Raw genomic sequence first — 72089 nt, 5'->3', positions numbered from 1 at the left:
TAATTTTTACGTGAAAACGGTTAGGCGAATTTTCGAGCGAATTTAAGTGAATTTTCTGCGTAGTACAAAGCTAATTCCTTAAAAGTTTCAAAGACATCCGCACAAATGTCCTCTTGTAGAAAATTAAATCGTTCAGTTAAATTTGGAAGTAGCTAATCCGGCTTGGTTCCTTCCTGCTTAACACGGTCCAATATCACATAAGTTGTTTCTAAAATAAGCCTAAAATGGACTTATTTAAATCAAAAGGAATTATATCGATTGTAACATAAGTTCTGCCATGCATCTGCTCTTATGGATTCGGAGCTCATATCAAAATGGGTATAGTTCCTTTTGGTTTAAATGCATCCATTTAATCCAAAGATAATGAAATCAAACGGGTCAAAAAGAAGCCGCACCTTTGGACGATTCGAATAATCTGACGATTTTCCAATGAAGATGTTGCATGTGTGAAGAATTTGCGATTTGACTATCGATTCTTATGCTAAATTTCGCGAGAAACACGATGGTGCCACTGGTCATCTCTGAAATCAACTCCCAAGCTCAAAAAAAGCTCTCAAGTTGAGGCCAAAATGGAGGGGATATCCCACGCTACCTTGAGAGCCCACCTCTACATCAAAACAAAGTCTCCATGCAAAGATAGGGAGCAAATACATTGACGGGGCTGCAACTTTATTTGGGGACTTCAAAACTGAAAACACGGCATCACTATTAATGTATTTGCTCCCTATATTTGCATGAAGAGTTTGTTTTGACGTAGAGGTGGACTCTCAGGATAGCGTGGGATATCCCCTCCATTTTGGCGTCAACTTGAGAGCGTTTTTTGAGCTTCGGAGTTGATTTCAGAGAAAACCAGTAGCACCATCCTGTTTCTTGCGATCTTTTACATAAGAATCAACAGTCAAATCGCAAATTCCTCAGACATGCAACATCTCCGTTGATGGAATCCACCGGTTTGCTTCCGCGGAAAGGGCACACGGAAGCCTCCACCCTAATTTCCTCATTCCATCACTTCCATCGAACGGTCAGTATAGGCGGGGACTGTCACGCCAATTTCAGCGCAAGAGTTGATCTAAGTGATTAAAAATCGACAGGGATCGAAGAATGGTAGGAGGGGAGCGAGGGGACACCTAGGTTGCGGGGACAGCTGTACACTACGATCCGCAGGTGTTACAACGCTGCACTTTTAAGGGCTACCACTGGTTTGCAAGGGTGAACAACCCCTCGTCCTGTCCGGACCCCTCCTCGCGTGTTTGTCTATTAGCAGACAGACGTATGTTGCATATTTGTGATAAACAGCGTTTGTTGTTCGACGCCCGGGTCGGGTGGAGGCCCTCAGTGTCCGAAGCAACAACTGATCAATGAAGACCGAATTGGACCCCCAGTTGCCTGTGCTTCTCTACTGTGATGGTATAAAGCAAAACGAAGGGGTTTGGGTTCGATCGACAACGATTCAATCGCAAACCGTCAATCGACCGACAAACGCATACATTGGTCGACAGACTCGTAAATCAATCGACGAATCCGTGAATCAATCGAAAATCTTGAATCGCTCAAATTATGTCGATCGGTTTACTTATTTATTTTTCGACCAATTCATATTGATTTGATCGACACCAGTTTTTTCAAAACTTGTCGATCGAATCCGTGTCGGTCGGTTCACGTCGATCGATCCACGTAAGGTCCAGTTACACGATCAAATTGCGCCATCAAATTGGGCCTCTCATTGGTCGCATCCTCACCTCAGGTCTTTTTCCGCCAATCAGAGCTTCAATTTGATGGCTCAATTTGATCGTGTAACTGGACCAGTATTTATTTTTCGATCAAATTCATACCCTCCAGGAAAAACGCTGTGCGAGCCTTCAGATGTAGCCAAATTTCCTCAGTTAAAATACTGGGTTTCAGGAAAATTTGTAAATATTTTTCCTCTAATTTTTCGGAGTCAATCTGCGAGCAGATCTACATTATCGGAACATTTCAAAGGCAAGCATCAATAACTCTTCTTGTAAACAAACACTTTATTGAAAGTAACTTAGCGACTGTCGAATGTTCATACGGCGTTTTTCCTTGGCATGGTATAGCAAAGCACAAACGTCGTTCCGTATCTTTTAGATTTGGCACGTTTTGCTCAGACAAAATGCTCCCCATATAAAAAGCTACTCATATCCATCCTTCTCATGGCTTTCAATTCCTTACATGGTGCGTTTTTCATTAGCATGGTAGAATAGGGCTTACCTTCATGAGGCTTTTTCAAAAAGAGCGCAGCAGACGTATCAAGTTGCAAGCTAGACATCATCTTTCAAGGCTGATTCTGCGGAAATTACCCTAAAAACTGCCTGCAATGCTCCTAAGCCCTTTCTTGATGAAACTGTAATGTTGAAAGGTCAATTTTTATACAATGACAAAATGTTTTTTGTTTTTACCCTGACGGGAACCTTCGTTGAAATAATCGGATATCTTTTTAAGGCTTCATTTCTCCTTCAATTTTTATGAAACTTCAAGCACGTCTACAAAGCACGAATAGTGGTATCAAAGAGCCGTGCGAGTTCGACAGCTTTTTGGGCGCTTCTGGGTACCAGATGCGCCCTTTCCAGCCGTTCGACTCCCCCGATGTAACATGTACTATACTACATACCGTTTTGCCTTATGGGTAATGACGCCATTCTGGTACACCCGGGAAAATTTGATTTTCTTCTGCATCTGGTATTCGTAAAAGTTTTCGTGAAATGTTTTGCTTTTAAGCATAACAATCTCGCACGGACGTATTACCTGGTTAAACTATTTTGGGGCTTCGTTATGCTTAAATGCCTCATATTCGAGGTTGTAGTTTCAGATTGATTCGAAAAAATCACGAACAGTCACGTGATCTCTTCATTTTAGTGACGTATTACTGTGCTATTTTGTGATTGGTTCATTTTCTCGGCGCAGCATCGTCAAGCGTCAGCTGTTTGCGACTCTGGGTTGAAGGTTTAAGGTTATGTCAGAGAGAATAGAAAGTTAGAGGCCCGACTCGATGCTAGGTAATTGAAACAGATGCGCTCGCAGCGCGCTCGCTGGCAACGTAGGCAACTCCTATTTTCTATTGTTTTCCAGAGACTAGCGGCGGGTATGTTGCTGCCGGACCACCTTCACGTAGGCAATTTGTTATACATCGTCCGTCCGCAATACTCTCGCTTGGCCGTATGAAAACGTTCCTCGCATGCGCAGTGTTGAAGAAGCGCCCTCCAACGCTTTGGCGTTGGAACTGCTTGTTTCAGTTGTTGTCCTCTTGCAATTTGTCGCATCTTAAGGGTATTTATACGCATGCCTGGGTTGAATACTGTGGAATTAAGTAAAACTAAGATACAGTTTGTAACTCATACTTAAGTTTTCAATTTAATCCTGTCATCAGATCAGAAAAAGTTCAGGCCGAACTTTAAATTTCGAAACATTAAAAAGCTAAAACCGCAGGAGAAAATCTGGCGTCGTAAGTCCTGGCACGAGTTTAAAATTTCCAGCGCGCAACAGGAGAAGCGAGATTCGTAACAATGTTACATCCTTACGAACTGCCCGAGACTTCTGAAGCACCCCTTCAAAGGCCTGTAAATTGTGTGCCCTGACTTATTCACTCCCGATTAGCAGAGTCACGCTAGAGACCGTAAATAATAACAACTCCCAGAAGTTAAAACTCGGTTAAAGTCACATTCAAGTGCGGATGTAGAACATTTAAAAGTTTCGGTGTGCAGGTGATAGATGCTTAAACGCTGTCTAAAGCCCTGACGTAATATTATGTCGTTGGATGGCAGTAATGTTTCCATTTTAAGGTAATTACACGAAGATAAAGGGGCGAAAGGAAGAAAGGTATACCGGAGATGGAGCGTGAATGAATGGTAAAAGGAGGTTATCATTAGCACGTTCAGTCCCCACGCTGTCGCGGAGGAGAAACGCCTCATGAGCATTCAGACGTTGCCAAATTTCTTTCCATGAAAAACGGATTTTCGGCAAATTCTGTGAATTTTTTTCCTCCGATGTATCAAATAATCTATTTCACAATCAAATCTCAATTCTCTGAAAATTTAAAGAGAAAATATTCACAACTCTGCTGAAAAATGGATTTCCTATCGGAGGAAATTTGGCAACTCTCGAATGTTCACACGGCGTATTTTTCTCAGCACGATAGCACGCTTGAGCATTAGAATTTTTACAGGTGATTATTAAAGTTATTTTCATTTTCTTGTAAGTCGGTAGCTTGCAGTTTACAATTCTTTATCAGACGCGAAACTTCGCTGAAAATAATATTCATTGGATTTTTACTCCAACGACTAGACTTTTCAAATGTTTCTCAGTCGTTTTAGGGATCAAAGTCAAATGTCGGTGCTGAGAACGGGAGATTTCCCAGGAACTATCATAAAAGTTCTCAGAAACGACCCCGGTGACTTCAAAGTGTACATGATTACCGTGTATGTGTGAATACATCTCGATTTTTCTGTCAAAGTTTCCTCCGGAATTAGACTGTAGCCAAGAAAGCCTGTGGAACTTCCCTCTTAAATCAAGAAGTCCGTCATTGATGATCACGATTCATCTAAAGCAATACTTAAAATAATTTTGACGTAAACAATTTGTTTGGCTTACGGTTAGAATTTTGGAGACTTAAACATACTTCTTCTCGACTAAAATTTGATTGAACTGAAAACGAAGAAATGCCGGCATCCGCAGCTTTTACGTGTTTTTCAAAATGAATTTTGAAAAAAAATTGTACAACAGCCTCATCCATTAAACATCAGATGGATTACCTTTGACAATTAGGAACTAATATTTTTGGCTCATTTTAGAAACAACTTATTCGCCATTAGTAAAGCAGGCAAGTGATTGCTCTCCTCCTCCCTCCTCTTTTTTCTTATTTTTCTTCCTTTCCTTCTTCCTTCTCCTCTACATCTTCATTATCTTCTTCTTATTTTCCTCATTCTTCTCATTGCTTTCCTTCTTCTTTGTATTCTTTTCCCTCGTTTTTCTCTTTCTCTCTTCCGTTTTGTTGTTCTCTTTTTTCCTTTCCTCCTCTTCTTATTTTTGTTTTTCTTCTTCTTTTTATTCATCCTCTGCTTACAGTTTTCCCTCCTTCTCTCCCCTCTTGATGTTCCCTATACAGATAGGTGATTTTACCGATGAGCCAAAAACAGCAAGTTCCTCAAAATTGGAATGAAATTCAAATGAATCGTATCCGATACATCAAACAGGTGAGATTGTATCGATATCGATTGGTTCAACATATAAATAAAGTTTTATGACTCAATCGAGTCAATCTATGTGAACGGATTTTTGTGATCGATTTTTATCCTTATGAGTATAAAATGGCAATGAAAATTGAAATTCCTAGGAATTTTCTCATTTGCTGCTTTTCCTACTGAAATCATAAAATTTTTAATTGAGGTTGGGGCATAACCCATTAGACCTGCAAAAATAAAAAAAATAAATAAAAAATTAATTGAGGTTACGTCGTATTGTTTTGAACCGAACGATACATCGAACCGCCATCGAATACGATCAACACCGAATCCATACATTTATGTGAGACATCCATACACTGGGAAAAAAACACATTGGATCCAGAGTCCAAACTCTTGAAAACATTGACAAGAAAGAATACTCTTGATTCAATCAGATTTTTGCGTAAATCAAAACGAAATCCGCTTAAATTAAGGGGCTTGGTTCTTGATTTAAGCTAGAATGATTGAATCAAGAGTATTTTTTCTTGTCGATGTTTTTAAGAGTCCGGACTCTAGATCCAATGTGCTTTTTTTCCAGTGTGAAAAATAAAGTTACGTTCGCGGTCAACAACCCCCCCCCCCCCCCCCACGACCGTGCATCGCGCGTGCATGTTTTGGCAGGGGTTGGAGCGGGCGAAGGATGATCACAGAGCCGGATTTTTCAGGATATTCGCGAGGAGCCGGAGCGAACAAGGAAGGACTTATAAAATATGAGTCTCGAATGGAAATGAAAGGACATCAAGTGGACTGGAATACGACTGCCGCGTGCCCGCCACCCCCTCGCCCGGGGGTTGTCTTGATGCAAATTAATTCCGTCTCCAAACGTCGAGTGGAATGATAGATTACGCTGTTTTTTACGACTCAAAAATCTCGTTCCGGAATTTAATTTCTTCGCTGCCCCCCAACCTCCCGGCCCCCGCCCTTCGGCCCCCATTCACGACATTTTGCCGGCCGGCCACTCTCCGTTGCCGTTTCTTACCGGGATTTTTTGTCTGCGAGTCCACGTGTTCTCTATGAAAAAAGTCATCGCTAGAACCCCTTGCGTGAAAATAATAAGAAAGAAACTTGAAAAATAGTACGAAAAGTTCCTATATGTATATTTTATCTGCGTACAAATGAAAAAAAAAAAAAAAACTAAGAAGTGGCCCGAATTGTATATGTAACAAGGTGGAGAAATGGTCCTAGGTCCACCTATTCGCGGGGAAACAAAGTCAAGAAATTCCAAGAATTCCACTTAATATTCCAATGCAAACTGCCTGAGCTAAACACTCTCCCCCTCAGTTTTGTACTGGTACGCATTAGAGTTCGAAAATTTAATTTTGACTCTAATTTTTGGAATTTCTTGGCTTTGTTTCCCCGCGAAATGGTGTGGACCCAGCACCATTTCTCCACCTTGTTATTTTATCTGCTAAATCATGTATATGTGTGTGTGTCACAAGCAAATACCCCTCATTTAATTTTCCGGATCTCATGGCTATTTGGGGGCTTGGAGGAGAAGACGCATAAGTGTAGTTTTTGCTATTTTGAGAAGTAAGTCTTTGAAGTTTTGAAATTACATGGATCCTTATAACGGAAGGAAAGTTCAAACTGAGTTTTTGATCCGTTAAATGTGGACGGTGGAGGCGAATATTTCACAGAATATTACTTGAAAATCATTGATGTCTCAATTTTTTCAAAAACTGCATGTATGTGCCTTGTCCTCCGAGCCTCTTATTTTTCATGCATGCCTGGGTTATTTAGTGTCGCGAAATAAATAAAAAATAAGATAAAGTATGTATGCCCAAATGTTGGAGGCAGTCGTCTCGTTTTGATAGAAAAAATCGTCCTTAAAGCGAACCACATTGACTGAGTCAAGACCAAGTGTCTTATTTCGCCTTCAATTTTAATGATACTTCAAGCACGCCCACAAAGCACGAATAGTGGTATCAAAGAGCCATGTGAGTTCGACAGCTTTTTTCAGTCGTTGTCATATCCTCTTGCAATTTTTCGCATCTCAAGGGTATTTTTACGCATGCCTGGGTTCGATAGTGTGAAGTTTAGTAAAACTAAGATTTAGTTTGCCCTAACGGTCGGATATTCGTCTCTTTTTGATACACAAAATTCGTTCGCGCAGCCCAAAGTTTAAGTCAAGACTAAGTGTCTCATTCTGCCTTCAATTTTGACGATACTTCCAATACTTCCATAAGGCATGAATAGTGGTATAAAGAGACGTGTGAGCTCAAGAGCCTTGTTCTATTGTCAAGCAAATGGTCAAATCATTCAAGCATTCTATCAAATGCCTACGCAAATAGTCAAACATTCTTACTCAGTTTGAAATCCTGATTCTTTTTCTAATTTCAGACAAAATAATTCATTGCTCATGTAAGAAAGAAATCTCTGTTTTGCTTAGCATTTAAACGATTTTGAGCTCCTGACTGAACATGCATGTTGAAATTTACAGCAAGTCATAAAACACAGAATTTTCAACATTTCAACATTTAAATTTATGAAAAGCACCAAAAAACAAAGAGAGTTTGTAGATTTAATGAGTCATTATCTTCAAAATATTGAGCTCCTGATCTCCTCGTCTTGAATTTTCAAAAATGCATAAACTATCAAAATTTGACTATCTACAGGCATTTGCCAAACTGCCTGATTTGACTAATTTCCTGCAGCTTAAAAGTACAGTACTTTCTTTCTGTAACGAGAACTCAACGGACCGGCCGGTTTCCTCGATGTATAGAGAGATTCTCGTTAAGACTATAGTCGTTACGAAGACTGTAGCTTGGAGGACAAGCAGGCTCACGAGAGCAGTTTTTACCTTTTGTTGGATGTTGTATCGACCAATACGAGCTCAAAGTTTTCATGAAATCGCAATGAGAGAGAGAGAGAGAGAGCTTTGGATAGAAATGTTGACATCAATATATTTCTTGTTAATATTTGATTATTTTATCTATTATCTCTTGTTTCAGGTCGTAAGCAAAAAAGGCTTAGCTCACTCCAAAAGAAAGTTTCCGCCACGCGTGGCAACACTGTGCCTTTTCCTCGACCGACAGAAAATGATAAATATAAATAGGACAGAAACCAATGCGAGCGAACCTCGTCTTCCCTGTTGCACTGAACTTCGATTTAGCACACGTAATTTGATCAAGAGCCTCGATATATCGATGGATCGATACAGACCAGCTCGCCTCGAATGAAAGCAAAATGTATCATGCTGTCTTCCTTCCCTCTTCGACGGCCTTTCTTTCACCCTTTCGCCGTTGCATTATTCTGTTGCCTGCTGCAAAATAACAAGTCACGGAATCTTGAGTAATAGATTTGGAATTAATTTGACTGCGAAAAAAGCAGTCTCGGGGCTGCGGGGGGGGGGGGGGCGAGCCGTGGATGATCGATTATCGATATTTCCCCATTTGAAGATTTGGTAAAGAATCGATTTTTAAGAAGTTCATTGCGGACACCCTGTTTATCGATCATTTTCCATAGATTTAGATGGCAGATTAATCGATACATCGCAAACTACGCCACGCCACTGGGGGGGGGGGGGGTACGGAGGAGGGGGTGCAGGAAAAAAGTGGCAACAGAACGGGGGTGGGCAAGGGGGGTGGAAGTGACTACATCACGTGTCTTGGGTTTGACAACCAATAATGACTCACCTTTTCACTGGCTTTAACCTTTTTTTACGCTATCGGTGCCTTATCTATCCAGATCTCCATCTTAATATCATCAAACAGAAATGGAGATGTTGCTTGTGTGAGGAATTTGCGATTCGACTGTTCATTCTTGTGTAAAAGTTCGCGAGACACACGATGGTGCCACTGGTTTGCTCTGACATCATCTCCCTAGCTCAAAAAAAGCTCTCAAGTTGAGGCCAAAATAGAGGGGATATCTTTCGCAATCCTGAGAGTCCACCTCTACATCAAGACAAACTCTCCATGCAAAGATAGGGAGCAAATACATTAGAGATGCCGTGTTTTCAGTTTTAGAGTCCCCAAATAAAGTGGCAGCCCTGTCAATGTATTTGCTCCCTATCTTTGCATGGAGAGTTTGTCTTGATGTAGAGGTGGACTCTCAGGATAGCGTGGGATATCCCCTCCATTTTGGGCTCAACTTGAGAGCTTGTTTGGAGCTTGAGAGACGATTTCAGAGACAACCAGTGGCACCACTGTGTTTCTCGCGAACTTTTACATAAGAATCAATGGTCAAATCACAAATCCCTCACACATGCAATATCTCCATTATACCACGTAAAACATGCTCATGAGATACTTGTAAGTATTTTCAAAATATTTTGAAAATATTTTAAACAATAATACTGCTATTCAAAATATTTTTAAAATATTTTCAATATCCTAATCGGTATAAGTCATCATACTAAATGCCTGCCCATAACGAAAAGTATTAAACATAATAAGGCTTAGATTTAAGACGTAGCTCAAATGTGTTCTTTCTGAACAATTATCCATTATTTTCAACCTTATTATTCATAAAGGTTATTGCAGTTGTTGTCAAATTTAATATAATATAATATAATATATATTTTTTTGCCTCCCAAGAAATTGTTGAATTTCCACCTCCTTGAGGTCATTTTCAATGTATTTGCGCGTGATCTCAGTTTATTTCTTTTTTTGTTTCGTTTGTAGTTCATGTACTGTTGTGAATATTATCATTGAATGAGAATGTTATCATTCATTCACATCTGGTTGTTTATTTTTTATTTTTCAAATTTCAAATGAAACATTTAAATTCAACTGAAGAAGAAATTCTTGATCTCGTGTGCTTATTGGTCTCCTGTAGAACTTGCACTTAGTAGCTGTGCAGCTGTGAGATTATGGCAATCGCACCTGCATAGTCTTTATGAGGAAGACATCAAACTGCAATCAAATGCAAAATGCATCTCAGAATGTCGATGAAAAATTTAAAGAGAAAAAAATAAATAAAATAATAGAATGGTGGAAATAATAGAATAACAGAGACAAAAGAAGAGAAATAAAATGAAGTAAATCAAATTAATGATAAAATGAAGTCAAAGACTAAACTGAAGTAAAACATTAGAGGGAGCAAGGAGATGAAGTAAAAAAACTGAGATGAAGAAAAAAATAAAGTATAAGGGAAAAAACTAAATGAGGTTAAAGAATAGAATGAATTTAAAGAATTAACTGAAGTCAAAAAAATTATGATGAAGTATTAAAATAAATTACAGTAAAACAAAACAAAGTAAAGGAATAAGAAGTAAATAATTAAAGAAAAAAAATGAAGTGCTTGAAAAAAAAAAAAAAATAGAGTGAAGAAAAAAATAGAGTCAGCAAGGAAATAAAACAAAGTAAAACGATAAAATAAATTTAAAAAATATAGTAAAGTAAAAAGTAAAATAAATACACGGACAAATCCAGGCAGATGGAAAATGTTACTCATTTTCCGGATTCCAGGGTTTTAAGTTAATGATTGCTATTGTTCAAAAAAAATGTTGAATCCCCCGAAGTAGAAAGTTTCCACTTGTCTCCAAGAGGTCAATGAGCGAATTTTAGCGAGTGGATTTGGTTGAAGTTTTTAACTTGCTGCCAACCTCCGTTACTACAAAACGAAATTCGTTCAGGGCGACGGTTTGCCTATCCAATTTGGTCTTCATGCTGGCAGAAATGACGACCACATTCAAAATTCTAAACCCATCTGAAAATTCGGGTTGAAAAGATGCAAACGTTGGCCAAAATTCAGCAAGCAACTGAGTTTAGTTCTTGACTTCAGCGTTCTTCACCATTGGTTTGCAACTCTGCCAATCTGGTTGAAAAATTCGACCAAATCCACTCTTGCGAAAATTCGCCCAATGGGGAAACTCCACTAGTCGCTCGCCCCAGGCGTGATTAGAAATGTTTAGTTTTCAACACTGGAAAGAAAAACACATTGTATCTAGAGTCCAGACTCTTAAAAACATCGACAAGAAAAAATACTCTCGATTCAATCGGATTTTTGCTTTAAATCAAGAACCGAGCCTCTCAATTTGAGCGGATTTCCTTTTGATTTAAGCAAAAACCTGATTAAATCAAGAGTATTTTTTCTTGTCAATGTTTTCAAGCGTCTGGACTCTAGATCAAATGTGTTTGTTTTTCCAGTGAACCCTTTAAATGAGTTGTAAGCAAACTAAAAAACTTTAAATAAAATTGCGTTTCTTCAGTGACTATCGACCGTATTTTCGCTCGGAAGGAGCCGTCTCCGCTCAAAAAACGACGACTGATTTGAAGTAACACTCGGCTTTGTTTGAGAATGAACTTACAAGTTTGACGAATTACCGAAGTCAGGTGTTCGACGGAACTTCTGCTCGGTTCCTGATGAGCAGCCATGGATGAAGTTGACAAGAAAAAGAAAAAGCACGCCAAAAAACACTTCGGTTGCACATTTACGACGAAACTAACTTTGTGCACGGATTCACGAGTACACGTCAAATAGAATTTTTCCTCTTTTATTTCAAATTCTCTTTTTTCTCCTGTGAGTTGGTTGAATTCGCGGACTCGGGGAATGCTTCCACAGCATTTTCAATGTGTCCACTTTGATTTACATGAAATTTTGATGAGAGAACGTGAATCGTTCGTCTTCCATTCTGCCGTGCTAAGGAAGAACACCTCATGGACCTTCCGGCATTGCCAAATTTCCTACGACAAAATACGAATCTCCTAGTAAACTTACGAATATTTTTCTTCCAATTTTTCAGATAATATGTTTTGCACTCTCGCCTAAAGGTCCTGAAAATATCAAGGGGAAAGATTCATATCATTCCGCAAAAAATTAACATTTTTTGGGAGGAAAACTGATAGCAAAACTCTGAGAACGCGTACCTCATGATACGTCGTCGCAATCTTCTTCCGATAGTAAAATATTCGCTGCTCAGATCAATGAGGAAAAAATCAACAAATTGCTATTGAGATACGCCCTTACGTTAGAGGATGGGAGACAAAATCTCGAAGATCCTCCTGAAAAAAAAATGCAATTTACGAATGGCAATCTGGCAGCATTTAAATTTGGTAACGTTTTTTGTGGAAGAAACGACGATTACATTGTCTTTGCTTGCCCTCCTGCTATCACTAATAATCAAAATATCACTAGGTATACAAATGTTTTTGCACGGGCACGAGTATTCTGCGCATAAGTTAAACGAATTTTTCAACGCGCGTCAATTAATTCAACTTCCGGAATAACCAAGTGGTTTAGGTGAAGCCAATCTCAAACGGATGCCAATAATTTAGATCCGACTCTGTAGGCAGGACGGGATATGAAAATGCGGCTCGTTATGAGTGCTCTCTCAGCATACAACGCGACAAAATGAGCAGTCAGATTAAATACTTGCGAACGGTGAGTTGTAATAACATCAGTCTGGAATTAATACTCGGAACAAAATCAACAACCTGGAGAGAAATCATCACGCCAATTGACACAGCTTTAAACCTTTCAAAGGTTGGCGGGGGGAGAGGAGGGCGAGCAGGTATACTTAATCGAGGGATTCGGGTGGTGTGTGGATTGCACCAGATTTCGATTATTTCAACAGCGTTGCCAACTTATGGACATGTGCCACAGCTCGAAAAGTCATCTGCACCAAGTCCATACTGCCGTGATAGCGAAGAGAGCCGTAACACTTAATTTTTTTTTTAGTCGAGTTTCCCTCAAAATACGTCCAAACTCTTTCAGGGCCAGATTAAGGGGGTGGCCACATGGGCCGCGGCCCATGGCGGCAAATCTAAGGGGCGGCAAAATTTGTTTAAAGTGTAGGTATAAAAAAAAAAAAAAAAATCGGATTTATAAAAACAAAATTACAAACGAGAAAAGGCGACAAAATCTCTCATTTCCTGAGAGTATGGTAATTTCTAATTTTGTCGTCTCTTACTGATACAAGAGACAGCACCTTCAATAAGTCGAATTAAGAGAGAGACCAAACACGCAATTTGGCCTGAAATGGCACGACTTAGAGAGAAATGATAACGAGGACTTGAGATGAAAAGGAGAAGCTCTCGGCCCGGCGATCGACATGAAACGCGTATTAGTGCCTGAAAGACTGCACGAATACTTCACGCATTGCGTCAAACACAGAGCAGTCAGCAGCGGTCGGCGTGAAACGCACAGCGCCTACGAGACTGCATGAATACTTCACGCATTGCGCCAAACACAGTGCGGTCAGCGTGAAACGCATAGCGCCAACAAGACTGCGTGAATACTTCACGCATTGCGTTCAACACGGTGCGGTTTGCGCGGCGCGGCGGCGGAAGTTAAAATCATTGAACCACATTTATGTTTTTTTTTTTCATAATTTCTTCGTTCATTTCTTATGAATGGAAGGCCTTGTCCACACAGAGATAGGTTTACGGAACTTAACTATCGCGCAAAGTTTCGTGAACTTTTGCTAGTAGTGTTGACAGGGCTTTCCCAAAAAATGTGTTCAACACGAGCAAATGCGTCTTATGCACCCCTCCCCCGCTGGCACGTTCATTTGATGGTTCTTATCGAGTTTCAAAACGAATGAGAAGGGGGTGGCGAAATATAGGCGGCCCATAGGCCTGAACTCTTTTAGATGAAACCACTGAAACAGCTAAAACAGCACAATTTGTCTGATTTTTGTGAAGAAAAGACATTCTAGGAGGCCGTAAGTGCGCAATAATTGAAACAGTGAGAACGAAAACACACCAACTCGAAAAAGTGAAAAGAATTACACACACAAAACTAGTACAGTAGGTGAAGAAGTATGTCCAAGAAGAAAATGTTTGGTGCCGAGAGACATAAGTACTTAAGGACACTTTAAAGGTCCAAGTTGGAACAGATTCGCTAACTTCAATAACCTTTTTGAAAATTGACTGTTCTTAGTAAAAATTGTGGATTTTAGAGGTACCGATTTGGTGAATTTTCGTTCTCACTGATTTAATCGAAGTTATTTCAAACGGAGCAGCCGCAGGGAGCATTATTCCGCCAGAGAGTCAATGAGAAATTTCTAACCTGAAAATGGGTTTGTTGTGTGTCCAAAACGTAACCACGGAAGCATGCAGAAGATCGTATTTACTGCTGTCTTGCCTCACACTAGCCTAACGTGAATATAAATACATACATAAAGGAGCCACGATAACAGCACGATATGAAGCAGAAGCAAGGCGTGAATAATCGAGTATCGATGTATCCCCATTCGAAGCGATTGTGTAGAATCGATTATTATCGTGTTCATTGCGGACACCCTGTATATCGATCCTTTTCCATCGGTTTAAAGTAGATCAATCAATTCATCGCAAAGCATGCCACGCCACTGAAGGAGCCGCATGATGCGCGATTTTTTTTTTTTTTTTTTTTTTTTTTTTTTTTTTTTTTTTTTAATTAGGATTCGTAACAGAAAAATCACCAAAAAAGGTTTAAAGCCAGATCACGGTTTGGATGGTGTTTATCCTCAGTCAACTCTCGTGAGATCGGCACCACTGGAACAGGGGCACCAACCCTGGCCCGAAAACGGGTTGCCGGAATGCGTTTGAAGGGCGGATCGAATCTCGGATGAATGAAAACAAGGCGGCACGCGGCGGGCATGTCGCGGCGGCAGGCGCTGCGCCCCCCCCCCCCCCCCCCCCCCCTTTCGTTCACGATCCGTGCCAGAGGTTGACTTTCAAGTACCGTTCCGTATTTTTTTTCGCCGCGTCCGAGCGATCAAGGGTGAGGGGATGAAGTCAGCTGCTAACCATCCAATGTTGCCGTTCAATGAAGTTACTGTCCATTGAATTTTTCATATAGATTGTGTTCGATGTATCGTTTGGTTGGAAACAATAGAACATAACCTCAAACCAAAATATTAGGATTTAGGCTGGAAAAGCTGAAAATGAGAGAATTCTTGACAGTTTCACTTTCCATTGCAATTTTGTACTCGAAAGAATAAAAATTCAATCATAAAATACCCTAAATTGACTTTTAAGGCTATGTTCACAAGTCTAACCGACCGATATCGATACAATCTCACCTGTTTGATGTATCAAATACTATCTATTATTTTGGATAAGATGGAAGAACGTAGCTCCATTCCAAATCATCCAAAAAATCGATTAATGACAATAATAATTTTAAGTGATATTTGTCCAAAACTATGATGCTCCATTAAACTAAAAACCTTTATGTTATAATACATTTAAGAAAGAAGGCAGAGAATTTACAATTCCTGTTCTTTTAGATAATCATAGTATTATCTAACGTTAACATATAAAATTAATGCAGTTTGTTAAGTTTTAGTTTTAAGCCACGTAGATAGATACAAGAAACACTTGTAGTAGTTACGATATATTTAAATAAAATTTCTTTTAAAAAAAAAAAAAAAAAAAAAAAAAAAAACTATGATGCTTTTTGCGAGTGATTAGAAGGAAAACCCCTCAAATTTTTAGTCGGAGATGCCTAGGGGTTTCTAATTAAACTAAAATTTACGAGTGAAAATTTTGCAACGTTGAAAAGGAGTTACGCTCTTCCTCCTGGAAAACAACGGAACGAAGGGTTGGCCTTTCGATCGCTTCGTGGTCCTGCGTGAATACATTTTAGCCGAATTTAGCGTGAATTTTTTTTAGCCGATCGTCTAAATGTTTTGTCTTGTCCTCTGGATATCACAAGACCAAGGTTTAAAGTGTAATTGCGTACCTCTATTTGGCCGAGTTAGTTAGCGTCAAGCAAATCAGTCAGATTAACATCAAGATTTTTAAAAAAGACCCATGTATGGCTCTGTAGAACTGCAGCAGGGTAATTATACTCTTTTTAAATAATACAAAAATCAATAAACAAGGAAAACAAGGGGAAAATGGCGCAATATTATCGGTTAAAACGTATGGTTCTTACAGATAAAGGGAGAAAATGATAAACTAAATAGGTATATACATTATTAAATAACTCCATTTTCTGTTTGTCTTCTTTGTCTATTGCATTGTCTATCAATTTCGAGAATCATCCCGCTGGTTTCTTGTTTTCCCTAATAACGCATGTGAAATTGAGTGTAGAGCTTCAACTAGAATCAGCTTAAAGATAGAGTGTAGCCCTGCTCTTCATACTCATATTTTGAATTACTCTAAATGGAAGACAGAAATCAAGTTCGCCTTCAACTCAATGGATACAATTTGAGCGGCTCAGGAGTTGATATAGTTGTATCACGCATTTTAGTTATGCGTGATGTCCAAATAACGAGTGATTTCCGTTGTAAACTTCATTTTTAAATGAACATCGCGAAGAAACGTCTATAGTAATTATTACTTGACTCTCCCTTCGGGAAAATATTTTGATAGTGACGTGACATTGAATTACAGCGCAAAAAAAAGAGAATGTATCCCCGCTGTAGCGCTCAAATTTGAATTAACATGAATGAGAGTAAGAAATTAAGTTCACCTTCGACTCCATAAATACAATTTGAGGAAAAAGGGGATAGGAATTATTTGCATCATAATGTAGTTGCTTTAATAATTTCCAGTTCTATAACGAAAATGCTTCACAAGATGCAATTTTTTTTTCTTTTAAATACAGAGGACTGAATGACTACGAAATAATTTTAATGGATATTTTTGCTGAAAATCAAAGTTGATCCGTGGGTATCCTTATTTTCTTCCCAATTAGTACAAAATCCTCTTGATCCGATTTCCTCACTTTTGACCTATCGATGGCAAAAGTGCGGAACCACGAATCTCCGTTTGCGATGTTACAGACTTCAAGCAATACCTCATTGCTTCATAGAAAACTAGTCAGCGTAACTACGCTTGGATTTCAAGAAATGTCATGAAACCTCCTTAGTTTTCTTCCCTGTTGACAAAATTTTCTGCAAAAATTCCAAATGGAAAATTTTGCTTGTTCCCTTTCAAAAACACAAAATAGGAACAGCCATTATTAAACGCTGCAATGGAGATATGCAGTCTCGCACTTTCGTCATCACGGAAACAAAATCAGGCAGCAGTTACCATATTCTGGTTGTCAAACGGCACAACCAGAGAGTATGGTAACTTTCATCAAAATTATCGTGAAAATAACAAGATTTTTCCTTATCGCGACAATAATTTTGGTGGAAGTTACCATACTCTCTGGTTGTGCCGTTTTTTAACTAGAGTATTGTAAATGCACCGAAAAAAAGTGAAGTTGATTTAACATTCTGGATGTGAAAAATGGTGCGACAACTTACAAAATGCTAAATTACCCACTACGACAGTTAGTTTTACATCTTGGCATTGCTAAAAATACTGCTGTAGGAGTTAATTCAGTATTTTGTGAGTTCTCGCACACTCTTTTTACATCCAGAATATTAAATCAACTTCACTCCTTCTTCAGTGTGCTACCCAACTTTTTTTCCGTGTGATGAGCCACTCAGAGAATGGCACAGACATGGCAATACTCTCCTCTCTGGGTACTCCAAAACGCCCCACCTGTAAACCCCCGACGCGTCGATAGAGATGAAACGCACAGACATGACAACAGCCTCGTCGGAAATAGGGTGTGTGGATGTGTGGGGGGGGGGGGGTGTTTGCCGAAAGTATTATTGTTACCGGGACGGCGCGCGGCGGGCCGACGGTGCGGGCTGAAGTCCCGTTGCGGGATCCGGGACGCGTGGAGGCGGCGGCCCGCGGACCGGGATTTCGGGATAGGGAGATGGGGGGGGGGGGCGGGAAGGTAAATCCCTTGTAAACAAACATCTGTTGCTGAGCGCCACCGCGGATCTAGACCGGGATCCGGAAGCGAAAGAATATCATCGCAAATAGACGTAGACGATTTACCCGCCGTCTCGGCGGCTTTCGGAGACACTCGTCGGTGCGCGATGGAGAGTGGAGTCGGGATGAGTCGATTGGGGCGATCCGTTGCCGGGTTTAGTCGGATTCGGGAAGCGGTGAGGCTGGGTTGAGGAAAAACGCCACACTGGAAAAAAAAAAAAAAAGAAACACATTGGATCTAGAGTCCAGACTCTTAAAAACATCGACAAGAGAAAGTTGTCTTGATTCCATCAGAATCTAGCTTAAATGGACGTATTTCCATCAAACGGAACTATGTGCATTAAGACATGAGCCCTGAGACCCATAAGAATACATGCATAACAGGGCTCACGTCATTATGCACATAGCTCCGTTTGACAGAAATGCGTCCAAATCAAGAACCAAGCCTCTTTTAAGCGAATTTCGTTTTGATTCCAGCAGAATCCGATCGAGTCAAGAGTATTTTTTCTTGTCAACGTTTTCAAGAGTCTGGACTGTAGATCCAATGTGTTTTTTTTTTCCAGTGCACATACACATTCAGATTTTCACCGAAAAGCACGGAAAACAGAAATATCAAGAATGTAACGTTTTTATCATTTGAGTAAGGTCGGAGGGTATACTGGTATATTGAAGGGGCGCCGTATACACATTCAGACGATCCAAATTTTCACTGAGAAAACACGAAGAACAGAGATATCAAGCATGCAACTATTCTAGTGTTTGAGTAAGGTGGGTGGGTATGCTGCAATATTGAAGGCGCCGGATACACATTTGGATGATCCATAGCTTCACCGAAAAAACACGAAGAACAGACATATCAGACATGCAATTATTCTAGCGTTTGAGTGAAGTGGGAGGGTATGCTGCAATAATGAAGGCGCCGGACACACATTCAGACGATCCAAATTTTCACTGAGAAAACACAAGAACAGAGATATCAAGCATGCACTTTCTAGGTTGAGTAGGTGGTGGGAGCTGCAATATTGAAGGCGCGGATCACTCGATGATCCTGCCACGAAAAACACGAAGACAGCTATCGACTGAATACTAGCGTTTGAGGAAGTGGGAGGGTATGCTGCAATAATGAAGGCGCCGTATACACATTCAGACGATCCAAATTTTCACTGAGAAAACACGAAGAACAGAGATATCAAGCATGCAACTATTCTAGTGTTTGAGTAAGGTGGGTGGGTATGCTGCAATATTGAAGGTGTGGCGGCCAATCACCGCTCACCTCTGGCGACGCAGCCCATGCTCGCCCCTGATTGGCCGACGCAGTCTCCACAACGGGTATATACGTCGCGACCACAGCGACTCTGGTCACTCCGCTCCCGTCAACCACACGGACCACATCACTCATCCAGCGGACAGCTCGCAGCCGGCCGGCTTGCCCTTTCCAACGGCTCTTCTTAGAGCCACCACATCTCGAGCACCTCTTCTGGTCTTTGGCCATAAAGGCGCCGGATACACATTCGGATGATCCATAGCTTCACCGAAAAAACACGAAGAACAGACATATCAGACATGCAATTATTCTAGCGTTTGAGTGAAGTGGGAGGGTATGCTGCAATAATGAAGGCGCCGGTTACAGTATTCATTCAAATTTCAAAGAGGTTATGGTCGTTATGGTGCTTGAAGATCTGTTCAGCAATTGCAATTAAACCTAAAAGAATGTATTAGAAAGTTTACCAAACGCTAAATACCTTCCTTCTGGACCCGCGTTTGAACGTAAGTAGGTTTGACGTGACGTTAAAAGAGTAATTTAAACTTTAAACAGAGCGAAAAAGTCTGAACGATTTTTTCGATTTTTTTAAATAGAAAATCGATTGAATCGATAAATCGCCTCTCACAAAATCGATTCAAAAAAATAGATTTTTTCTCTGAAAAAATCGATTCGTCAGAATCGAATCGAAAAAATCGACATCCCTAGCGCCGGATACACATTCAGACGATCCAAATTTTCACCGAGGAAGCCATGGAAGCCTCCTACATGAACTTTTCTGTTTTTAACCACAATGTGAAAGGTTGCTTTTGAAAAGGTAGGGAAAAAATATCTGATTGTTAAGATAAGAACAATTTTTGATAGCGCTTTATGACTGAGAGAACTTGAGAGTTAAATCAATCATTTTTGACACAGATTGAAACAACGCGCATGGAGCAAGATATCTTCGTAGTGGCCCGGACACGTGATTAATTTTTCACTTTCCTTGAATTATAATTTCATACTTTCATGTCAAATAAACTTGACCTCATTTTGTTGTCGCTTATGCTTTGAGGAACTTTTTTTTTGGTGGAGAAACCTTACACCACTCTTACTGTGAGGGGAAGCCATTTGAATCGTACACCTCCACAAGTTCACCGGAAAAATCTTTCAATTTCCTCTTAAGGAGGTAGCGGGGGGTTTGAATTGGCGGCGGAATCGGGCATATCGGGCTCGTTCAGTCCTATACTCGCAATGCTTTTCCATGGCGCTTAGTTCCGTTTGACAGAACGCGCTATCCGGCATTCTAAATTCCTCAAAATGAACTCAGATTGGCGCTTAGTTCCGTTTGACAGAAATACGTCCAATTTTTGGTAGTATATATCAGCTTATTGTGTCCTATGTGGATAATTTTCCCTACAACCTTTATTTCAATATCGCTGCACAACGACTGTTCCAGGACTTGCGACCTTGTGTGTTTGTAGGACACTATTCTGATAATAATAAGCGTGTTTACTCGAAATTCTTTACAATTTTCACGATATACGGCTATTCCGGCTTGGTTTCTTTTTGCTTAACGTGGCCCGAATGTAAAGAAATATGATTTTTGTTGTTCTTTATTGCGTGTTGCATACCTTGGAAGTGTATTACATATTTTTCACATCATTACATCGTGAAATATTTTACGATAATTTACACCGAGAAAAAGATGCTTACTTAACATTCCGGCTGTAAAAAAGTGAGCGACAATTAAAAAACCGCTGAGTTAACTACCCTCCCAGTTCCTATGACAATGTCAATGTGTAAAGCCAACTGCTGTGGCGGTTAACTCAGCGTTTAGTGAGTATTGTTGCACATTTTTTTACATTCAGAAAGTTCAGTCTATATCCTTTTTTTTCGGTGTATAATCTTTCATATTTTTCATTTCTTTTGTGCAACAAAGCAGATAGGTTCTTCCTGGAGTACCTATATAGGGAGCATTTGGACAACTCGAAATATGTAGCTCTCAGGGCCCAAAAGGATAGGTAACCTTTAAAAACGAAAAATGCCACTGTCAATCTTTAAACTCCAATATCAAACGAAAATGGACAAGAAAATTCATAAGTAAGCATTCTTCCGCAAAAATGAGTAAGTTTACACAGAAACCAAGTCAAATACGTACTTTACCAACGACAGTTCCCAACAATTGTGATTATAAATCACTCTGGATAATTTGAATTCATAGATTGACTACCCTTTTGAGGTCTAAGAGCTCCATCACCTAACCTCAAAATTTTCGACATGTCCATACTCTCCCTAAATAGGTACTCTAGTTCTTCCTTTTGGCATCCTTCCCATAGCACGACCCGGCACCACTGGGCAGCCGCGATAGGCCGGCGGCACGGCGGGACGCAAGGAGAGGTTGTCGGAATAACTGCCGTCGAAAAGTGCGCTGATTACCATGACAACTGCAATAAACACAGCCGCATATAGCATATTGCCGCTAATAAGTACGAAACTCAAATTCGTCCGCTCCAAAAAGCTCGGCTTTGGGCCGGGCGGGACGGGGTGGGGCTGTGGCGGGGGCGGTCATATCCGAATTGCAACTTTTGCTCGGCGCTTTTTTGTCCTCGATTTAACCGACTCATTGAACGGATTACCCGGGCAAATGGCCTTTGCGAGGCTCTTGCGGTCCGCACATGCCGGACGCGTTCATGAGTGTTATCACTATCGTCGCGCGTGAAATGGAGGGGAGCGCGCGGAGATGGCTCAATACTTTCATCTGAAGTGCCGAGAGCAATGAGCATCGGACCGGATTACATAGAGAGGTGTTGACTCGTGAGCGAGGAAAAAATAAATGGAAAGGTTTTCATGTGGTAATGCTGGAACCAGATTATTGTGCTGCGGGGAGTATTGATAAGTATTTGTTCAACAAATCTGTCGTGCTAAAAAAAAAAAAAAAAAGTTGTATAAATCTTCAGGCGTTGCTATACTTGTGATCATAAAATATAAATTTATTTCCATATTTTTAACACTTATATCCAATATTTCAAACACTTCTGTTCATAATTTGGACGTATTTCTGCCAAACGGAGCTAAGCGCCATCGGGAGAGGAAGGGAGAGGGGGGCTTTGATTGGCGGCGGAATCGGGCGTCGGGCTCATTCCGTCCTATACTCGCAATGCTTTTCCATGGCGCTTAGTTCCGTTTGACAGAACGCGCTATCCGGCATTCTAATTTCGTCAAAAAGAAATCAAATTGGCACTTAGTTCCGTTTGACAGAAATACGTTCATTTGATCTAAAATATCTGAAAATTTCATGGCAAAAAATGCCTGACTTTCTCCCAAAATACATTTTTTAATGGGGTAAATTTGGGAACATTCAAATGTTTTTGCGGTGTTTTTCTTTAGCATGGCAGAGTACGTCGCGTTGTTTCGCGGACGAAAGAAGGTAACTATATTTCAAAGTTGCATAATTTTCACAGGGAATTTTATTTTTATACGGAAACTTATGCACTTTTTACTGAAAATATCACTGCTTTTTCCGCCAAGTACAAGAAGTAACCATTAATATTTTGGAAAACTTCGCGCAGTCACAACGTCTAACGTCAGACGTCGGTAAGTCTCACGATTTCGTAAAATAACGCACGTTCCAAAGGAAGGGGGCGCGACGCCTATTGATATTTTATAAATCTGTAAAATGAAATGGACTTATTTCTGTCAAACGGAACTATGTGCATTAAGACATGAGCCCTGAAACCTATAAGAATATGTGCATAACGGGGCTCACGTCAAAATGCACATAGTTCCGTTTGATAGAAATACGTCCAAGTAGCATTATGCTGTTAGAGCTATGCAAAAGATAGTTTCATAGATCGCAGTTACTGTTTTAAATAAGTTTTGATGGTGAGCTCGCTATAATAATAATAATAATAATTCTGAAGTTTCAGTAGAAATGAAGGATATACGCACAGGAGGAAATGGGATGGTCTGGTAAAATTATTAGCCAAAAGTATCGATTAGGTACCAGTCGTCATTTGTTAATGTAGAACACTAAGCATGCAACTATTTGAACGCTTGAGTATTGTGGTGAAGTATGCACTAATTTGAAGGCGCGACCGGCCTCGTGCTTTGATTGCACTTTAGACAAATACGCTCAGACACTTGAACCGCTAGGTGCGGAATTGTTGGTTTAGTGTCTCAAAAACTCCATTGCAGTTTCATAAATTATAATTATAGAAATTGTACGCAATTTTGTGTATTTTTTACCATATATTTGTTGTGATTTTACAGAGCTGAAAACGTAAAATTTCAGAAAATTCACTCGATAGTCTTCCTCTAAAATAAAAATTAGTGCTGGAGATTCTGCAACATCGCAACAAAGAGATGCCACTTCTGCACCAACGCCTCACTTTTTCGGAAGTGGCCCCATCACCTTTGATCAAAATTGGACGGACCAGAATGAGCTTAACTACATCAAACCTTACACTGGAAAAAAAAGTAGCTTGGATCAAGCATGATAATTCTTGAATTTGCCGCCAAGAATTTTTTTTATCTTGCTTTAAGCTGACTTTTTCTTGATTCAAGAAAAATAATGCTTGGGTTAAGCAAAAAAGTAGCTTATATAAACCAGCAAAATTCTTGATTTAAGAAATACTTCTTGGCGGCAAATTTAAGATTCTTTTTTTTTTTTTTACAGTGTAAGGCTCAGTTACACGATCAAATTGAGTCATCAAACTGAATCTCTGATTGGTGGGAAAAGACCTGAGGTGAGAATACGACCAATGAGAGGCCCAACTTGATGACTCAATTTGATCGTGTAACTGGACCTTTACTTATAATTTCTTTCCGTAGGTTACTCCTTCACCAGGAATCTACGCAACGTTTTGACTTTTTACTCCGTGCTCGATACACGGTCAAAAAATCGTAATTAATCACTGTTGCAGCTCCTGTAGCGAAAAATGAGAACAGCAGCGGGCGGGAAGGAAACAGAAAAATAAGGCTTATCTGCCCTGTCGTCACGAAGTTGGAGAGAAACAACAAAAGGGCAGCAAAGCACTCCGACGGAAAATCCGTGAAGATTACGCGCCGCGGAGGAAAACGGTGTTCCGCCTTACAAAGGTCCCGGCCATTGACAGAAGTTGGACATGAAACTTGTGACTGAAACTGCACATTTTTATGTTTACTTCGTCAAATTATCACGAATTAAAGGAGTGGCTTCTCAATAGGATGCTGTATGATAAAATCAACGAAACCAATTTTCGACTTTTAGACTGATAATAACTCAACTGACAGAACAGAAAGTAGAATTATTATTTTAATTCAAAACTTCATATTAAAACACCGAAAATAATTAGCTACCTATCATTCAATATTAGAAATCCTAAGAAAATGTAGACATCTAGCCATTCTCAACACATAAACAAACATAATTGAATTTTTAGATAAAATGAATCTACTAAATTTTAGTTGACCAATATTTGCAGTAAGAGCGTATCAACATTTTCACGTGAGCCTCGTTTTCCATATAAGTCCATGCATTCTGGAGCTCATGCAGGAATCTTACGCCAGAGGACTGACCATAGGAAGCACTTGATTCTTTAAATAAACTTCACAACCATCAAAGTAAACAAATAGAACGAAAAAATAATGGTTACATAGTTCTTAGTCCATCAATAATCCGGCAAATGTTGCAAATGCATTGACAGGGCTGCCACTTTATTTGGGGACTCTAAAACCGAAAACACGGCATCACTGCTAATGTATTTGCTCCCTATCTTTGCATGGAGAATTTGTCCTGATGCAGAGGTGGACTCTCAGGATAGCGTGGGATATCCCCTCCATTTCGGCCTCAACTTGAGAGCTTTTTTTGAGCTTGGGAGATGATTTCAGAGAAAACCAGTGGCACCATCGTGTTTCTCGCGAACTTTAACATAAGAACAAATGGTCAAATCGCAAATCCCTCACACATGCAACATCTCCATTTTCTGATCATGTCCGATCTTCTCCCGAAGATCCGCTCCACTGTGCGCCGGCGGAAATCCGCAGACCGCACCTCAGCGCGGGGGAAATCAGCATTTTTCATCTTTTCATCCGCTTTTCGGGCATCATACATCAAGATTGACGTTTAATACCGAATTTCGACGCACTCCCAGATACCGCCTTCATAAAAGAATTAATTTCTCGCTCGAGCGGGGATTTTCCTCGGGATATCCCCCCTCCCCTCCCCCACCCCCGGCCCCCCTCGCGTCTATCGGCGCCCGTCGCTTTCTGCCTCACCTGCCAAGAGGATCTTCCCCGATGACAATAGATCAACTTGGTTTTTTTTTTTTTTTTTTTTTTTTTTTTTTTTTTTTTTTTTTTTATTGTTGCTTGAGCTTATTGCCTCCAAGGGCGCCCCGCCGAAAACCGAAGGTACTGCAGCTCGATCTGCCGAGGGTGGTGTTCAATATGCCTTGATTTGTGTCGTTAATTGTTGAAGTTTGAGTACTTGAAATCACCGAAACCAGAGTGATTTTACCAGCGCTTTTAACATGCTGATTTTGGATTTTTTCCTCGGGTTGTTTTTTAATTTAAAAGGTCAGATTTTCAGAGGCGGATCCAGCAATTTGGCAACACTGCATTTCCTCTGGTTAAACTCATGCTAAATAATCGATTCTTGACGGAGCACCTGGCCCCTTTAAGAATCGATACATTTCCATAGGTTTAAACGGAGGAAATCCGGCGTTGCCAAATTGCTAGATCCGCCAATGCAGATTTTCACTCCCGCCAAAGCGCGAAATTCGCGCCGGATCCATGCACTCAGAGTAACAAGTGGTCAAAATAGCAACTGAATAAGCGTGAATTTCACGCCGGGATTTTTACCAGTGAAATTGTGGCACAAATCATTGATTAATTTAAAAATGGACCACTTAACAAGGTAGGAAGTTAAGCATTTTGATACATTTTTCTTGACCAAAGGTTCAAGGTGAATATGATTAGCGCAACACTATTAGCAAAATTTCACGGAACTTGGCGCGAAAGTTAAGTTCCGTAAACCTAGCTCTATGTAGACAAGGTCCTCCATTTATAAGAAATGAACCAAAAAATTATGGAGGAACAATCATAAATGTGGTTTAATAATTTTAACTTCCGCCGCTGCGCCGCGCTGATCGCACTGTGATTGGCGCAATGCATGAAGTATTCCTGCAGTCTTGTAGGCGCTATACGTTTCACGCCGACCGTACTGTGTTTGGCGCAATGGGTGAAGTATGCATACAGTCTTGTAGGTGCTAATATGTGTTACATGCCGATCGCCGCGCCGAGGGCTTGTCTTTTTCATCTCAGGTCCTCGTCATCATTCCTCTCCGCGTTGAGCTTCAGGCCAAATTGTGTTTTTAGTTCATCCCTTCACTTTACTAATTAAAGATGCTATTTCTTGTATCACCGAAAAGCGACAAAATTTGAAATTACTATACTCTCAGGAAAGAGAGATTTCGTCCCCTTTTCTCATTGATAATTTTTTTTCTGAATCCGATTTTTTTATAACAACATTTAAAAAAATTGCAAAATTTGCCACCCCCTAAATTTGCCGCCTTGGGCCGCGGCCCATGTGGCCACCCCCTTAATCCGGCCCTGAGTCTATTACCTACCTCCTTTGTCCAATGAAACCACCCGCTTTCACCAATATGATCTCTCCATACCTCTTTTTTCTCCTTAGTCTATAGCTTTGTCGATCAATTTCAATACTCGGCCCTCTGGAAAGCATGGGTTTATATGTGCATTACGGCTCACTTGGAAATAGAGATAAGCCCCTACGTCAGAGGAGCGACGATTTATGAACATTCTTTACCTTGATACTGGAGGTATTGACGTTTTTTGTGTTAGAAAGTTGGCTGCTCTTAGGGCCCGAAGAGGTCCATATTTCGACATTTCTGCATTCTTCACTGGAAAAAAAAAACACATTGGATCTAGAGTCCAGACTCTTGAAAACATTGACAAGAAAAAATACTCTTGATTCAATCGGATTTTTGCTTGAATTAAAACGAAATCCGCTCAAATTAAGAGGCTTGGTTTTTTATTTAAGCTTAAATCTGATTGAATCAAGAATATTTTTCTTGTCGATGTTTTTAAGAGTCTGGACTCTAGATCCAATGTGTTTTTTCTTCCAGTGTTTCTATGGGTATTGCACGAGTTTAGGGTGGCTTCAATTTACTCTCTGCAAATTGTTTTCGCCCGGATGAAATTCCAGTGAACTTGGCATCGGAGAAAACTTGCTGCAGAGCCTCCGGGTGCATTTCACTGCATCAGCAAGAGCCCCCGCGATATTCCGAGGGGTAGGATGGAGGGGTGGGGGGAGGAACGCTATTTTGATTGGAAAAGAGCTTTTTTACCGCGTCGCACCGCAGCGCCGGTGCAAATGAGGGGGCGCTTTGTTTCACGGCTCTCCTCCGAAAGCTTAAGGGTGGTTATGAAATCAAGGGCTGATGAGGGTAGAAAAGAGTGGGGAATCGGGAGAGGCAGGTTAACGGCCGCGAGCGCAGAAACCGCGTATCGGTGCGCGGCACCCACGCGGGGTTGCGCGGTTTCTGCGGTTAACTCGCTAATCGATACGCAACAAATTGGCAACGATACCCGAATCGACAAGTGTCAAACACATTTCATTAGGCTAATAGTCCATAATGAGGGATGCTTTGCTGGCAGCCGCCGCCCCCACCCCCCGCCCGCGAGTCCCTTGCCCCTTTGTATAGTCGGATTGCGAGCTCCGCTACCGCTACCTTCGATTCCTTTGAGTTTTCGCTCGCGTTAGCCGCCCCCCCCCCCCCCCGCGGCCGCTCTGCCCTGAAACACGTCATTACCTGGTCCGTTCTCGTTCCTGATTTACGTCATGGCGCAAGCAGGTCTGCAGCATCCCGTTCCTCTTTCTCGAAGAGCGAGGATCCAAGGTGGTTTTATGATTTGTTTTGTTTTGTATATTTTAGCCTGCTTGCTCTGGCATTATGAGATGAATCCTTTATATGCAATCTTTTTTGAGCTTAACCCGCTTACTGCCGTGCAACGCAAAACTGCCGTAAACGCCATTTTAAACTTTTTGGAAACAATTTATCGTAGCAAAAAAACCTGTGTACTTTGAGACAATATTTTCATAGAATTCACTCTCAACTACCATCGAGAACTCAACCTGGTAATTTGAGGTGCATAAGTAAAACAGCTTTTATTTTATAAAGCGTTAAGTTCGAAAAAACGCGGGAAAATCTTAATGGATTTACGGCGTTCTACGTTCTTGCTTAGCACGACAGCATACTTCCGTGCTGAGGGACAACGCCGGATGAGCCTTCAGACGTTACCATAATTCCTTCAATAAAAAAAAAAAAAAAAAAAAAAAAAAAAAATTATTGAAAGTAATTTGAATATTTTTTGTCAAATTTATCGGACATAGTTTTATCAAAATTACATGGGATTTTCAAGGATCATATGCGTAACTCCCTTCAAAATTATTTTCTCCTTTCCAAGGAAATTTGACAATTTTCAAATGTCCACACGGCACTTTTTTAACACGGTGGCATGGACGAATCCAAACACTTCGAGCGGGGTAGAGGGGTGGAGGTCCAAGGGCCTCCTTTATAAAATTGTTACATTTTTGAAGCATCCAATATGCAGTTAAAGGCAATTATGTCATGAATAATTACCAAATGCAAGCATCTTTCCTTCAATCCTTCCTTTTTTCTTCCATTTCTTTTCCTCCATTTTTTTCAGGCGAACGACGAGAGGGGCATATACACCCCTTGAATCCCTCCCCTCCCCCTAGGATCTGCCTATGTCAACCCACGGAGGTACCCAAGGATTTTTCTCGTTTTCAACAGTTTGCGATTCTCTTAAGTTGATAACACTGATTTCCTCCCATTTCTTTCCAAAATAAATATCGATTAAACTACGTAAGAAAGACTGCTTTACGTTGAGAAAAAAATTTTTAATGCTAACCGAACAGTTCATTAGGCGCCTTAAAGTACAAACGCTGAGCCCAAAGAGACCCCGCACTAAAAAGTTAAGCAATGTATCTATACGAGGCACCAGTTAAAATTGGAGGTCAACCAGGGCCGGATTTACCTACTTGCCGCCAATGGGCCGCCTGTATTTTGCCGCCCCCTTCTCATTCGTTTTGAAATATCAATAAAAACTATCAAGTGAACGTACTGGAGGGGGAGGGGTGCATAAGAAGCGTTTAACTACTCGTGTTGGATACATCTTTTGCAAAATCCCTGTCAACATTACTAGCAAAATTTCACGGAACTTTGCGCGAAAGTTAAGTTCCGTAAACCTATCTCTATGTGGACAAAGTCCTCCATTTATAAGAAATGAACCTACAAATTATGGAAGAACAAACATAAATGTGGTTTAATCATTTTAACTTCCGCCGCTGCGCCGCGCAGATCGCACTGTGATTGGCGCAATGCGTGAAGTATTCCTGAAGTCTTGTGGGCGCTATACGTTCCACGCCAACCGCTCCTGACTGCACTGTGTTTGGCGCAATGGGTGAAGTATTCATGCAGTCTTGTAGGCGCTAATATGTGTTCCATGCCGATCGCCGCACCGAGGGCTTGTCTTTTTCATCTCAAGTCCTCGTCATCATTTCTCTCTGCGTTGAGCTCCAGGCCAAATTGCGTGTTTAGTTCCTCTCTTCACTCTACTAATTAAAGATGCTGTATTTCTTGTATCACCGAAAAACGGCAGAATTAGAAATTACTATACTCTCATTAAAGAAAGATTTCGTCCCCTTTTCTCATTGATAATTTATTTTCTAAATCCGATTTTTGTATACCTACTTTTAAAAAAATTGCAAAATTTGCCGCCCCCCTTTGCTGCCATGGGCCGGCCACACCCTTAATCCGGCCCTGAGGTCAACGCTGTTTTTTGACCAATGATGATTTATTTTGATGATTTGGAGATGATTTTAGATGATTTGGAGGTCCAAAATTCGTCCAGAATGTGGCAGAAAGCATTACGGGAGTCTTAAAATATCCTGTCTCTGATTCTAGGTAAGTTAGGCTGCTTCACTTAGAGCAAAAAAATCTACACCAAGCGAATCGAATTAAAGTTGGATGGACGCTTAAAGGCTTACAGGACTAAGGACTGTATATACTGTCGTTTAGACAGCTTTTTTTCTTAAGAAGAGCCATATGATTTACATTTTGATAGTGGTGGTTCGAAGAGACCCTGAACAATGAACATAGGTTTATGTAAGAGACAATTTTTGCAAGCCTCGAGACCACCATTTCCGTGAATCACGGCTTCATTTCAGCCATCAGAATTCTCAATTCCCGGAACCAAAAAACTCAGTCAATATCCGTCTTGTACACAGCCAAAAAGAGACTCTATAATGCTATCTTGGCAATTCTGGGAGCTTTTACTTTTGAGACTCCAACTGTTGACTTACCTACTAGGTGGATGTTGAACAACGTGCTGTGTATTTCGATTCGCAAACAAACAGTTTGTCAAACTTGTTGGGCTCATACCACCATCCGAAGCTCATCGTTCACCTATTGAATGGGCCAATAGCCAAAAAAGTGTAATGTCTATTGCTCTTTTATAATCGTCCACAAGGTGGTGTTCGATCCCCGAAAGTAAAAAGTTCAACCTGTTGTCGAGAGGTATTTGGAGGGTATCCATTTATATCTGATTCTACTACGTCAACTCTGATTGTATCCATTTATCTCGGATTCTACTCTGAACCAAAGTTTTTGGTTTATTGAACTAAACCTCGGTTAGCGATCTAAGGTCTCCGTTAACTAAAGTGGCCAGCTCGCTTGAAAGAGGACTCAAGGCTCAGCATTGAATAGCGCATTATCAAACCATGCAATTAATATATCAAGGTCAAGTGTTGTAATTGGCTTATTCAATGGCTTGGACCAATTACAGCAATTGACTTTGGCCATTTGATGGCTCGATTTGACCATGTGACTCTATAGCTTCTAGAGCAAATGTTCCGTTTTGGATAAATATACTGATAATGGATACCACTAGCTAAGGTAGAAATTCAATAATTATGGTGTGTATTTCGCGAGACCGACCTCTAGTTTTTTGCCGGGCGAAAAGTGTTTTGCCGATTGGGTTTTGTAATGCGACAAGGAGCCAATATTTCTAGTTCATCCATAGAAGCTCCCGATGGCACAGATAAGCTATGTGGGTTTTTCGAATAGATAACTACTCATGCTCTCCAGTATGTTTGTTGCCTATGCGCCAAAATTGAAGGCGTAACTTAGATGAACGATATCTAACAACGTGAAAACACACTGTCCACTGGTTCGGAATGCTGCTGTTTTTACAGCTGGCTCAATTTTTTCAATACAGAACCTCAAAATGAGTAATTTTTACCGGTTATTCTGAGAGTATTTTGTTTGGATTTTAAAATTCCGTATGTAACCTCTTTGGATAATATTGCGCGGAAAAAATCAATTTGCTGATTTAACAATTCAATTGCCAAAAAAAAGTGACTGCAATATTTCAATGTAGATTTCACGACACAAAAATGCTACTGTATCCACCCCCGTGGTTAAATTAGCTTTTAATAGTGGTGAAAGTAGTATTTGTGTGTTGTGAAATCTACGTTGAAATATTGCAGTCGCTTTTTTTTAGCAATTGAATTGTTAAATCAGCAATTTAATTTTTTTCGTGTGGTTTTTTTTTGTATTTTTTTCTATCAATGAGTAGAAACGCATTGAGAAAATTTGAAAAAAGGTGCAGGATTGAATAAGCAACGCCAAAAAATAATTAATAAAAATAATAGTCTTCAAAATTCAAAAAACAAGTCACTTGAGCTCTACAAAGTCAATATTAACTACTTAAAACTAGACTTATATAGTTGTTAATTTAACTAATTACTGTTAGAAATTATACTGCTTAGTGTAACAATTTTATGATTTAAGTAGACGCTGGGTATTGCTACAATTTAACTAAGGTAACAGTAAGGGCCTTTTTTACATAATGATTACATGTATTGCTTTCAAAGGCCCTAACACTACTTATTATTGCTTTTCGAATACGGTGGCCTTCACAATGGCCCGCACGTTTCTTTGCTCAGGAAGATTTTGCTCTATTTTAAAAAAATTACAGCTATTTACAAATCAGTGGCGTGGCGTGCTTTGCGATATATCGATTGCTATGCCATTTAAACCTATAGAAAAGGATCGATAAACAGGGTGTTTAAAGCGAACACCTTGATAATCGATTCTCTACCATACGTTTGAATGGCAAAACAATCGACACATCGCAATTCACGCCACGTCACTGTTACAAATTATAACTTTTCCGTGGAAAAACTGAATTAATGGACTTAAATTTAAAAGGAAAATATACGAAATTATGACTTTATTAATTGAACGTTTGAGAGTCAATGATAAACACATTAAAGCCAAGTAAAAATAGTGTTTTATCTTGCTTTCGTTTACAGTTGGAACATTGTAACACATCCAAATAATATTCACTGGACAAAATTTAAAATTAAAGTTTTAAATAAAATTAAAGTGAATAGTTGACACTGCAGGGAGATTTGAATTGGAGTACGACATCAAGTTGAAAATTGCTTTTGATAGAGCTATCCGAAATATTGCTTTGACAGTAACATTTGCATGACACCATGTTAGAACTTGAACATTGCTTTTGCTTTTGCATTGCTTATCGGTTCAAAAGTAAGATCACATATTACATAGAGTGGATAAAACAAAATGACTAATAAAAATAAGTAATTCCATAATACAAAATATATAATTTATGAAATACTCCCAAGCAAAGAGCGCACAGACTCGCTTGCTCAGATGCCAAATAACTCATTAATTCGATAAATCAAAAACTAATATTGAAAAAAAAAAAATTAACAAATATAGTTGACTTTGAAGTATAAATAAAACTTCTAAAAACTCTTTGATATCAAATTTACAAAATCCGAACTAATAATCGTTGCCTTGTCATGCATGCAAAACAATTACTGTAATCATTAAACCACTTAATTGCTAATTGGAAAAGTAGTGCTTTATTTTACCGCGATAAAATGTACGTACACCTCAATTACTTTGTAAATTCGATCATATAATGTACATGTGCTTTGGATTAAATTATGTTTGCATTTTTTAAAATCAAGGAAACTCGAATATTGCTAGCACAGCGTGTTAACGTCCTCAGTAATTCAGGAGCTAGGTGACAATCGAAAAGCAACATAATCGGGGAATTAATTGGACAGCGTATGAGGAGAAAATATTTCCGGAGTTATGGGTAAATACAGTTTTGGAATTGTTAACATTTTTGAATTTTTGTTGCACATGCAATTTTAAATTCTAGTCTTTTTTGCGAGCCAAATAAGTGATGATTACATAAATGTTAATAAATGAAGAATATGAGTACGAAAAAGGTAAAAATTTGGCATTTCGAGGCGTATGGAAATGAACGATCTAGTCCGTGCTTGCGTGTACGAAATGTGCGGTTATTAATGACATTCTATTATGGCAGCTCATTCACTAATAGTTCTTTATAACTACAATCCTTGCTACTAACTCGGTGGATAACAATACAGTATTAAACAGTATAAATATGTTTAATGCTCGCATAATTAAATTTTTAGATATTCTATGAAAATATACAAATGATCCAATAACTTAACAAATTTCTGTACAGTCCTATTTTTTATTTAATTGTACTCAGCCGCATATTAAAAAGTATTTCAATACCTCATTAATATTCGATATAAAATATAAATATAAAATGGGCGTTTTTGACTAGAATTACACTCTCATCTTCATTTTCGACGATTCGAATGAATCTTCTTGAAAAATAAAAACCTAAGAAAAGCCTATAGTTCACAACATTAACTCTAAAATAAAATGAATACAGGATGCTTATGAAACCTTTAATTTTTTTACACAAAAAAATACATGAGTGATACTGGCATTAAAGAACATGTACGTGCTAATATTTTTATCTAAGAAAGAAGAAAATTGTCAACAAGCCCTCGCTACTAACATGATACACAACGCCAATAGTTTAATTCACTCTAGAAGTGCGGGCATCCAAAAAGTTCAAGGTAAGCAAAAAGGCACAGATGAAGCAAAGGCTTGGAAAGTGAAGCTTATAAATACGAAGAGATAGCGTAGGGTACACCAAGAAGGGTTGCCATAGAAGAAGGGACAACGAGGAGTACACCAAGAAGGGCTGCCATAGAAGAAGAGACAGCGAAGATAGACGTGGATACAGTGAGATTACAAGGACACGCGATGGAAGAAAAGGGGGGCAATAGTAGCATGTGCTGATTCGTGAAGAAAATAATGTGTGCGAATCACCACAACTCCGATGAATATAATATGTGTGTAAATTTTAAAGAAAAAACCATGTGAATTTAAAGTATAAAAGGATAAGAAAATCCGATGAAAATTCAACTCAATGCATGTTTGACTTGAAAACATTTTCTGGAAAGAAATGAAAGGAACTGCTGCCACAAAAAGTGTGGTATTGTGCATGGTTGCTTCAGTAAGTAAATAAACTTTTAAGGCACACATGGGTTATTTTAAATTACAAAGAAAAAGCAAAAGGTTGAGGAGCAAAATGATTTTCAAGCATTTAAAATACCGATCAAGCTTTTAACTGATTTGGTGGATAACTAACCACCTGCGTACGCACAACTTTGAATGCTTGAAGCATGAGTTTCAACATTGTCATGAGATTTGAATTAGATGGACTTATAAACGCGAAGCGAAGGTGCTACAGAGATAAATATGGAATAAGAGAAAAAAAGTTTACCAACTGATTTGCGAATGAAGAAACGAAAATGGAAATGGAAATTTAGCACGGATCAATTAATGTTAGAGTAATTAAGGAAGAGGGACACACCATTGGATGAAGAGAGCACAGAAGACATGGAAACTTTAATTTGTGAAGAACATGCAAAGGAGAGAACGATTGGAGAGAAGATCGCAGGAGTCAAATCTAATGGACTTAACGGGTGAAAAATGCATAATAAGTACAGATTTATGGGAGAAAAGGCACAAATAGAACGCGATAGAATAGTGATTACAGTAGAATATAGCCTTTGGCTAATGCCAAAGCTTATAGAGTTGCGGTGTAGAGTAGTTGAAGACGAGGAGTGCTAACTTTATTTAAAAAGCCGATAGGAAAACCATTGCGCGAAAAAGAAGAAAGACGAGATAGAGAGAGAGAGAATGAAAAGAGGAGCCACAGCAAATGAAGAGCATAAAGAAGTTAGAGAGAGAGAGCAAAAGAGCCACAGCGAATGAAGAGCATTAAGAAGTCAGAGAGAGAAGAGAAGAGCCAAAGCGAATGAAGAGCATTAAGAAGTCAGAGAGAGAAGAGAAAAACCACACCGAATGAAGAGCATTATGAAATTGAAGAAGCAAGAGAGAAGAGACACAAAGACGTAAGAAGCAAGATACAAAAGCAAGAAGAATATGAGTGAAAATTGAAAGATGAGCAGCTAAAAGTCAATGCGGAGCGTGTTGTTCATTTCAAATGTGACCAATGAATATTTATTTCTATTTAGTTCTGAAACACACTTAGTTGCGTGAGCAAATTAACCGGGAGATACCTCAATTTCGTTTCAATTTTTTTTTTGGAACCTTCGAAGAACAAATACATATATTTTTTTTTTATATATTTTCCGTTAAAAAAAAAAAAAAAAAAAAAATATACCGAAAGAAGCCCTGCCTGTAATTGGTGTCAATATATTCAAGGTGTCTAAATTTTAAGGCCGATGAGGGCTGGTTATAAACAAGTGGTTTCGAGTTCAAAAATTTAATCATTTGACTTTGTTCTGATTGATGAAGATGACCTGTCAATTGAAAATGTAATTTATCTCATACATAAGTTGTGAATTTCTTTAATGCCAGTAGCATTCTTAAATTATGAATAACTGCAAGTATATGAGCAAGCAACTGTAATGACAATGATATAATTTGATAAATGAGTGAATGTATAAGTCATATAAATAAGCAAAATGGTTGACTCGTTTCAAATATAAATAATTAAATGTTCCTAAAAGGTAAAATAATGTATAAAAATTATCGCTTATTAATGTTCGTAAATGAGTATCAGATATGAGATGCAACGGAAAACGCCAACATAATAAAATTATACTCAGTCGGTCGAGGAAAAATGATAAATTAATTGCCATACATGATACAATATAACTGTACAAATTATTAACATTATTTATTGCACAAACTTCCCTAGCTTGAATGACAAAAATAAAAGAAAAAAAAAACATGAAAATACTTAAAGTATGAAATATTACGCGTACTTTCAATTTCAATTTTTAATAAAATGGAGCGTTTATCGTAGAATGTCAAGCGATAACTAAACTTGTTGAAAGTTCAGTTTTGCCCTAATTTTTACAACGATTTCAACAATTCAGCACATTGGAATGATTTACAAACTGGAATGTGTTTGAAGTATGTTTCAACTAATACTACTTTGTTTAAAAATACGATAAATAAATAAATACTAGAAACGCAATACTGAATTTGCTAAATTATACGTTTTCGATTCTTGTCTCTGGAAACGGTAGCTTGATTTGAGGACACTCTAAAGGAAAAAAAATTAAACTAAAATGAACGAGTAAAAATTGCAATCGTTGCAGTAATGCTGACAAGAATTTGACTAGAGTAATTAGGGAAACGAAAGGGAAAAATTTCGCACATTAGAGCTTAGAGAATTAACAGATCGGACCTATCTGATTTTAAAAGTCAAGAAAACATTTTTAGAAAAATTGGTTACTCATAATTGAAATTAAATATGGAAATTGTTTGTGGTGCTCCTGGCGATTGGCTGCATCATTTCTCGGGAAGGTTACTGCCGGTGGAAATGCATTCTTTTTTGAACGTGTTCAATTGAAAAATTAGGGACTTTCTTCCATGCCATTTATAAAACATAAAGAAAAACTATGTACAGAAATATGAATAAAGTTGACGGATTATTGAATTATCAACCAGTAACGTGACCTTTTTTTAAGCGCCATAAGCGGAATTGTAACGTTCAAAACAACGAATTTCGAAGGTGATATGAGATTTTTTGAGCCTAACTTTGTATATTGTTCAAAGTAGTAAAATTATGCCCTAGCTCAGTTTGGAGGGAATAAGTAATAATTTTATGACATAATTCGTTCTTTCCCGTTTTCTCCAATTTTTCAGGAGGAATTCGTGACTTTTTCCCCTTCACAATATTGACTGAGGGTCTGACTACAATTGACTGTAAATGGTCAGCTTTATTTTTTAAAGAAGGTTGGTACTAATTATGGTTTCTGTTGATTTTTCATTTCATTGACTTTTTATTGGACGGAGAGAAACTCTTAACTGTAGCTAAAGTGTAAATATATAATAGAGTACGACTTGACAGAATGATTTCATTACATATACCAAAAATAAATATTTCAGCTGAAAACCGGATCATCGAATCTCCCTTTTCAAGTAGGTCATTAAATAAATTAAAAAAAGGATCAAATAATTTTGACCCATAAGCTTTTGAATTCCATCCGGTATTTGAGACGATACAATTTTACCATGATGATATCAATCAGATTAATCTATGCAAGCAGAACTCGAAAGGCAGAGAAAATCTTGATTTTTTTTATTATTGTATTTTTCCAATTTTGTAGTAAAGATCAACCTTTAAATTGCTAGTAAATGTCCGAAGTCGAGAATATTATGTTAGAGTCCAAAGCTGAGCAAATCATAAAATAAATTATATGAAAAGGTTAGATCTTCATTGTGAAACTTAAAAAAAGATATTTGAGAAACGAATGTTTCAGCTGAAATCTTTTACGTTTACTTTACTAAAAATATGTGAGTACCTATTTGAAAAAGATGAGAAAAATTTATGTAATCTTTTAAATTGTAATACTTTTTATGCACCGGGAAATCGTAGACGTACCAAAAGCTTAAAAACTACTGTACAGAATGTATTGACCAAGTTATAATTTTAAGCAAATACATGTAAGTATGTAACCGCTGCAACAAAAATAATAATAAATAAATAAAAAAACCTTGATTACCTACCATTAAGTTAGCCAAAACAAATATTTTTCGCTTGTGAATAATAACATTTTCAAAATGTTTGGCCATTTGACTCAAAGTTTCGATGCTACTTCAAAAATATTGGACTAGCGATTTATTTTACTTTCACCTCTGACTAGACTTGGACGGTAAAGAAGACAATCACTAATTAATTGAAAAAAAGTTAATTTGGTGTAGAAATTGTTCCATGAATCGGTCCAGATTAGTTTTAATAACGGTAAAAGTAACCATAATTTTTTTATTCAATCATTGAAAAATAAGTAAACACAGATTTAGCCGTGTTCAAAATTGTCTTGGTTATTAACAACGGAATGTACGGAGACTGAGACCAAACATTGGAATTAAAGAAAAAAAAAACACATAAGAAATTGAGAATCTCAAAACATTAATTTCTTGGGGAAAATATCTTCTTGCGTGACTAGAAATGATAATCGGTGTGAATCAATGGTATTCCATTGGAAACATAATCCCGTCTCCTCTTTTAGATAATACTATCACTGTTGGAAGAACTTAAATCGAAGGCCTCAGTTTTTCCGTCTCGGCATTTTTCGATCCATGAAACTGGAGGGGGACATGTCGAGGAAACCACCGATCCTCACGAAAATCCAAAGATCAAAAAGTCTGAAAATACACGAATAAAAACGTTTTAACATTGGACATCCTTTGAGCATGTGACTAGAATTAAATCCAAAAGAGGACGAGAAAATCGGAACAGATCTCAAAGAAAATATCCATTCGAATTACGAAACTATGGGCGAGTAATACTGGGAATTGTGGTCGCTTAGAGGCATAATTGGCTTGGCCTCTTCCGACGACTCGACAAGGCATGCTGACTCTAAATGTTTGTTCAAATACGACTTGAGTGCGAACGTCTTATGACACCGGGAACAAGCGAAGTTCTTATCCGTGGAGTGTGTCTGCATGTGCGCCCTCAAGTTGGACCTATCAGCGAAGGCCTTCCCGCAATGTGCGCAGCCGTAGGGTTTCTCACCCGTGTGCGACCTGAGATGACCCTGGAGGAGCCACGGCCGCGAGAACATCTTCCCGCAGACCCCGCAAGCGTGCGTCAACTTATGCGTCAGCAAGTGCATCGCTAACGCGGGCATGCTGACGTACGCCTTCCCGCAGGTCATGCACTTCTTGGCCGACTGGGAATCCAAACTCCTGTGGGTTTGCTTGTGCCTGGAGAGGTTCGAGGAGGTCGCGTACTGCTTCCCGCACTCGGAGCAAGTGTACCTCGGTTTTTGGTCGGGGATGTCGGGGCTCACCGGTTTGTTTTTCGAGCGGCCGTCGCTCACGAAGAAGGCTTCGTAGGTGTAGGCTACGGTTTTACCCGCGGGCGGTTTGGCCGTGGGGGCGGGTGGTGAGGCGCTTAGGTCGAGGATGGCGTGGGCGGCGGAGAGGTCCTCTTCGGCGGGGCGCCAGGAGGGTCGGTCGTCCAAGGAGTAGGGTCGGTAGATGTCCTTCTTCTTCGGCGGGAGGGAGAGGGCGGCGCCTGTGCTCGTGAAGCACATCGCCAGGGATTTCGTCCGCGCTGATATAGGTGGTTGAGCGGGCGGCGGGGAGGTAGGGGCGGCGGTTGCGGTTGTGGCTATGACTGTTGCTGCCGCTGCGGTCACGCTGGCAGTTTGCAGGGTCACATAGCTCGGAGGCGGAGAGCAGGGCTCCCGCGGCAGAAATGCACTGTAGTGGGACAGGTCTTGAACGTACCCTGGAACAGGAGAAGGAGACACATTTTTATTAGAAAATGTTCAGGATCAAGTCGAAAATAGAGACAATATATTTTAGGTACGCCATCCTACGAACTTAAGTAATGCAATCAGGTACACTAGAAAAAAAAACAAAAAAAAAACACATTGGATCTAGAGTCCAGACTCTCGAAAACATTGAGAGGAAAATGGACTCTTGATTCAATCAGATTTAAGCTTAAATCAAAAGGAAATCCGCTCAAATTAAGAGGCTTGTTTCTTGATTTAAGCTTAAATCTGATTGAATCTAGAGTATTTTTTCTTGTCGATGTTTTCAAATGTCTGGACTCTAGATCCGATGTGTTTTTTCCAGTGTTAAAATCAATTTCGGTGATCGTCAATGCTTACTTTTGCCAAATGATGACTGATGAGCAACGTGTTGCGCAAAAAAATCGAAAGAAATTCGCCCGACGATGATTGATAAAATGTCGTCGTGAGCGCTTTACAATGCGCATTTTTGCAGATTGGGTTACAATTCTTCGTTTCCTGGACAAACGAAAGTAGCTACAAAATTGACTCGAACAACTCAAGTCTTTAATATTATCAATCTGTGCAATTTTCGTCCTAAATGGTTCTGATTTTTGCATGGAATCAAAGGAAAATACAGTGGCATTATCACATACGCGTGAACAAGATTTGTTGATTAAAACGAAATGTTTGAAGGAAAATTTGGCAACATTGAAATGTATTTACGTTCTTTCGTGAGAAAAACAACTAATTGCGAAACCGATTGATTCACTCTTCCATTATGAGTCATCTTCAGACAAATCTGTTCGTTGACTTCCAAGAGTAACTTCGCTCAATGCATTGTTAATTCAAACGCCGAGCTTAATTTGAGAAGCATTTCATGTTCATATTGCGTTATAAATCTGTGCGACAAGAACTTCCATATAGTTGATGAAAAAAAGAAAAAAAAAAGACGCCACGCTCAAGAAAGACACTAATTGCACCCGTGCCCTATCGCGAAAACCGTGAGCGGATCTCAGATTTCGCCCGCAAAATCGAGCGTATGCAACCCGGCTTACCGCGGAGTTAATTTAGTTGCATGTTGGGTTCGAACCCAACTTGGGTTCTTCTTCCGTCGTTTTACGCTCCGCGCACAATTAAGGCACTTCAATTGTCAACGATAGCTCAATACTACTTTAATAAGGAAGAACGCCGCATGAACTTTCATTCGTCCCCAAATTTACTTTGACAAATCACGAATTTTCGGAGAAGTTTGCATGGATTTATCCTCAAATTTTTCAGAGAATTTCGTGCGTAATTCGAATTTAGTCAGATTTAAAAAGTCTAAAAATTTCGAGGAGGAACATTCAAAAATTTCCTCAACAATAAACACTCTCGAAGAAGAAATTCAGCAACATTCAAATTCTCTTACGGCGTTTTTCCTTAGAACAGCAGAACAGTTTTTCCTAGAGTCCCTTTATACTGAGAGTCAAGACAATGTGAATCCATTTCTGATTGGTTCCCGTATTTTAGGCTTTCACAGTGTCACAAACGGTAGTAAAGATTACACTTTTACCGATTGTAAAGATAATAATCTGGAATGGACCAGGGAATTACGGATTCGGCAAGGAACAAACGGAATGAGAGAGGGAACGGAGAAAGGAATTTGAGAATGGGCCGATCAAAGATTACAAAAAACATTCAATTTCTGTAATCTTTATTCCCGTTTGTGACTCCATGCGGGGGTGTTGTCTTGACTCTCAGTATACAGGGACTCTAGTTTTTCCGCTCTAGTTTGCTCATCGTTTAGACACGTTATCGGGGAAAGATAAACCCCATAGAGGCATCGATACCCCTAAACTGGGGCCCGAGGGGAGGAGCAGAACAATAGCACGCGCGGGAGGGAACACGGATCACGGGGGCGGAATTTGTATCGCGGGCGCCGCGAGAATGTGGAAAAGTAGCTCAAGGAGATCTTAAGTTTAGTATAAAGCATTTTTGAGATTCTATAAATTGAGCGAAAGCCGCTGAAATTTCAACCCGGCGATTTCGCTTAGCCTGCTCACAGCCACTTGACGTAGGCAAAGTGTCGACCGGGGGGGGGGGGGGGGGGTCTCGTGAAAGGAGACGAACACTCGACGGCCCCGTTCGAGCAGAACCGCGTGCCGATATAGGGCTTTCGTGGGTAGATGAGTGGTTTTTGACGGGGGCTGGAGTCGAGCTCAACTATTTCGAAGTGCCACTGCATCGAATTCGGTGCTTATCTTGCTCGTGCAAACTGCATAGCGCTCCTCTCTCGACTGTCTTTTCGCCCCGTTCCGTGTTCCGTGTCGCCATTATCCCTTCTCTCTTAATACGTCGCCTTCTTCTCCTCCCCTTCTGCTGCGCTAATACTTTTGTCCACAATTTATTGCGGGGTGCTCTCGTCAAGTGACGGCCTCTCCGACGAAACCGCGTGTCCCTATGCTGCCATGCTACGGCAGAACGACGTACAGTGGCGTTTTCGATCCAGCTTTTTCTGTTTTTTCGTTTTGCGAGAAATGAAAAAGTGCCAACTCCCTAAAGGTCTACGTAGGAGGAAACAGAATTGTGGCGGCTGGGTGTCGCAAAACATTAGAGAGCGCTGTGAAAGAAGCTCTCATACATCTACATCCGGAAACGTCTGAATGCTCATACGTCGTCAATGGCGCAGCGTGAATTGCGATTTATCGATTGTTATGCCGTTTAAAGCTATGGTAAAGAATCGATTATGAGGGTGTTCGCAGCGAACACCTTAATAATCGATTCTTTACCATGGGTTTAAATAGTAGAACAATCGAATTTCACGCCACGCCACTGACGACGTATGAGCATTCGGACGTTTCCGGATTTAGATGTATGAGAGCTTCTCTCACAGCGCTCTCTGATGTTTTGCGACAACCAGCCGCCACAGTCCTCTATCCTCCTACGTAGACCTTTAGGGAGCTGACACTTTTTCATTTCTCGCAAAACGAAAGAACGGAAAAAGCTGAATCGAAAATATGGCCGTTATGCAAAAATGTTGTATCGTGACAAATAGTCGGCATTTTGTTGTATCACGACAAATAGTCCCTCGATTGGTTCAATATGTAAATATAGCCTCATAAGTCAGTTGAGTTATCTGAGGGAACGGGTTTCTTATGATACGTTTTTGATACTTGGATTTCATTTTGCAAAAAAAACCACGAGCATTGCAATGTTGCTGAAATTGTGTACCTTATTTTGGCTTGGAAGAAAAACCTGATTATCCATTAACTAGTTCCTATTTTACTCGCTAAAAACTGTAAATTTGAGACAAAAATTGGCATGAAAATTATATATTTTTTCAAGATTTCGGTAATTTTATTGCAAAGGATGAAGATGCACAATCTTAGTATCATTGCAATGCTTATGGTTCCTTTTTGCAAAATGCAATCCACTTAAGAGTATAAAATGGCAATGAAAAGTGAAATTGTAAGGCATTTTCTCATCTTCAACTTTCCTTACTTCAATCCTAACATTTTTGTTTGGGGTTATGTTTTATTGTTTAGAACCAAACGATATATCGAACCACTATCAAATACGATCTACCGAACGATTTTTCTTAATTTTTCACGGATTTTTGAAGACGCTGTTTCCCCTAACTTTAACGGTTGGAGAAAGCGCATGCCTCGGCTCCCTCTCACCCCTGCAAGTGCGCGACGTAAGACTCGAGCGCCCTCGTCCCAAACAGTCGAAAGTAGAAGATGGATTGATCAAACTGCTCATACTAAGCCTCCGAGCCTCGGCTCGGCGGAGGGAAATAAAACAAAATCCTAACCTCAAAAGAAGACCATAATTCCCGGGGATATTAATGTGACACACTCGCGCTGTTCAGTCCGTCTGGAGGGTCGGTCTGAGAGGGCTCACAATGTCCGCCGCCCGGAGTTGTCGCGACGAATATCAATCATGGATCATCCCCGCGCGCGCGTTCGAGCTCGCCCGCGCGCTCGCGAGCGCCGAGTCATTTTTCATCGCGAGCAGACGTAAGACTTTGTTCGCCTCGCCGACGACGCCGGAGCTGTACACGGGCATAATACGCTGTTTTTGATGAGCGACGAATTTCAATCCAAAATTAATGTCTGATAGATGTGTCTTTCGCTCGGCGTTCGACCTATTGTTGCGCTCTCTCGCGGCGCCCCCCTCGAATCAAGTCCTACGTGGATCCTGCTCCGTCTATCACGCCCGTTCCCTCGCCTTCCGGCTCCCGCGGTCCTCGCTAATGAAATTAAATCTGACGGATTTGACCTAATTCGCGAGGGCACGGCCCGGAAAATTGAAACGTTACGGGCAATCGGCTCAGACGGCGCGGCGCTCGCTGGAAAAAATTCTCGTCGGGTCGACGGAAACTTTGGGCGAAGATTTTTTGATGAAAGTTAGAAAGCAACCCTAGTTGGATTACGTTTTGCGATCAGAAATAACTATTTCCAGATCTTCTACTTAAAACCCGTATCTGAATGAGAAACTGATGGCGTTTACGTTGTTCCTGAAATGAGTCGAAATGTAGTAGGACCTTTGTTGCAAAAACAAGGTGGTAAAATTGTGCTGGGGGAAGATTTTTTGATGAAAGTAACGGTGGTTTTAGAAAGAAACCCTGGTTGGATTACATTTTGCAATCAGAAACCACTATTTCCAGATCTTCTACCTAAAACCCGTATCTGAATGAGGAACTGATGGCATTTACGTTGTTCCTGAAATGAGCCAAAATGTAGTGGGACCTTCATTGCAAAAACAGGGTGGTAAAATTGTGCTATATTCACACTGTTTTGAGGGGAAAACAAGGTCAAAAATTATGAGTTTTAATGAGTATTAGTAGAAGACTGAGGAGGAAGAAAGCTCAAAACGTTTTACTATACTTGAAAAATGTTCGAATTTTGTGTCAGTGGGGGAGGGGTGCATAAGACGCGCTTACTGGTGCTGAACACATTTTTTGGGAAAGCCCTATCAACACTACTAGCAAAAGTTCACGGAACTTTGCTCGAAAGTTAAGTTTTGCAAACCCATCTCTGTGTGGAAAAGGCCTTCCATTCATAAGAAATGAACGAAAAAATTATGAAAGAACAAACAAAAAAGAGGATTAATGATTTTAACTTCCGCCGCCGCCGCGCCTCGCAGATCGCACTGTGTTTGACGCAATGCGTGAAGTATTCAGGCAGTATTGTAGGAGCTATGCGTCTCACGCTGATCGCACTGTGTTCGCCGCAATGCGTGAGGTATTCATGCATTCTTGTAGGCGCTATCCGTTTCACGCTGTCCACAATGACCGCACAATATTTGATGCAATGCGTGAAGTATTCATGCAGTCTTGTAGGCGCTATATGTGTTACATGCCGATCGCCGCGCCGAGGGCTAAGGGCTTCTCCTTCTCATCTCAAGTCCTCGTCATCATTTTTCTCTAGGTAAGTCCGGGGTTCCGGGCCAAATTGCGTGTTTGGTTTCTCTCTTAACTTGATTATTTAAAGGTGCTGTCTCTTGTATCACTGAAAGACGACTAAAGTAGAAATTACTGTACTCTCAGAAAATTAAGAGATTTTGTCGTCTTTTCTCGTTTGTAATTTTTTTTTCTAAATCCGAATTTTTTTATACCTACATTTAAAAAAAATTGCAAAATTTAAAAAACAAAAAAAAAAACTGCCCCAATTATGCCCCAACTGCCCCTCGAAAAAAAAACTGCCCCATAACGTGAGAAAGAAAGGCGCGTTACAAACTACGCAGTTTGCGCGCTTCGTAATGAATTTCAAATTTTTTCAATGTGCTCATTTGACTTCAGCGAAATATTTGAATAAAATGAATTTAATTGGCTGTACCTCACGCCTGCGACACACCCATTGACCGGCCTCGAAAGTTCCGAAATCGATTCAGCATAAGCTGCAGTCAGGAGGGCCAGGATTAAACGCACGTAAATTTCACTCGTTGTCAATTTTCAGCCCGGGCTTACGGCGCGCTTAATTGCGGAGTCTTTCACTTAATGGAGGACCGGGAGCATTCGAGTAACGAAATCGTTTCGGCGGGCTCAAACGCTCGGGACCAAGACAATGCGGGGGTTGACAAGCTCTTTGAATGGGTCGCCGGGAATTTTGATCAAATTAAAGCATTTATCGCCGACTGCTTACCTGAGTCTCGACTCTCGAATCGCTACCCAACGCCTCATCGATAAGGCCCTATCTTAGTAACGTAATCTATCGATCGAGCGATTCGATAAAGATCGAGCGATCGACGCGCCGGCGGTTCCGCAATCAATTTAAAGGCGCAAGGGTCGCCGCGGGAAATTTATCGACGTCACTAGAGATGCGGATTTCCCGACTCTCGGTGTTTTCCACCGCGACCATTCACCATCCACCATCCACCATTCACCGGAGCGCGCCACCGCGGCGCGGGCGGGAACAGTACCATCTAATCGACGCCGCAGCCCCGTCTGTAATTATTCAATCTTAATTAAGAGAGAATAGCGGCCAAGGCGGAGGAGGGTCGCGCGGCGGGGTTAAGGAATAAGCTAGGCCCGATAGAAACCCAGTCAGCAGTTTCCTTAAACGGGTAATTTGAAATCAGGTTGGAGCGGAGAGCGGCGAACCCCCCCCCCCCCCCCCATCGCCTATCATGCTCCCTCCTCTCTCTTCATCTCGCGAGAATATTGTTTGTTTAGGCGTAAAGGCGGAGGAGGCCGGGCTGCGGGTTTGCGCCGTTCGTTAAGTGGTATGCAACCACCATTACACTAATGAGTCGCGGGCTGCTGATCAATCGAATTTCGCCTTACGTGCTCCGTTTTGTTTGTCTCGGAAATTAGGGGGCCCGGATTTCGCTGACCCCGGAGGATTTGAACCTTTTTTCCGGGAGCTTAGGGAGGGGGGAGAGGCGAGCGGAATTGATGAGCGGATTGAATATATAAGTAAAACCACCGACCGGAGAGTTCGGAAGGAAAAAAATCCGCGTCATCGAAATGTACGTGTGCTGTGTCGGAGGTCTCTTAAAAGATTAAACAAGCCGTAGGTTCAAACAACGGAGATGAAATTTTGCTCCTTTTGCTTGAGGGAATATTTCAAGATGAAGAAAGATTTGGAAAATATTGAAAAGCTCATGCATCAAAAACTTTTAACCCTTCTTCCGAACATATAAATATGCTCTCCCAGTGTAAATGCAGAAATAACCACGCTTTAAAGGATAAATGCTCTCCTTTTTTAAGTGCTCATCCCCATAACATTACTGGAAATTTTCAATAATGTAAGGATATTCTTCTTAATTTTGGGTACATTTACAGAATGTAGCTTTACGGACCAAACGTATGGATTTGGTATCAAATATCATCTGCTTATACGAATGCAAATATTAAGAACGCAACAATTTTAACGCTTGAGTAAGGTGGTAAGGCATGCCGCAAATTTGAAGGCGCAACTAAGTGCGTGCTCACGAATTTAATGAGAATCATCCTAATTTCCACGAAGTGGCTGATTTCTTCTCATATCTCAATTTTTAAGCAAAGTTCTAATTTGATTTTCTACGCTTGATCTTAAATATCTGAAAAAGAGCTTCAGAGCATCATGTTGTCTAGTTCTCCGTTTAAAAAAAAATGAAACATGAAAAAAACATTAGGTAACGTAAGATACAGTTTGGCTAATTTCGGCTAAACCTTTCCGTAATTAATCAGGCATTTAGTAATCTCCAACATTTCTTCTTTGCCTATGTCGAAAATAAAAAAAATCATGTTGAGAAAATTATATGCAACGTGAAGTGCAGCCGGGCTAATTCTCGTTCGCAAGCGTTCAAAAAATACGCAACGCGCTGGGAAAGAGGGGAAGGGCATCGAAGAGAGCGTTACGAACAGTGGCGTGGCGTGAATTGTGATGTATCGATTTTTATGAAATTTAAACATATGGTAAAGAATCGATTCATAAGGAACCCTGTCTATCGATCCTTTTCCATAGGTTTAAATGGCATAACAATCGATATATCGCAAAGCACGCCACGCCACTGGTTACGAAATTCAATTTTACGCGTTAAAGGATAGGGACCTGCGTCAAGAAAGCGTTACTCTGAAAGATGGGGGAAACGGGGTGAAAAATTCGAAATTTGGCGTTACGGATTTTATGAAAAAACCCCCACGTCATCCATTTGTAATCAGGAATTTGATAGCCTCCAATATTCGTTTTCATCCCTGTTGAATACAGCCGCGCTAAAGAAAAACGCCGTATGAGCATTCGAGAGTTGCCAAATTTCCTCTCAGAAAACAGCCATTTTTGAAGAAAGCTATGAATATTTTCCCTTGAAATTTTCAGAAACTCTAAGTGAAATTGAGAGCAAAATTATCGGAAAAATTGGAGGAAAAATCTTTACAAATTTTCCCGAAAATTGGCGATTTACGGAAGGAAATTCGGCAACGTCTGAAGGCTCATACGGCGTTTTTCTTTAGCACGGCAGATTACACCTACGACCGAAATTATAAATAGCCCTAGAATTCGATATTCGGAAACGAAACCTGTGATTTACATTTTTTCCGCTTGCGAGGGTGCGCGCGCTCAAAGGGGCTTGGCAGCTTTTTAATCCCCCCCTCCACCCCCTCCCCTCTCCATTCCGGGCAGCCAACACGTGTCACGCGAGCAGGTAACACGGCTTCTTACAGTAAATGATTTAGTGGGTCATTTTCACCAGCTCAAACATTTTGTTACCTTCCGCCCGCCGCCGCGTCGTTCCCCTCCGAAACTTTACCTCGGTCTAGAATTACTGGGTGCGTGGAATACCAGCTGGCTCCGCCAGTTTGGAAAGTTAATTCTTCACGCCGATCAGATCCGGGGTTTTCTCTGCCTTTTCAGGCTCAATTTTTCCCCTTTTTCTTGTGCGTCTCGTCACACGCACTGGGGAAAAAATACATTGGATCTAGAGTCCAGACTCTTGAAAACATTGACAAGAAAAAATACTCTTGATTCAATCAGATTTAAACTTAAATCAAAAGAAAATCCGCTCAAATTAAGACGCTTGGTTCTTGATTTAAGCTTAAATCTGATTGAATCAAGAGTATTTTGTCTTGTCGATGTTTTTAAGAGTCTGGACTCTAGATCCAATGTGTTTTTTTCTCCAGTTCGAGATGGTTTTCAAATTTACAGACAAATACTGAAATCCGTAGATAATGTTACGCCAATCGACAAGATTGCGCCGCCGGACAAAAAGTTGGATTGATCGATTTCTTTTTATTTATTAATTTTTTTTTTCAGTTTGATGCCTAACATTGCTTTAATTTATACGTATAACGTTTTAGAAGGAAAGGAGGTTTAAGCCTTCGCAATGGGTACATTGCAGAAGAACGATAGTGTTCAAAGCTGCGTTACACACTGCTAAAATAGGCGAATTGCGCCCATTCCAGAAAATCTAAGATATAGAGGAAGTGGCGATTTTTCATCCAAAATGTATAACAAGCGCTGATTTCAGAAGGGGGTGGGATCCAACGAGGCGTTACGAACAGGGGTTGCAGACTCGTTTTACATTTGCGTGACATTTGAGGGGGATACTCATTTTTAATATTCCGCACGATTTTTGGTACGTTACCGCACAGAGGAAGAAAAAGAAGAATATGACGAAGAAATGGAAGAAGTAAAATATGACGAGATTAAGGAAGAAGAAGAAGAAGAAGAAGAAAACTATGACGTAGTAAAGAAAATAAGAAGAAGAAGAAGAAGAAGAAGACATTACGAAGAAATGGAAGAAGAAAAATATGACGAGAATAAGGAAGAAGAAGAATAAGAAGAAGAAAATTACGGGTAAAATGAAAAAGAGGAGGAAAAGAAGAAGAATAAGAATATAAGAAGGGGCCTTGGAAGGAAGAGAGCAGGTTCTGTTCCTCTCTGCGTGGAAAAATCCATACGGGTCGTAGCTCTCCGAAAGTTTCCCGGAAGAGATGCAGCTTCAAGATTAAGAAGTTCGACCGTTTCCCGGGGCGAAGGAACCATCTAATGTTCCACCTGAATCAGTTTCAAGCACCTCACTAAGGGGCACTATTATGAAGCTGCCGATCGGCGAGGGGGAGGGGGATGGGGGTGCCATTCCCCATTGATTATTTCGTTCGGCGAGATTCAGTATCTTCTCGCCCACCCCCGAATTGCAGCCTGGCAGACCCTCGACGATATATTGTCTGGGGTTGGCAGGGAGCCCTCCAAGGTTGCCCCGTTTCGCCGGTGGGGATACGGAAGGGGGTGGTTTTCGATGGGGGGTTTCGTCGGGGCGACAACGGGGGGCCCACTTTTTAAAAGTAATGGGGCAAGATAATGAAATCGACGTGGCCGCGGGAATTAAGTCTTTAAGGAGACACGTCGCCGTTTTGGGGGCGATAGTGCCGGACTGGGTTCCCGAACGCGTGATTTATTCTCTACGGCGCTTTGAAACTGAAAAGTTTGTCCTTTTTGTCCCGTTCGAGGAAATTTGATCCATCAGCTTCCTTTGCGACGAAATCCATTTCTTCATCCGACACAGTTGGAAAAAAATGTTGAAGTATATTGTAATGTACCTATGACACTCAGCGGATAGCGACCCTTTAAATATGACTCTCAACATTTTTTTCAAATTCGTTTTATCAGCATGCCTTCAAACGCATTTGCACTAGTTGATCCACGAATGAAACCAAGGTGGAAGAAACCATGGTATACATCTAAACGGTGGATGGAGTTACTGGCTGATTTTTTCGAAGGGTGGTAACTGCGTTAATATTGGACGTGAATCGTGACAACTTAGCACCGGGAAGGGAATGGAGATGTTGCATGTGTGAGGAATTTGCGATTTGACTGTTGAGTGTTGACTCTTATGTAATAGTTCGCGAGAAACACGATGGTGCCACTGGTTTTCTCTGAAATCAACTCCCAAGCTCAAAAAAAGCTCTCAAGTTGACGCCAAAATGGAGGAGATATCCCACACTATCCTGAGAGTCCACCTCTACACCAAAACAAACTCTCCATGCATTGATTCCAGAGATGGCACCATCGTGTTTCTCGCGAACTTTTACATAAGAACCAACAGTCAAATCGCAAATTCCTCACACATGCAACATCTCCATTATTATTGTTTGCTGTTGTATGATTTGAAATCATCAAAATGAAAATTTGGAACATTGTGCTTACGGCTCAGAACCTTCCTTCTCACTTTGCCGTCGTGGAATTCTTGAGTTGGACCCAGGTATAAGTTAGTTTCCTAGAAAATAACGATGCAAAATTCTGGAGGAACTTCATTTCAACATCGGCTAGTGTTACTCGGCTGGTGTTGCAAACCCGACTAACCGGAAACAGGTTTAATTATTTTTAATAGTCTCCACCTTAACTCGGCTGAAAATTTAAAAACTATAATTAAACCAAGTCCCTCAATCCCTGCAAGTAATACTCGCACTAGCATGTCGGCGGACATGTTCCCAGGGACTTAATTCAGTTCAATTCGTGCCGTTTGATTAAACTTTCCCGCCTCGAGCGAGATGAAAAAAAGGGGAAAAAAGTCCGGGGCCAGCCATTTCGGCTCGCGGAAACACATCTCAAGAAACACTTCAACACTTGCCAACTTTGTAAACTTGTAAACGAGTATTTTTCATGCAATACACTCTCGCGATGGGGGCCCGAGCAGCCGAACATACGAATTCACAAGTTGCCGCGGCCCGCCCGGAAAGTTTCAAGCCCTTCACTTTTGCATTTTTCTAATTTGCACTTCTCCCCGGTTCCCCGGTTTTAAAAGTTCAGAGAGCGAGCCCCCCCCCCCCCACCCCCACCCACCCCCTTCCCCGACACACCCCTCGCCCGACCTCCGACCGCACAAAGGGAGGTCGGGAGAGGGCTCGAATTGAGAGATAAAGAGGGTTCGGAAACAAAACCTCCAAACCTCTTGGGGAGCCGGTCGGTGCATAGCGCCGGGCTATCTCGTTTTGAACACTATCTGTTTCCCTATTAAAATGAACCGCGCGGCGCCGAGTGCAGAACCGCGTATACGCCCTCGGCTCTCTACCAGGACTTACGCGGTTTTTACTATGGGAGGGTCACCCTCGAATCAACTTTTACGTCATTAAGTCTCCTCTTGCATATACATTACGCATATCGCTTGGGATTTTTCCGAAGCCGCGATGATGCAGCGTAGGCGATTTACGCGGTGAATTTGTTAAATCGAGGGGTGAAATTGGCGGATTTTGCGCCAACTTTGGTAGCGTCTTCTCGGCGTGTCTCGCGAGGTTTCATTGCCTCCTACGCTAACGGTCTGTAATTTCAGTCGTTGATGCTGTAATGGAGCCGAGGATCGAACGTTGCCCTATGGACCGCTGAATGCGGCAGCAATCGTAGAGCTATGGTATTTAGTTAAAATGTCGATGTGTTTCTAAAAATTAGAAAATGAGGTCTTAAGTTTATGATTTTACGCCAGATATTATAAAAATGTAATTTAGAAATAACGTCACTGGAAAAAACTCGCCTGCCAAAGAGCTCACCCCAACATCAATCAGTCATCAAAAGGTGATTTTTTTGTCAGATCTTCAGAAATTTCAGAATCTTTAGGTTAAATTGCGAACCAAATTATCTGACAAATTCGGAGGAAAACATTCATAAATTGACCAGGAAATTTGCGTTCTATCAAAGGCAGTGTCCGAAACTTACCTTTGAGTTTTAGGTGTCAAGTGGCGCATCTAACCCGATTTTTGAATTGAAGAATCTTTAGAGGCCAAATTGACTTTTTGCCTATGTGTTACGGCGCATTCAGTAAAAAGTTAGATGCAACAGAACTAGTAAGTAGCTGTAACTTGGGGAAGACAAAAGCACAAATGATGGAATCGTGAAGAATAGAAAAAGCTTTCACTTGTAGTGCTGAAAATTTCGAATGATCTCCTGATATGAAAATTCAGATTTTTAGGGGCCACGTTGGCGCAGAGCCTTCATTTTTTAGGCGCCATGGCCAATTTTTTAGGCGCATTTGGCGCGTTGGCGCCTGCGAGTTTCGAGCACTGATCAAAGGAAATTTGGCAACGCCTGAAGGTTCATACGGCGTTTTTCCTCAACACGCGCGGCAATATCGTTGCACACGGTGGATATGACCGTCTCGCGAGGAGACTGTCAGAACGACTTCCGCGCAATAAGTGAATCCTCCCTTTCGGCGTGACATTCGGATTCGGTTCCCTGCATTTTAGTAATCTAAGTTCCCGAAGTCGGGGGGAATTCTGGAGGACCGGTGCGGAGGATTGCGTCGGCAGATGAGCCGAGCTCGGGGCGGGGGAGGGAGGGAAAGACAGTGCGTCCCTACCCGTCCGCGGCGGTTTCAGAATGTTCGTGAGTTGGCTTAAGACAAACTTCCCAACTTCTATGCATCATAAACCCAGCTGAAACCGGCGTAATAAGATTCAGAGAATAATTGCCACCGCACAATGCCACCGTTTTGCGCAGCGCTGCCAGGCTGTGCGAACCGAAACTGGATGAAGTCCACACGAACTTAGCTCTACGCACTACCAGACCGGGGCCGAAAAGCGTTTCTCTTAGGTAATCCAGAGGTAAAATCAACGCTCAACCTTCCACGAGCAGGATTATTTGCTGCCACATCACCACTGAAAAATACACTATGCTCGACGTTTACTGCAATCATAGTCTCGAAATACAAAAAGGCTGATGATCCCAAGATATAGCATTTATTGTCCCGCATTGAATTTTGAGCAATCACATGGCAATGTAAAATTAACTGCGGAGAGCAAGTAACGGCAGCAACTTCAGCTCACCGACACGCATTTTCGAGCAGTCCTGAGAGTGCCTCAAAGAACAGTCAAATTATTCATTTCGTAGCAGCTATTAAAAGCCGAAGCTATCACAGTCCTCCAATTTCCTTCGATTTTTAGTGTTCGTAGGAAGTTATGATTTTTCAGAGAATTTCGTTCTTAATTGGATCGAAAAAGTCTGAACATTTCAAACTAAAAAATCACAATTTTTTTGAAAATTCGGCAACCTTTGATGGCTCATACGGCTTTCTTCCTAACCACGGCAGCCTTTACCTGTGGAATTTCGTAGTTTCTTCAATTTTGGATCCACCAATAAGAGGGTTGCATTTTGCAATAAGGAACCACTATCTCCGGCTCTTCCACGAGAGCACCTCTCTGCATAGGGAAACCAATGGCATATATGCTATTCCTAAAATGAGCCAGAAACAATAGTTCCTTTCCTTATTGCAAAATGTAGTCCCAGTGATGGACGCATCACTGATAAGACCAAGTCGAGGGAAACCGAACACGCGATCGGTGGCGTCAATCACCATACTTTTCGGCCGGCGCACACTGGTTTGAGTCAAAAGGAGAAGTCCGACACAATTTGGAAACTTTAAATGCTTATAACTCCGTTTATACAAGACTTTGAGGTTCTAAAAGTGATTTATTGGTTTTCAGTGAAATTTTCCTCTGGAAGCACCCCTAATTATTTAAAATGTACCACGTTCGTCATCTTAGATTTTTGAATTTTGAAAATCGGACCCTAAATTCTAATTTCCCGTCGAAATACACCTCCTAATACCGAATTTCACAAAAATCGATGGATCGGAAGCCAAGATAGCAATTTAGACCACGTTCGTCATCTTGGATTTTTGAATTTTGAAAATCGGACCTTAAATTCTAATTTCCCGTCGAAATATACCCCCTAATACCGAATTTCACAAAAATCGATCGATATTAGGAAGCTATATAGCATTTTAGGCCACGACCGCCATCTTGGATTTTGAAATTTTGAAAATCTAACCAAAAATTCGAGTTCCCCGTCGAAAAGTACCCTAGATCTCCGAGTTTCACAAAAATCGATCAAACAGGAGCCGACTTAGCAATTTAGGCCACGGCCGCCATCTTGGATTTGGAAATTTTGAAAATCTGACCAAAAATTCGAGTTTCTCGTCGAAAAATACCTGTGGATACCGAGTTTCACGAAAATCGATCAAACAGGAGCCGAGACGAAATAAACATTCATACTTGCATTTTTAGCAGTGCTCCTATTTCCAGGAATTAGTTCCTAATTCCGGAACTTTTGAGATTTTTCGTGAATTTTTTCCGGCACTTTAGAAATTCCCGAAATTTTCCGGAACTTTCTTGGATCTTCTAAAAAACTCTAAAAGGAATCCCGGAACCTTTTGACAGTCATGGAGTGGGAGAAATTGGAACAAAAAAGTTCCGAATCCCGGAACTTTTGAGTTTTCCTGAATTTTTCCCGGCACTTCAGAATTCCCGAAAATTTCCGGATCTCTTACATTTTACGGAACTTTCTTGGAACTTCTAAAAAATTCTCAAAGGAATCCCGGAACTTTTGACAGTCATGGAGTGGGAGAAATTGGAACAAAAAAGTTCCGAGTCCCGGAACTTTTGACGAACATGAAATGGGAGCGCTGAATTTTAGTTAAAAATCTCATGTCCGACCTCTCTAATTGGCTCGTTCCACTGTGCGGCGTTATCTCCTACGGTAACGTACGTCACAACTTGGCGTTAATCTCATTATCTCTCGCTGATCTATAAACAGCAATTAGCAGAACACGACTGCCGCACGCCCGACGGGTCGGAGCCCACGTGGCAACGGGCCGGAGCACTGTTGCAAAGGCCCGCTCGACCCGACAACAGCAGCCCCTGCAGGCGCAGAGGGTAGGCAACGCGCCAAGCAGGGCGTTCGTCACGAAACCGGCGCAACATGCAACTCAGATGCAAATTCGCCGACTCAGCAGCGTCCGTGCAATATCCCTCTTCGGATTCCCGAGGTTGCCAATTCACCCCCACAAAACAACCCTTACATTCCGACACGAAGCGTTGCTTCACTAACGCAGAAGCGTAGCTTCACACTGAAAAAAGTGGCTTGATTCACGCAAAAATATTCGAATTTAACCCTCATCGATTGACCTGCCATTTAAATAAACAAACGATTTCGCGAACTGTTATATACATTTTCCTTGCCTATGGATTCAATTCATTCGAAGCTTCCGATTTTGCTAAATAAAGAAAGAAAAAGGGGGAAAACGTTTGAAATCGTAAAATGTAAAAAGTTAGTGAAATCGTTCGTTTACTCGGATTAGTTTTTCGGACTCCTCTGTCTGTGCGAACCTGGTCGGCGGTGACTCATAAAAACTGCCTGCAGACGTGGAGAACTTGAAAAAGCGTGTTACAAACTACGCAGATTCCGCACTACACTGGTAAAAAAAAAGTTGCTTGGATCTAGAGTCCAGTATCTTGAAAACAATGACAAGAAAAAATACTCTTGATTCAATCGGATTTCTAGCTTGAGTCAAAAAGAAATCCGCTTAAATTATGAGGCTTGGTTCTAGATTTAAGTCAAAAGTCCTATTGAATCAAGAGTATTTTTTCTTGTCAATGTTTTTAAGAGTCTATACTCTACATCCAATCTAGTTTCTTCAGTGTAAGGAATGGATTTCAGACTTATTCGACGTGCCCAATGTGATTTTTTTGTGTCACTGTCAACTAACATTTTTGTTACACTGAGAAAAAGTTGGAACGCAAGTACCGAAGTTCGGTGTTCCAGTGTTCCATTTTATCCCGACTAATTCGGTTTGTCAAACTGAATTTTCGGTTTGTCAACCCAAACTTTCGGTTCCTGTAACTTAACATGTGCGGAAAAGTGATCTGACAAACGAAGTTTGGTCATAAATGCCGACGTCCGGTTACACGAAATGACGGTACAGTTTGACAAACCGAATATTGGGATGATACGGAACACCGCACGTTCGTTTTACGAGACCGATTTTTTTTTTTTTTTCTGTGTACTTTTTTAGGGTGGATTTATTTGGCTGTGTCTCTTGCGTGCTTTAAACTCATAATTTATATAGAATGTATTTTTGAGGACTCTCGTGAAATATACTAACGTCTTCCAGAAAATCCGGCAACCGTGCCTCCCGAAAGCTGCCGGTCGGTGGCGAAAAATCACCGGTTTTCTCCGCCTGACCGTGTAATTTAGGCAAGTTTCATCACGCTATCTCAGGACTCGCCTGCCCCCCGACGGCCCATAACGTTTTATGGAGCCCCTTAGTTACGTGCAGATTGGTCTGTATTTATGTATAGTGTTTCAATTGGAATGTAATTAGCTGGCCTCTAATTATTCCGTGTTTTTTGCAGGCGTGTTTGGGTATGAGCGCCGCTCGCCACTCCTTGGGGGGTGATTTGGAATTCAGTTGCTAGGGTCTTGCGAGGGATGGAAGGGGTTGAGCGAGGGGGTGAGCACCGAACCGACGACTTTTACTTCCCGGGGGAGGGGGGGGGGGGCAACAGTTGGACAGAACGAATATTAATTTTGTGAAAATAGCGTGCCCGGCTAGGGTACTGCCCTAGGCACGGATAAAATAATCTTATGGAAATCGGCAATGTGCACGGGTGCGGTGTGAGAGGGGGATTTTGAAAATAAGGGCTCAAATTCGTAAATCTTCGGGTGGAAAAACGTAACCGCATTTCAATATCAAGACATTTCCACACGTAATTCAGCTGCGTTTTGTGCAGACAGGGCATTTTTTGGTTGCAGTGATTCAGAAACTCCACTGCTAATTTATATTTTGGAGAGGGAACTATCGGGTGAGTTTTCTAAAAGTTTTCGTTTTCAGCGTTGTGGAATCATAAAGAAAAGCCAGTAATAATTTCAACGAATTTCGTACATTTGCTTTAATTATAGTGCATAAAAGATTCTGAAACACCACAACCAAGAAATTTGGGCAGCCAGTGCTTCAATTTTGTCTTCTTTGGGAGGGTTTTAAGGTTTCCAACAGAAAATTTCAAATCTATGGATGGATCAGTCACAAGTGTCAATATTTCCGTTCCGCTGTATTACTTGGGCGTTCGAAAAATTAAACATTTCCGCCGAAATACCGACCATAATTATGTTGGAGAGATATTGCAATTTACACGGTAGAAAATCGAAATGGAGAATTCGCCCGAACACGTTTTATTGCTTCATATGAGAGTGTTTAATGAGCCGAATTTGCAATATTTTCATATTTTTTTTAGATGGGAAATTGTAGAAAAATAGATTAAAAAGTGATAAAATGCGTCGTCTTATGACGTTATTTGGCGACATTTTCCATGTATTTTAGCAAATTAGGTTTTTCTGTCATATTTCCTCCAATAGTTTCCTCCTAACATGGCCTTCACCAATTTTCAGACACCTGCAAATTGTTGCTCAAACATTGCGTTCCAGAATCGCAACTTCATTTCGACATTTTTGTTGCACCCTGCCACGCACACGTTTCAAAAAATCGAGCCTCTCCTTGGGATGCAATTCGCTTGAAGTTTACTTGGCTTTCAAGAAAAGCGCGCGTCTAAAGCTCAATTTTGAAGCAGCGAGGCAATTCTGGCGTAAGGGATGAGACTGGAAAGTTGGATTCGGCAATGATACCAAACTTCTCCCTCGCATTCTTCGCGCCAGCCCTGAACTCAACCCTCTCCCGCCCCCACCCCCACCTCCCACCACGCCTGTGGCATCCCCGTCTTGGAACATTTCAACTACTTTGGATTCTTGAGGATCTCGAATCTTAAATCGCGCATTCCTGCCACTACGACACGCGACAATGGGGTTATTTTATCAACAACAGCTAAACTTTGTCCAGACTCGAGATTTAGTCTGTTTACCCCTCTTTTATCTCTCGTTTTTCCCGCCTTGAGTTAATCCTAATAGCCTAATTTTTTCCCGAAAGTTTCTCGCTGATGAACTATTTATCCTCTCTGAAGATTAAGATCTTTGAGCTAATAAACTTGGGGCACGGATGGTTTTTCATGTCAGAGACTCAGTAATTAGTGCAACGTCATATCGATGGTGAAACTGCAAAAATGCGTACTTCGGTCGCGGTCTTTCAAAATCTCCGCTCCGATTCTGCTTTTTAAAAGGAGACCTAGCCAACACCATGGCTCGGTATTTTCACAGAATATTCATCACATGGAGAGAAAAAAATCACTGAAGTTTTCAAGAAATGACGTTCAGTGGTTTTCCATGTATAAAATAAAGTATGACAGGAAGTCTGCAACGCCGCAAACCGATATACACGCATTTTCGCAGTTACAGCATCGAATTTTCAACAAATTCAAGCATTGATCTGCATGAAGTTGTAATATTAAATGGATTTGTATCGGGCTTGTTTTGATGGAGAAAGTGTTTTGATCTTAAAAGAAAATACAGTATGGATGCCTCAAAATATTTTAAAAACAAAATAGGTAAAAATAATTTAGTTTCAACATATGTTGAGAGATTTTGTCAAACAAAGAAATAATTTTGGCGATTCTCTCAATCCCTAAACCTGAGCACCTGCTAGTTTTCTGTATACGTTTGCGAGAGTTGCAGGATATTTGTGTATGAGCATACGATTTTTGGCTATTCGGGAGCAAATATTAATTTATATACCACTGATTTTTGCCAAATTCCAAGAATGTCAATTACGAATTCTGCAAAAGCAAGAAGTAAAAAAATAATACGATGCATAAAGACTCAAAATACTACTGAGGAAGTATTGAGGTCAAATGTTTTCGAGCTAAGGAATTGAATAATCGAAATCACCATACATACTGGTCAAAATTATCCGGAGATGGCTTACCATGACATGATTTAGTTCTTTGAATAAATGCATAATAAATTTCATTTTCCTAGGCGATTCAGTCAATGTAATCTAATCACAGCGTAAGCAATGGAACATTCAGGGAGCACGTATACAAGGCTTATTTATCTTAGCATGATTAGTAGACTTTCAGCTCAGATGCATAGTAAGTTAGAGTTTATTTCTTCCATAAGAGAGGGTCCCAGATTTAACATTGTGATTTTACACCTTTTATTTGCATTTTAAGAAAGTAAAAATTTATCATGAAGATCATTTACCATGATATGTGAATTCTCAAAAGACACCGTCTGCGTGCATGTGCAGAGAATATCGTGCCAATCGAACTTTATTACTTTAAATTAAGATGTTGATTCAATACACGTTCACGATTGAAGTTCAATCAAGAGATTTTTCACAAACAGATATATTAATCTATCAGCGGGTGGAAATATAAGCTATGCCATTTTTTCGGTCAAAAAATTTTTATACGAAAATTATTCACGCGAATGGACGAATATAGCCAATATTTTTAGTAATGTGTGACAGTGCAAAATGTTTTGTAGTCCCATGGGCACCCTCTAGCAGTTTAACACAAAATCGAGTAATTTGTATGTAAACGTGAAATTTTCTTCATGTCGTGGGATTTCATTTTACTCAAAAATGTTCCCAAATATTCTCACAATATTTTGAAGAATCTTAAAACGCTTAATTCGTGAAAATGAATCAACGTCGCTGACAGGGACCAAATAGCAAACCAAGATTTACCGAGGAAACAAAGACATTCCGATATAGTTTAATATTCTTTGTAATATTTACGTAGATCTTCATCCGCTGGTAGGCATTTTAAACGACATTTTTTATTTCCAATTGACGGATCGTAAAAATCATCAAAACACATCAATGTATGAATGGCAAAATAAATAATTAACAGCCGAAAATGAAATACAAATTGAACAAAACATAGGGAAAGAGGTATTTTCCATTCAAGTAACTTATTTTAACAGGGATAGTTGACTTTACAGTCCAACATGTCAGCATGAAATTCCTTGAAACCAATTAATTTTGTGCGTATACGGTATTTAATGTACCGTTTATTCAAAATTGTTCAGGTTTTGGAAACTTAAAGTCTTCTCGATTCCCTTTTTCACACTCTCAAAAATCCAACTGTCTTATAAACACAACCCTCTCGTTCAAAACCTATTTGATTTCGAAAATTGGCAGAGAGTTTTCGGCACGAAAATAAACAGTTTTGTGTTCAAAAACAAAAGGTCACTGGTAAAAAATTACCCTCCTAAAGGAGCTCTCGGTGAAATTTCTGTTGATTTTGTCAGGACGCTTTCAAAAAATTGCGTCAGCACGCGAAAATGGACCAACACAAGAACTTAAAATTTCTGAGAGTGCAAGTGTGATACAATCGTATTTTTCATTCAATAATTGTTTAGTTTTGGAAGTTTACTTCTGTAGTACGTAATAAATCCATTTGCTAAAATATATTTGTGAAACCCAACCTAACGCCAGGAGACTAATATCAAACATTAACTAATTTTTAGCAACTTTAGTATGAAATTAATAAAAATAAGCTATCACAACACAGAATGTTATATTGATTCGAAATTTTTAAGATTTTTCGATCACTGAGATTCTCTACACTCCCTTCTTCACGTGGTTAACAAGTACTTTTCATTCGTTGATTGCTTCTTCTTAAAGTTTCCCCCTGTAATTATATGCTACATCATTTTATTGATAAATTTATTTCCATAAATAAAGACGTTTCTGCTAAAAGCAACATGGGCAGATTGGGGCAGATTGCAGGTTGGGGTATTTTGTCAAGTGCAAAGGCAAATAGTCAAATTTTGCCTTGGATTGAATTTCTAATACTTCCGCTGATTTTATAGGAAAAATAATTCTTTGACAGGAAAGAATTCTCTGTAGAAATTTGCAACATAAAATGATAAATACACTCCTGAAAAATCTCAAAATTTTCATGAAGTTATAAAATATAGAATGTATAAAATATCAACATTTAAAATGTATGAAGAGGATCTGAATATCGAAATACAAGAGTGGTTTGCAGTTTTGATGAATTCGAACTTTCAAAACATTGGAAGCTCGAAAGCTTTTCGTCAAAAACATATCAAACTTTGACTATCCGCCTAGGCACAAGGGGAAAAGAGGTAGGGGTTGTTGGATGGTATGAGCATTTCCAATTAATTGTGGTAGTACCCTAATAATTTAGATCACTAACCCAAATTTTGCGGTGCTACCCCAATGGAGACTTTGCAGGAGTCTGAAGTTTGATGAATTTCGTGTATAAGTGGAAACTACCAAGTTAACTAAACACGAGGATTCCCTTTGGTTCGTAAATTGAACAATATTACTAAAAGAGATTTAACAGAATGGTCTAATGTGCTAAAATACATGTGTTTTTATAAGAAACACCTAGGCGATGTCACTAGGTATGATGTATTTTCTCAATTTTAAATATATTTTCATATTATTTCCCACATCAGAAAAAATTATAAACAATACCGCGGAATCAGCTCTTAAAGCACTCTCAGATGCAGTAATAAAAATGTGTGTGCAGATTTTCCATCTATTGGAAATTCGCATGTCACCGAACATCGTAAATAGTACCACAATTTTATGAGAGAACCAATAAAACTTGTTGTCCGTGTAAAATGCCTGATTTTTGGTTATTAGCATGCGAATTTGTAGTGGCAAGTCATTTTTCCTGAGGCACAATTTCCTAATACTTCTTTCCTACTCGTTTTTTATCCCGTTACAGTTCGTCTCACAAGGAGAATTCTTCACTGGTTTATTTCCTAAGAACATTAGTTCTAAATTCAATTAAAATATAAAAATACAAGTTAATATATCGGGGTGTTTCCTAGGAATCAATACAATTTGCGAGGTTAGGTGGAGAATTTTTCTCTCTGTTCTACTCATGTTAAAGTAGCGATTTCAATTTCAAAATCAGCGAACATTGTAATACAATGTCTGAAATGTAGTAGCACTGAATATATTGGTAATTGGAGTGTAGCCGAGTGCTAGAAATAATGTAAAATTTCTTTAAAAATTAATTTTAGGTCTAAGTTTGTTAATAAAATGTAAGTTTTTTAAAGAAAATTTTACATTATTTCTAGCACTCGGCTACACTCCAAACACCAATTTCAGTTTGGACAAATACCCATGGGAAAGGGTTTTAGGACCTACTGTAAAGGGACGAAAAACGAGTAGGAAAGAAAGTGTTGAAACTTGCGGTAGGGGAGAAATACCTGGCACCGAAGTTTGTAAATACCGAAAAATTGGATTGTATTTTGCAAAAAGGAACCACTAGCATTGCAATGTTGCAAAGATTGTGCAACTTCTTTTGTCTTGGAGGAAAAACCCGATTATCTATCAATAGTTTCTATTTTACTCGCTAAAAACTGTAAATTTAAGACAAAAATTACCATCTAAATTTCATAGTTTTTCACGATTTCCGCAATTTCATTGCAAAAGTTCCTTTTTGCAAAATGCAATCCAATTAATGTAATAAATCACTCACCATTACAATGGACTGATATCCTGCCGGAGTCAGGACACGGCGGGGGGCTGGGGGCGGTGGCCCCCTCGGTGGGGCTGGAGGGCCCCCAGACGGTGGCCGGCATGGGCGACGTGCCGTTGTTGACGGTGACAACGTCGATCTCCTCCTCCTCCTCTTCCAGCGCGGTCTCCACATGAGGGCTGGCGTTCTCCGTCGGCCAAGGGTACCCCTTCCACTTCTTAGCCATGAGGCACCGGGGCATCTTGCTGGGCTGTTTGAGCTTCCTCGTCGAAATCCGATTCTCGGACCACGAACTCCGACATTCGAAGTCCGGTCGGTCACGCGGGATCGACCGCCTTCAAAATCACACACTCCGAAACATCCCGAAATTGTTTTGAAATCGGATTCTTCGAACACGGTCCAAGCACTGGTTCAATTTTTTCGGCGTATAAAATATCCTGATTCGGTGTCCTTTCGGTGAGTTCGTCACGCACACACGTTTTAGCTAAATTTCTATCCAGGTCACACAATCATTTTTGTTTATGAGTAAAATAAAAACCAAAAAATAAACGACGGTTTTCCGGTTCAGATGAGGAGGGAGAATTTGAATTTTTTTTACACGCACTAGGTTACGAAAAATATTTTGTATTTATTTTTGAGCCGAACTGTACAATTTTAAATTCGTGTTTTCAGGTTAGGATCCTGAGAGGAATAGACACAAGTGGAGAGCGACAGTGGTTTCGGAGATTTTTTTTTTTTTCGAAGTCGAGAAACTAAAAAAATTCGAGTTGAAATCGAAAGGGGGGACTGACGTTTGGAAGTGCGAGAGAATTTTATAGCGAGCGCGGAAAAAAACGAAGCGTGAAAACGAACGGGGTCGACCGAAACAAAAACGAGAGGACAGAGGAAAGAAAAAAAGAAAAAAAGAGAGAAGAACACCAAGAAAGCGGCTCGGAAACCCTCCCTGGCAGGAAAGCTCTTTTTGAATTGAAACCGAAAATCGAATGCGGCTATGTTATATACGGCGTGGACGGGTAGCAGCGCGGTCTGGCGGGCGTGCGCGCGCAACATCCCTCCTATCGCTCGGGGTGGTTGTATGACACTTTAAAATATAACACCTCCACCCCCCGCGCGCCGCCGACTACCCCCTCCACCCGTTGTGACCACCCCGCTCCGCCGCATTGCTCCACCCCGCCAAGATTTATCCGACGGCCTACTGCAGCGTTCATCGTCATGGCTCACCGTTTGCTCCGTGGTTGTTGAGTCGCTGCTGCTGCACCGATGCAACGTGTTGACTGCCAGCGCCGGGCCGGCTCCATCCTTGTTCCTTGTTGCGCGCCAACTTGTTACCCCCGACGCCACAGCCGCCGCCGCCGCCAAGCAACAGACATCGATGCAACAGCGTTTCTTGTTGCGTTCCCACAGTCGATGAGCCCCCGATGAGTGCTTCGGCCAATTTTCGCCGGCCAACAGCCAACGATTTTTGGATTGGTGGATGATGACGTCATCGTCCGGCCAAAGTACACTGGAAAATAAATATTTTGGACCTAAAGTCCGGACTTTTAAAAAAATTGACAAGAAAAATACTCTTGATTCAATCGGATTTGTATCATACACTGGAAAAAAAACACATTGGATCTAGAGTCCAGACTCTTGAAAACATTGACAAGAGAAAAAACTCTTGATTCAATCAGATTTTTGCTTAGATCAAAAGGAAATCCGCTCAAATTAAGAGGCTTGGTTCTTGATTTAAGCTTAAATCTGATTGAATCAAGAGTATTTTTTCTTTTCGATGTTTTTAAGAGTCTGGACTCTAGATCCAATTTTTTTTTTTTTTTTTTTTTTTTTTTTTTTTTTTTTCCAGTGTAGTCGATGAGCTCCCGATGAGTGCTTCGGCCAATTTTCGCCGTCCAACAGCCAACGATTTTTGGATTGGTGGATGCTGACGTCATCTTCCGGCCAAAGTACACCGGAAAATAAATATTTTGGACCTAAAGTCCGGACTTTTACAAAAATTGACAAGTAAAATACTCTTGATCAATCGGATTTTATCATAGTCCATGAGCTTCCGATGAGTGCTTGAGTCAATTTTCGCCGTCCAGCAGCCAACGATTTTTGGATTGGTAAATGCTGACGTCATCGTCCGGCCAAATTACACTGAAAAAGAAGTTCGTCGGATATGGAGTCAGAAATTTTAAAAAAATTGACAAAAAAACTACTCTTGATTTAATCGGACTTTTGTCATAGTCGATGAGCATCCGATGAGTGTTTGAGCCAAATTTTACTGTCCAATTAACATGACTGGAAATAAAACTCTTAATTCAGTCGGATTTTTGCTTGAATTAAAAGGAAATCCGCTTGAATCAAGAGTATTTTTTCTTGTCAAATTTTTAAAGATTCTGGACTCTGGATCCAAGATACTTTTATTCCAGTGTAGTGGTTTTGATATTTGGCTGGAAGGTGGCGCCATCCCTCATCAATTCAAAACTCGTTGGCAATTTCAATTATGACGTCACCTTCCGACAAGCGCCGAAAGTGCCACACCGGAAAAAAGTTTCTTGGATCCAGAGTCCAGACTCTTTAAGAGTTTGACATGAAAAAATGTTCTTAATTTAATCGGATTTGTCTTGAATTAAGTGGATTCTCTTTTTCATTCAAGCGAAAATCCGACCAAATCAAGAGTATTTTTTCCTGTCAAATGTTTTGAGAGTCTGGACTCTGAATCCAAGAGACTTTTTTCCTTGCGAGTCAAAAGCGTAAATCCTTGATAAATTGAAATACAAACGGCGTTCTCGATGAGTGTTTAAGCCAATTTTTGCCGTCCAACAGCCAACGATTTTTAAATTGGTGAATGCTGACGTCATCTTGCAGTCAAAGCACACTGGCAAAGAAGTTTCTTGGATCTAGAGTCCGGACTATTAAAACAATTGACAAGAATAAATACTCTTGATTCAATCAGATTTTTGCTTGAGTCGAGAGCCAAGACTCGTAAGTTACGCGGAAAGATAGTTGCAGAATTTTAATTTTTGAGTGGTGCTCTACGAATTGAAAGAGGGTATGGAGGGGACTTCGCACGTTCGAAAAAGGGATGAACACAAATTTTCGACTGACCGGAATGACCCCTCGCAGTTTTAGAGGCTGTAAAGAATAATAAGTGATAATATATCTCCAGTCCAAGAAAATATTCCTTCAGATGAAGCTTCTGTATTTCCTTATTCCGTTCTTCAGCTCATGAGCTCGAAGAATATTTTGATTTACGCTGACAGACAGAACAGCCATTATAAGTTAGCCGTAATTTGAGTTGCTAATGGCCGCTGTTTTACCTCCTCCCCCCATCCCATCCTCGACTTTTTACCATCCAAAACTCTCCCGTATTATTTTTTTGTCTAACCATTTTGAATGATATCCCTGGCAGAAAACCAATTTTTTTCATTGTGCTGGAATAATTATTCCATAAACTAACTTTGAAACAAACATTAAGGCAATAAAGCATTGGGAATTTTCTCTCGAATGTTTTTATGATGGAGTAATCAAGCTGTCCTTTGGTACTCTACCCGCGCGAGGAATATAGAAATCTTTCAGGAATGTTCAGGAAAAAGAGAAAGATTTCTAACTTTTTGCGCATTTTTGCGTTATTTGAAGGTCTGTTTCGTACTTTTTGACTTCGAATAATCGGCGCGGAACAGTTCAGCAAGTTTTCGTCATTTGATAAAGAGAGAATCCTCTTTTCCTCTCACTAAAGATATAGTCACTTTTAGCAGAATAGATCATTTTGTAATACTCTTCTCCAATATTTGATCAATTCATGAACTAAGGGCATCCTCGTGTTCAGTTCGCTCAGTAGTTTCCACGTAAATACGAAATTCATCAAATTTTAGACACCTGCAAATTCTCTACTACAGGATCTTCCGTGAATTGCCGCTAGTTAGTCTATTTGTTACGCCCTTGTTATGTCCATTGCAACCACCTGCTTCCATCAGTGGGATCACCCCATTTCTTCTTTGACAGTCAATTTCAATGGAGATGTTGCATGTGTGAGGAATTTGCGTTTTGACTGCTGATTCTCTCGTAAAAGTTCGCGAGAAGCACGATGGTGCCACTGGTTTTCTCTGAAATCAACTCAAAAGCTCAAAAAAGCTCTCAACTTGAAGCCCAAATGGAGGGGATATCCCATCCTACCCTGAGAGTCCACCTCTACATCAAAACAAACTCTCCATGCAAAGATAGGGAGCAAATACATTGACAGGGCTGCCACTTTATTTGGGGACTCTAAAACTGAAAACACGGCATCACTGCTAATGTATTTGCTCCCTATCTTTGCATGAAGAGTTTGTCTTAATGTAGATGTGGACTTTCAAGATAGCGTGGGATATCCCCTCCATTTTGGCCTCAACTTGAGAGCTTTTTTTGAGCTTGGGAGATGATTTCAGAGAAAACCAGTGGCACCATCGTGTTTCTCGCGAACTTTTACTTAAGAATCAACAGTCAAATCGCAAATTCCTCACACATGCAACATCTCCATTGCCGTTAGTTAGTCAATTTGTTACGCCATGTGTCCATTGCAACCACCTGCTTCCATCAGGATCACTCCATTTCTTCTTCGACAATCAATTTCAATTATCAGCTCGATGAGTTGTTTCTTACAGCTATTGATTTATCCATAGGAAACATGACAACATCGGAACGTGTGCCGTACCCGACCACGACGGTGCGCACGTTCGCGGCAACAGGCGCACACACGAAAGGTGCATTGGTGCGGCCCATTGTATAATAGCGTACAATTAAACCTGAATAATTATTACCAACCCCGTTTTTTTTCCCCTGCAATCTCGGTGCCAACCGGTCCCGAAGCACGCGGCCGGCGCGGAGGGGGTCCGATTTGAATATGATTTACGCGCGCGATAAAAGGAGGCAGAAAAACAGGATTCGGATTTAGGGGTGAGTCGAGAGAGACACACGACCGCAAGGGGTAGCGCCGCGTCGTCGCGGCCCGGTGCAACCGGTGGCGGACCCCGGTATAAAGCGCAGCTGCTGCCACGTTGCCATTTTATATTTGCACGCGAGGGGTGATCACCCTCTTTTTCAGGTGCGTCGCTCCGGCTGGGGTACCTATACTGCCGTGCTAAGGAAGAACGTCGTATGAACATTCGAGAGTTGCCAAATTTCTTTCGATAAAATGTTTTTTTCTGTGGAAAATTGTGAATATTTCCTTTGAATTTTTCAGACGTCTTAGATCAAATTATATACAAAATTATCTGTGGAATTGGTAGACAAATATTAAAACATTTACCTGAAAATTAGTGATATACCAGGGGAAATTTGGCAACGCCTGAAGGCTCTTACGGCGTTTTTCCTTAGCACGGCAGTATATACTGCGTGCTAAGGAAAAACGCCGTATAAGCATTCGAATGTTGCCATAAGTGGTGGCCAACCAAAGGTGGATGAAACCACGCTATACACTGTATCACGATGGATGATATCATTAATTTCGTTTTTCAATACGCGATATTTCTGTTAATATTGCGGTATAGAAATTTAAGGTTTGAGCAACTTATTACTTTTTGCTAATCGACAATATGATCTGAACTCATCAAATCTTTAAAGTGGTATCAGTGCAGTTGACCCATTGTCGTCTTGCAAAAAGTTCAAGCATCCAATGAAAATCGGAAAACATATGGCAACGCGGTAAAAATACCACCTTTCCTTTTCCAGCGGCGCGAGGCGTTTGACCTTTGCTTTATTGTTTGCGAGTGTCAACCATGTGTGATTTCATATATTCACCCCAATCGTCCAAACTCTCCCCTCATCAGCTTGCCTGAACAGCTCTAATAATGCTGATAAGCTATTAATTTGAGCCATCAAAAATTGGCCTTTTCCATCACCTTTATCTACTCTAAACTTTACTTGACCTTTATTCGGTATGTGACCTTTTGTCGTGCAGTGCGGAGGATATATGCAAAATGACCGAGAACTTTTATTTTATATCTTTCATGAACACGGTCATAATTATAAAATCGTTAGTATTATCATAAACTTATTTCAGGGTGAAGGGATGAAGAGGAGAAACAGTTAACAACTAGATGGCGAGGAAAAAAGGAAAGAGAAGAAGAACCATGAATTCTGAAAAAACGTTTAGATTGAGGTTACAAACGTCAAATTAACAGTGGAATGTTAGCTCTCAGATGCGCCAACTTAGTTGCAGAGCTAGATATTCGTCGCAATTGAATTTAGATTCTTCTTGATGATTTTCTTTAAACCTTGCTTTGGCTTCGTTTTCAGTTTTCATGGTTACTGAGCATTATGGGGGTGCTACCTTGACTGGTCGCGAATGTGATCTTTTTTTTTTTTTTTTCAACAGCGGTTTCATCGTGCATGGAGCCATCAAATAGGACATACAAGAAACTTTCCACCTAACAGGGGGCGCTTACTTTAACTGCAGGCCAGTTTGCCTTCATTTTTTAGTATAGGCAACACAACCTCCCTCGTGGTCGAGTAGTTGTATCATCGTGACAGGGAATCCTCACTTGGGATACACACAAATTAGAGCTTTTCACCAAACTGGAGGAAGGTTACTCTGAACGGCAAGTCAGTTTGCGTTCGATATTCCATTAATTTTTTATCAATCTTTCTTCGATTTCAGCCTTTTTAAATCATTTTAATTTCTTACAAAGAAAATGAAGGGACCAATTTCGTGACAAATTCTGTATTTAAAAAAGGAGTGACAAGCCGAAGTTGCTGAGACATCTCTAAAATAAAGATACTCTACAACTCCAAACTCATGCGTTAATTAACCGTATTCTTTATTTCGACATATCAGTACTCTCCCTGTATAGGAACTCTAGATGCGACTTGGTACGTTTCTGCCAAACTCGATTCATTCATCTCACGTAACCAAGTAGCAAAAGAAAGATGCGATTACACGGAGAAAAAAACCTCGTGCGTGGGACCCGAAGTTTAGGTCATATGGATCTCTGAAGTTTTCGGATTGAGCATTTGAACACTTTACGTCTAGCTGTCGAAGTTCGAATCACACATCTGAAACTTCAGTTCTTAAATCTGAAGTACTGCAGATGTGAAAACCGAAGTTTTTCGGATGTGAGAACCGAAGTTTCTCGGATGTGAAACCGAAGTACTTCAGATGTAAGAACTGAAGTTTCAGATGTGTGATCCAAACCTCAGCAGCTGGACCTAAAGTGTTCAGATGCTCAATCCGAAAACTTCAGAGATCCATATGACCTAAACTTCGGGTCCCACGCACGAAGTTTTTTTCTCCGTGTACAATCTCGAGAGCGTGAAATAATCGTGGGATAAAAACCTCAAAGACGTACCCGCGAAAAAAATTCCCAAGCCGCTGAGCACATCTCCCTCGAACAGCTCCTTATTACGTGGTCGCCAAATGCCCGCATCCTACCCTTGCCACCGCACCATCTTGCCTAAGAACATACACGCATCTCTTCATAATGTCCGTGAGAAGTTACGCGATTCTCGCTGAGCATGCCCGCCGACATCCCTAAATCGTCGCTCCTACGACGTAAGTTCGTATCTCTAATTCGACATGAGCCCCGCAAAGCATAGGATTATACGGAGAACAGGGCTCACGTGGAAATCGAGATACGCCCCCGCGTTGGAGGAGCAAGGAAACTTGGCAACGGCAGAGCTGCTGATCGGGGTGAATGTCTCAGCGGCCGGGATCCGAAAGGAACGGAACCGGCATTGTGGCACTGTTGACCCGAGCACCCCCGCCGCCACCCACACCTTGCCCGTCTGGGCCGGGAGAGGAGTCCCGGATCCAGACACTCCGGAGGGAGCAGGGACCCGGCACGGGACAACGGGGAATCCGGCCCTCTGGAGTGGAGTACCGGATCTAATTCTAGGGGTGATCGATCCGCACGCTTGATCAGTTACTCTATCAATCTGCTACCTATGCGCTCTTGCCACGTCTCCGGTATTTTCTCATTTTTATCCCATGGGTATCACACTGGGGAAAAAAACACATTGGATCTAGAGTCCAGACTCTTGAAAATATTGACAAGAAAAATGACTCTTGATTCAATCAGATTTAAGCTTAAATCAAGAGAAAATCCGCTCAAATTATGAGGCTTGGTTCTTGATTTAAATCAAGAGTATTTTTCCTTGTCGATGTTCCTAAGAGTCTGGACTCTAGATCCAATGTGTTTTTTTTTTTTTTTTTTTTTTTTTTTTTTTTTTTTTTTTTTTCCAGTGCAGAGTATCTTTATAGGGAGAATATGGACATAGGGTTACACGAATACCATCTACCCATACCTGAAAATTAAGAGGCTTCGTTCTTCATTTAAGCTTAAATCAGATTGAATCAAGAGTATTTTTTCTTGTCAATGTTTTCAAGAGTCTGAACTCTAGATCCAATACGTTTTTTTTTTTTTTTTTGTTTGTTTTTTTTCCAGTGGAGTATTTTTATAGGGAGGTTATGGACATGGGGTTACACGAATACTATCTACCCATACCTTCTAGCGCATAAAAAGAGGTTAGGGGCCGAGTGGTAAAGAACAAAATACACGACATCTTATAAGGACTGCTGAAACGAAAGATAGTTCGAAATGAAAATTACGGGCAAAAATTTCACCACAACTTTAATTTCAAACGCGCACTCGATAGTGAAGGACTTAAAAGCGTTAAAATTGCATACAAGAAACATAAAACCTCTCTTAACTGGAAACTGGTCCAGGTGAGACAATCTTACTATAATTATGATTTGGATGCTTGAATTACTTAAATTTCCTCCGATTCTTTCATTTATGACGATTAATTAGAAACATCCAACGAGCGCAGATGAACGCGAACCCATAACGACGACTACGGAAGATTCCAATAAATTCGAATTTTTCCGCCACTGCCCCACTCCGATTCGCGACCCCCCAGAAGAATTTTCACGATTTTTATTTCACCTTTTTTTTATTTTTATTTACTTTTCCGGTCATATTTAGTAGGATGGTTGAAAAACTTTTCCCTACTGATTTTTCAATAGGTTGATACTGCCCATGTCCATTATTTAGTAAGTTCAGTTGTTTTTTTATTAATTTTCCAAGTATGTGTAATCATTCCAGGATTATTTTATCATTTTTTCTATTATTATTTTTCCCGCTCGAAAATGTCATAGAAAAGAAAAATGTTC

General features: G+C 40.4%; 1 protein-coding gene across 1 annotated transcript; it reads right to left on the bottom strand.

The window, feature by feature from the left end:
* Positions 1-31853: 31853 nt before the first annotated feature.
* scrt (scratch) lies at positions 31854-64037 on the bottom strand. The gene is made up of 2 exons (XM_019042133.2): positions 62960-64037; positions 31854-39866 (listed from the first exon to the last, which is right to left on the bottom strand). Exons 1-2 carry the CDS (start codon positions 63198-63200, stop codon positions 38896-38898), a joined length of 1212 nt encoding a protein of 403 aa, XP_018897678.2. The 5' UTR covers positions 63201-64037; the 3' UTR covers positions 31854-38895.
* Positions 64038-72089: the final 8052 nt, after the last annotated feature.

This window comes from Bemisia tabaci, chromosome 10, assembly GCF_918797505.1.
Source record: "Bemisia tabaci chromosome 10, PGI_BMITA_v3".
In the NCBI taxonomy this organism is placed as follows: Eukaryota; Metazoa; Arthropoda; class Insecta; order Hemiptera; family Aleyrodidae; genus Bemisia; species Bemisia tabaci.
Note: the sequence above shows the minus strand (reverse complement) of the source record. Positions and strands in the feature narration are given on the sequence as shown.

Coding starts and splice junctions, on each gene's coding strand:
- scrt (XM_019042133.2), bottom strand. CDS start 63,200: ATGCCCCGGTGCCTCATGGCTAAGAAGTGGAAGGGGTACCCTTGGCCG. Junction 39,867..62,959: donor GATATCAGTCCATTGTAATG/GTGAGTGATTTA, acceptor CTCCTGTTCCAG/GGTACGTTCAAGACCTGTCC.